Source organism: Physcomitrium patens, chromosome 26, assembly GCF_059467195.1.
Source record: "Physcomitrium patens ecotype Gransden chromosome 26, ASM5946719v1, whole genome shotgun sequence".
NCBI lineage: Eukaryota > Viridiplantae > Streptophyta > Bryopsida > Funariales > Funariaceae > Physcomitrium > Physcomitrium patens.
In genome coordinates, this window is record NC_143435.1 from 5,918,756 (window position 1) to 5,990,844 (window position 72,089).

Below are 72,089 nucleotides of genomic sequence, written 5' to 3' on the forward strand. Positions count from 1 at the left end.
AAAGGAACCTGGTTGTTGTTGCGATATTTCACTGTCTAGCTGCACGGTTCCTATTGTGGCTGGGCATCTTCATTTTCTTGAATAAACACACCTCTGGTCCTGACAAAACGTCGATTTTGCTTCTTGGGACAGTTTTCAACTTTGTGGCCTTCTTCACCGCAATACAAGCATAGACCTTCCTCCATACGCCACTTTTTTTCTTCTAGAGTAAGAGATTTGATACGTACCTGTTGAGAAAAGAACTCTTTAAGTAGTTGCTAATGGTCAATAGAGTACAAGTGTTGTTAAGGATATCCCATAAGGTAGGGTGCTGGTCTATAGTGCATTAGAGTACAAGGGGAGGGCTGGTCCTAGGAGATATCCCATATGGATTGTAGCACTTGGTACCTTGGTACTAGTATATAAGGAAAGGGTTGGCATGGGAAGAATTAATCTCATACCACACTCTATTTGTTATAGTGCAACCTTGCTGGTCCTAACTTACTTGTGTGGAGTATGCTTTCTATGTTTCAATAGGTTATGGGTCCACATTGTCTTACCAAGTAAGTTATTCTTGCATTTTATTTTCTTTGTTGCTTGTTTGGTGGTTGAGATCTTATGGTATAGTATTACTAGTGTTTTGTTGAAGTCATTACTCCTGGATTTGTGAGTGTATGAGGTTAGTGCAAGACCTTGATAGTGTCTTTGCTGAAGTAACACTAGTATTTGAGAGTTTTATGAGAAATTGAGTCATTTTGATGTGAGGGAGATGTTTGAAAGCCATAGAATTACATGACATAGCATTTCCCACCATTTAGACGTGATTTGGACTCAAATTATGCAAAAAGTTGCAAAACAGCGAATTCTGAGTTTGTAGTTTAGCAATCTTTGAGTAGTCATATCTTTTGCATTACAACTCCAAATCAAGAGATTTTTGGACCTACTTGTAGCTTGAGATGGCATCTTTTGAGAGTGATAGCTTAAGAATGGTAGAAAAGTTTAGAGGTGACAACTTTCACCACTGGAAGGCCAAAATGGAGCTACTTTTGGCGTCATTGGATCTTTGGGAGATAGTATGTGAGGAGGAAGAGGCACCTGGATTAGAGGCAAGCATGAAGGAGCAAAAGGACTTCAAAAGACGAGAAAAGAAGGCTTTTGGCATAATTGCCACCAACTTAGATGAAACCAACTTTGCTCATGTCATTTCTTGCAAAGGAGCAGCAGATGCATGGAAGACTCTTTGCAATGTCTATGAGAGTAGGAATCTTTCCAATGTGCTATGGTCAAGGCAAAAATTCTTCACCGTGAAGATGGAAGAAGGTGAAGATCTCATGGCTCATGTGAATAAGGTAAAAGCACTTGCAAACTTACTTGCTGTTGTTGACAAGCCTTTACTTGAAGAAGATGTTGTGATGACATTGCTCTCAAGCCTTCCGGACTCCTATTCCTCCCTCATTGTGGCATTGGAGTCCATTTCAAGGAAAGACCTCACTTTGGACTATGTCACGGCAAGACTAGCCCATGAAGTGACCAAAAGAAAGCAAAAGGAGTCTATTGGGGAGCAATCAGCACTATTTACAAGACCAAGTAAGGCAAGTGCCTCTTTTCAACGTTATCCTTCTAAAACTTGTTACATTTGTGGAAAACCAGGCCATTTTGCTAGAAATTGTTTCAAGCAAAGAGAGGAGAAAGAGAGAATGCCAACAATGCTTTTCACGACCATGGAGGTGAAGACTTTGCATTCATGGCAAAACAAACTCCTTCCATGTTTGATATGAGCAAATGGATTGTGGATTCTGGATGTACTAAACACATGACTCCATACAAGTGTTCATTTAACACTTATCAACCTATTCAAGCAACCAAGGTTTGGTTAGGTGATAATTGTATGGTACAAGCCATTGGAATAGGCACCATTATAGTGGAGGTGGTGGTGAAGGGCATAAGCAAGAGAATCACTCTCAAGGATGTGTTGCATGTGCCAAAGATGAAGAAGAACCTCCTTTCGGTGAGTAAACTTATAACTCATGGGTACAAAGTGCAATTTAACATGAATGGATGTTTTGTGAGAACCATGGAAGGCAAAGAAGTAGCAAAAGGGACTAGGAATGGCAATCTCTATATTATCAATTGCAAGAGGATCAATGGAGTGGAGGTTGCTGCCTTTGCTGAATTTCCATCAAATGAAGAGAAGATGGGCATTTGGCATCAAAGACTTGGGCATTTGAATGCCAAAAGCATGAAGGGGCTTCAATCCAAGGTAAATGGCATAGACCTTGGCCATTCTACCATGAATCTTGCTTGTGAGGGATGCATTCAAGGCAAACAACATAGGACACCATTTCCTAGAGGAGTTGCAACAAGAGCAAATCAATTGCTGGAGCTTGTGCATTCGGATGTTTGTGGATCCATGAGGCCACCATCTATGAGTGGTAGTGAAAAGTGGGAGATGTGTCCAAGTGGGAGTAGTGGTGTGTTTGTGGACACATCTTCAATTCTAGCAAACAAACAAGAAGATGAAGAAGTGCATTCTCAAAGTGAAGAAGGAGAGGAAGTTGCCATGATAGAAGAGCCCAATACTATGAAGACTTCAATTCCAGCAAGATACAACAAGGACAATGAAGAGAATGAAGATGAAGAATATCAACAAATGAGTAAGAGAAAGCACTCCATGAGTCATACAAGGCAGCAAGAGGTGCAAGAAGGCTCATCTTCTTTGCATGAAAGAAGATATCCAACACGTGAGAGAAGACCACAAGGTGAATGGTGAAAGAACCACATCTTTCCACAACAATTGGATGTAAGTAGGTGCTTAGAACCAAGAGAGATGCAAACGATTGAAGGTCAACAATGGGCTATGTATTCTTTGTTTGAGTGGGAGCCATATCTTCGAATAGCAAGAGACAACCAAACATTGCAAGGTCCACAATAGGGGCGGAGTATTTGGCAGCAAGTCATAAAGCAATGGAGGCAATTTGATTGAGGTTGTTATTGGAAGATATTGGACTTGTGCAATTGGAGGCTACTCCATTGAGGTGTGACAATCAAGGATGTCTTGCTTTTGGAAAGAATCCAAAGCATCATGCAAGAACTAAGTACATTGATATTCAGCATCATTTCATAAGAGAGAAGATAGAGATGGAGGTTATTGATATGATGTATTGTGAAACCAAAGACATGTTGGCTGATTTGTTGACAAAAGCCTTAGTTAGAGAAGGACACAACAAGTTGAGTCAGGCATTAGGATTGAGAGTTAATTGACCAATAGCAAAGTGGGAGTGTTGAGAAAAGAACTCTTTAAGTAGTTGCTAATGGTCAATAGAGTACAAGTGTTGTTAAGGATATCCCATAAGGTAGGGTGCTGGTCTATAGTGCATTAGAGTACAAGGGGAGGGCTGGTCCTAGGAGATATCCCATATGGATTGTAGCACTTGGTACCTTGGTACTAGTATATAAGGAAAGGGTTGGCATGGGAAGAATTAATCTCATACCACACTCTATTTGTTATAGTGCAACCTTGCTGGTCCTAACTTACTTGTGTGGAGTATGCTTTCTATGTTTCAATAGTACCGCATCAATTTGCATGTCTTCTACCTCTGAATGTGAATTCACGCTGCTTGTCGACATAGTTGGGGTGTGGTGAACCGTATGTTGTCTTGAACGTTGGTCTTGGCGACGTTAGAATAGGCGGTTATCGTACTTCATAACTTGGCTAATAGCTTCATTGAGCGTTTGCGGATCAGGAAGAGTTAACAGCAAATCCTTCACATCGTCCCTTAAACCCCAATAGAATTGACTCATCAACGCTTCTTTGTCCCAATTGATGTCGCATGCTAATTGCCTGAAGTCCGATGCATAGATTGATGTAGAACGCATCCCTTGTCTTGGTGACCGGATCTTTATTGTAGCCCATCGAACCTTGTCGTGTTTACCAAATGCTTCCGCAAATGCCTCCAAAAAGGTTTCAAAGTTGTTTAGTATGGACGATCGTTTCTCAAACAAAGGAACAAACCATGATAGAGTTTGTCCTGTAAGTAAGGTTCCAACAAGCTCAACACGTGACTCCTCCGTTGAATAGTGTTCGGGCTATAAAACTATTATCAACCTGATTTGGTTGATGAATCCTCGAAACTTGGAACGTGTACCATCGAACTTGTCTGAAAGGCTAACTCGGGATTCCTTATGTTGTAGAACCAGTGGTGCTTGTCGAACCTGAGGCAAAGTTGCTTCTTCAAGTGTAGAAGTTTGAGGCTGGTGCAACCTAGATTGTGCCATCCCAGATGCTCCATCATTATGAAGCCTTGCCACGACTCCTTCAATCTCTGCAGTTCTTTGCGATAACGTAGCGAGGGCATTCATGATAGCATCTAACTTGGACTCTGAACTTTTCGTCATACTAATGTCTTGGCCTCCGGCCATTCTAAGAGAAGGACAGAAATGACTCTACAAGAAGACAATATTGGTTTAGAAGAGGGTACTCAGCAACCTCTAAAATGCCTTAAGAGCTTCAAGAAAAGGGGTAATCTACTCTCTCCAAGAAGAATAAGACTCCAATATTGTAACAAAAGAAGTATCAGTTTAGAGGAGGGTAATTTGGAACCTTTAAAATGCTAGTACACTTTCAAGCAGAGGGATAATCCACACTCTAACAAAGAAGAAACTAGTTCCGATATCTTAGGTGAGTGAAGTCTCGACAAACTATCACGGACACAGAAATACAGACTTGATATCTACCAAGAAGTTCAAGAAGAACTGACAAGAACTAGAATAATCAGATGAATACAAGAACAACACCAGAGAGGTGAGCTAGAGCTCCAAGAGATGTGTTGTCAAGACTGAAGAACTCTTCAGCCTCGATTTTAATATATACTCCTATTTAAGAAGCTTCTCAAGCAACTTCTACTAACTAGGAAGCTTCTAGAAGGTTCCAGAGACTTGCTTCTAGAAGGTTCTAGAAGCTTGTCTCTAGAAGGTTCTAGAAACTTGTCTCTAGAAGGTTCTAGAAACTTGTCTCTAGAAGGTTCTAAGGACTATGTCCCTAACATGTACTTCATAAATGGTCAAATAATCAAATACTAGATACGTTTATATTGTCGATATTAATTAACAGTTTGCATCCACCAGAATTGAAAATATTTATAAAAGAGGCTCAACTGGCTACGGTAGAGGCATCATTGGCACGAACAAAGGTGTGGGAAGTATGTCATTATGACCAATTCTTAACAGTGGAGGCTACAATGATTCGATGTTGAGGAAGCCAACAAATACAACCGAGAAATGTGTCAATGGGTAATTATTCACAAATGGCTGCCTCCACTATGAAGAATGTTATATTATAACAACCTATGAATGCTATACCACTCCAAGGAATACTGCCTATAACGATGACACCTTATTTTACATCGCCAACCTATCAACAACTGGAGTTGTTCACAAATGTGATTGTTAAAGATCCAAATGAAGCCTTGTTATTAAATCTAACAAAGAAGCTTTATGGACATACCATACTACGTATAAAATTACTTCCAATGCTTCCTCTTTCCAATTGGTTTATGGCTAGGAAGCAATATTACCTATTGAATTGAAAGTTCAAAGTTTACAAATTGCTATAGATACTAGATTGGGAGATCATGATTCATTACGACACCATTTAGAAGAATTGGAAAAATTGGATGAAACTAGAGCCAATGTATTAATGATAATGGAAACTACTTAAAAACAAAGGAGGACTTATTATGATAGTAAGCTTAGACCTAAGGCTTTTATACTAAATGATTTGGTACTTCTTTGTGATAGTCGATTTAAAAAATTTCCAAAAAAATTTTAAGTTCGATGGCATGGGCCATATCGAGTTATTGAAGGATTTCTAATTGATTAAGTAAAATTGGAAGATTTTATGGGTACTAAATTTATGACATGGATCAATGGTAATTGGCTTAAACTTTACTATCCATAAACCCAGGACAAGTTTTCTGTTATAAAAGGGGGAGTTGACCCAATTGATTGGACCATAGTAAAAAGTAGGAGGGGGGCTCTTGACAAGCATCATGTTTTCTTTTGTGGTTAAGGAGAAGATGGTGAACATAGTATCTAAGACAGTAAGAATGGAGATTGATTGAAAGGAACGGCAAGAACCACTGCAGATAGAGGTTGCGATGTTGTAGACTAAACTAGCCATATTAGCGAAGAAGGCCAATAATTTAGTGCAGACCAATACGCCAATTTCAGTGATAATACCTTCGGAGATACCTTTGAAATGGACAAAAGAATGGCAGAAGATGTTGGAGGAGCGTGACAACCAAATTGTCCGATGTGAGTCTTAGGTACAAGAATTGGGTTTGTTGAATGTAGATCTGACGATGCGTTTGGATGGAAAATCCTCGAACATTAAGGTAAATGATGAAGATGTAAAGAAGAGGAGGTCACCAATTCAAAGGGTGGTAAGCCAACGTTGCTACATCTTTATAAGTTGAGGCTAAATAATGTTTGCGAGGGCGCTGCCCAATTAGGAGTGGAGATATGTAGAATAGGTAAATAAATTTTGTGGTAAGTTACTGGTTGTTTATTGACAACCTTGAGAATTAGATTGATAGTTAGGTAGTTTAGTTAGTAACAATTGGTTGTTGGTAGAATAAATGGTTAAGAATTCAAAGGATCATAACCTTTGGAATCCGCTGGCCGACGGATCATCTTTTTGGTAGGATAAATAGGTTGAAGAAAGAGCGATCGATAGCCAGACTGTGAGAGTTGTAAGCCAAAAGCTAGACTGAGAATCGTAAGGCAAGAGCCAGACTGTAAGAGTCGTAAGTTGAGAGCCAGACTGAGAATCATAAGCCAAGAGCTAGACTGAGAGTCGTAAGCCAAGGTAAGCTTGGTGCTACTTCTTTGTTTTCTTCATTATATGCTTATGAAGAATTGTGATTGAGAGAAGTATTCTTGAATTGATAATCTTAGAATGAATTATGGGTTGAATTAAGATGGAAGTAGTAAGCCTTGGTATTTTGTAGTTTGATAATTGATTTCAGATAGCCAGAGTACAGTCAATTGTGACACTTATAGTCCCAATTCATATTATCAGTCTTTCCCCGTGTTTGAACTTACTTCTATTAGTTCAATTGCTTTAGTCTACTGAAGCTTGAATGCAACGAGAACAACAATCTCTTAGAGACAAATGGCATGGCCTCAAATAACTATAAAAAAATTTGACTAGTGTATCTAACAAAATGACAAAGGTGGCATCCATGTTGAATGCTTATAGATTGTAGCTCTACAAAAATTTACATCTTGACTAAAATTATTGATCAAATTGGAATTAAAACTAAGATAATCAAAAGAAAGAGTGTATATTTTGTAGATAATTGAGAAAATGTATTGATTGAGAAATGTGAAGAAGAAACCTTGAGGTTGACTGAAACCTACATCTTAAGAGAGAGGTTCAAGGTAACAAAGCTAAAATATGATGTTATCTTTGGTATGCCATGGCTAGAGGTAAAAAATAAGCAAGTTGATTGGATAGCAAAGACAATCTATTTCAAAGATGGTGGACATAAGGTATTTCTTTATACCTGTGCATCAAGTAAAAAAAAAAAAAAAAATCTATAGTTAAAGACTTATTTATAAAAAGATCTTTATAAAGAAGTAAATATAACATAAGCAATCGATATATATTGTAGTTCCATACCTTGCATTAGTAGTGGAAAAGATAAATGAAGGAATAGAATGGACAAAGTAACTCATATCAAAATATTAGGATGTCTTTTCTATATCTGCCAATAGCTATTATAAAAGACAATATAGAAAAGACAACATTTTGTACATGCTATGGACATTTCAAATGGCTTATTTTACCTTTTGGCTTGACCAATGCTCCAGCCTCTATTATGGGTCACATAAATAGATTATTTTTAGACCTTTTAAATAAGTATGTAATTGTTATTATTAATAATATCCTAGTATATAGTAAAATCCTTAAAGACTATGAGTAATACCTATGAAAAGTACTACATTGGTTGTAAAAAAGTTACTTCTATTACAAGCAATCAAAGTGTGAACTTTTAAAGACAAAGGTCACTTTTTTGAAGTATGTGATATCCTTTGAAGGCATGTGTATGGAATAGGATAAGATGAAAGCAATGGAAGATTGGCCAACTCTTAAAGATACTTCTAAAGTTTGCTCATTCTAAGGCCTTGCTTATTATTATTGCCATTTCATTTGGAAATTTACACACATTATTGCTTTATTGACAAGCCTATTACAAAAAGGTGCTCCATTTGAATGAAAATTGGAGCAGCAAAGCACCTTTGATAGGTTAAAGGAGATACTTGTTACTACTCTAATATTACAACCGTATGATTCTAACCTTCTTTATGTAGTTGTCATTGATGCTTTTGACTTTGCTATTGAAACTGTCTTTTAATAAAACTTTAGTAGGAACCTTCAATTTGTGGTGTATAAATCATGCAAGCTTAGAAAGACAAAGCGCAGTTACTTTACATGTGATTGTGAGCAATTAGTAATTGTACATGCAACAAAAATATAAAAACACTATCTATTGGAAGAGCTAGTAATTATTTGAACCAACCATCGACTCTTGCTACATAATTTATAATTAAAAAATATAAAATCACAACATCATTATTAGAAAGAACAATTGTAGCTTTTTGAAATTCAGCTTAAATTAAAGCAAGGATAATAATATTGGATATTTATGCTCTAACACTTGCATGGATTTTCTTTAATACTATCATTTGTCACCATGGATTACTTCATGTCATTACTTCAAATTAAGATCCATGCTTCACAAGAAGTTTTTGGCAAGCCTTGTTTAAGCTATTAGATACACAACTTGTTATGTTTATGGCCTTCTATCTCCAAACAAATGGGCAAATAGAGCATGTAAATCAAACCTCTAAAGATATGCTACGAGCATATGTTGCAATTCATCATAATGATTGAGATGAATATTTGACACCATTAAAATTTGCTTATAATAATAATATTTAAGCAAATATTAGTCATTTACTATTCTTCCTTAATATTGGTTAGTATCCAATTATGCCAACAACTCTCTATTATTCTATTAACACCAATAATTCAATAATAGAGGAATTTATACAATAGCTTATAATGGCCTTATAAAAGGTACAACACTGCTTTTTACCACACAAAATCAATAGTAGCAATATTCAAATAACCATCAACAATACAAGATCTTCTCAGATGGCGATTAAATATTTCTCCCTAGTACCAACTTGCCACTTGATACATCAAACCAAATTCATTAACTGACTCCTCAATGGCTTGGATCTTTCTACATTTCTACAATGACTTTTGATGTCACATACTGCCTCAAGTTTTTTTCACATATTTAAGTCTATCTAGTCTTCCATATTTTACAACTAAAAGAATTTCTTACTAAGCCAAAGCACTTTTTGGATCAACACCAAACATCACCACCACCACCAATTGTAGTTGATGATCAACAAGAATATGAAATGGACAGCAATTTGGAGCATCACTATTTTTGCCATGGCAGTAGACATTCACAACTTCAATACAAAGTTCTTTTAAAAGATTGTTACATCTACGATGTAACATAGAAACTTGTACAAATCTTCATCTATTACTAAGAAATAATTTAGAGATACCATAGAAAGTAAAATAAAGATGTTTCATATTAATGGAGGAGGATTAACTGTAACAGGATATAGATAAGATATTTGTATTGTTGATACTTAGGAATAGATAATTAAAATCATATTTGAGAATTTATAGAAGTTTTTACAAATTGAGGCTAAATTAATGGAACAGATAGGATCTATTGTAGAACATTCTAAAAAGAGTTTAGAATAACAATCAAGCTAGGATCCACCATGGAACCTTCTAAAAAGAACTTAGGATAATAATCTAAAATCCACCATTATGAATATTCTAAAAATTTCTAAGATAGTTGAAAAAAACATGAATAAGATTAATCAAGGCCTTTTGAGTATTTGATCAAATATGCCTTCAAACTCTTTCTCTTAGTAAAGTTTGGTTTTGCATCTTCTTTTTGAATTCTATTTTGTTTTATTTTTATTTACCCCATTTTTTCTTTCATATCCTATTTTGTTTAGTTTTCTTTCACTTTATTCTAGTCCATTGTTGTACTCTATTTGCTTATAATGTATAAAAATTAATTAAAATATATATTATATTTGTAAGTCTTGATGTGGATTAAAATGGTTAGTAAGTAAATTTAAAGAGAGTTGATACAAGAAAATTTATTTGGAGATTTGTCTATTTTAATTATAGTATTTATATTATAAAAGATTTAAATATTTAGTATAAAGCTTAAAAAAAGGTTGGATTCTAAAGATGAAAGTCTAAAATTTTAAAAAGCTTATTATAGAAAATAAAAGCAAGGTATGGTTGGATGAAAGTAAGGAGTGAAGATCTTCATCCTTATTGGTCAAATGTCATACCTAATGGACTTTAAAGAGGCTGCCTAAGGGCTTATTAGGAACTAGGGTTTTTTTTTCTAAGTCATTTGAGCTTTGGAGGCTAGGATCAAGAAGATTAGATTTTTGGATATGATTTGGATGTAAATTTTGTGTAATTTGGAGTTTTTATAAAAACATTATAAGCGCTCAAAGTTAAGGTGTCAATTTTGTACCTATTGTCACTCTAAGGGAAATAACATATGCTTATAGAGAGCAATGAAGGATCGGCAACTTGGATTGAAGAGAGCTCTTTTTCAGCTATACTTTTCATATATTTTTTAATAAAGTCTAAATCTAAATAAATGAGTTATAGGACATTATATTCTCTTCAATAAAATAGGACCATCAAAGTCAATAATTGAGTTGTTTTGTTGATAGTAATGGTTGGAGCCATATCTTGAACTTATGAATGATTTTTTAGCTCAAAATTTAGAAATTTTTTTATAATTAGGTTAAAAAGCTATAGATCAAAGTTTCATGGTATTTAATATTTAGTTTATGAGATATGAAGAAAATTGCACGTAGGTGTATACAAGTAAGGATTTGAAGCTACTACAAGGATTTAAGTGATATCTCAAGGTCCGTAATAAATTTGTAATTAAATTTTATTTTAATAATTGTTGAAAATATATTAATACTTTATGTAAAATTTTATTTTTTTTGGATTTTCCAATCATGAGATATGAATTCTTGAAGTTTGGAAAAAAAATCTCATAAGAATAAATAAGATTTTAAGATATTTTAATATATATTTGGATATTTGTTTTTGTACGAAGGCTTATATATTGATGTAAATGCTCTAAAAGGATATATATATATATATATATATATATATATATATATATATATATATATATATATAAACTTGAAACTTTAATATCTTAAACTTGATTGAGCATTCAGTGGTAGCCGGAAGCCCAATGCTTTTTTAAGGCAAATTTTCTCTATTATGACACCGATTTGTACTATTTTGTGATAGAATTTATATTACTATAGATTAGAAGGGTCTTAGATTCTAAGATAATCTAGTCTTATTTCATCCATAGAGCCAAAGGTGGTTGTCTTCTATGTGATTCTTAAGATTGAATTTAATTACAATATATCAAATCTCTATTAGGAGGATAATTAAGATGTGATAAAGTTGACCTTAGAGAAATTGATGTAGATCATTTTCAAAGATAATGATCTTTTCTAAGATATTTACTTGAAAATGTTGTCCTAGCGAGCCCAATTTATTTTGTTATATCAATTAATGGACTATGTGAATGTTTGAAGTCAAAACAAAGACATAATCTCTGACTTCTTTAAATATGTGTTATTAAGGTGTCTAAGGTATGGCATAGGACAATATCATCCAATATGTCAAGAAAATCTTCAAACAAGTATGAATTATCCTCATGCCACTTCTAATTTAATGCCCTACCTTCAAACTCCTTTACACATGTTTCATTCAATATTTAATTACAATGTTATGATGTCCATGCCTTACATTCTCTTGCAAGTTCTTATACTAGATTTTATTAACAATCAATAGTCAAGAATAAATAAATATTTTAAACATCCCACTATATTACTTGGGCTAGTCCAACACATAATTTTTTGTCTTGTAATCAAAAGCAACTACACAAGATTTATTTTCTAAATTAGATATCTTGAATTAGAATATTTTTTATATTATAAAAGTTTTTAATTGATTATGGAAAGGCATAGAAGCTTTTGAAAGTTTGTTAAAGTTTTTAAAAAAAATTCTATCCATCTTCAAAAAGAATTCTAAGAAAAGAAATTTAAATCATTTTGTATAATATCAAGAACAGCTATGAAATATTTAAAGGTATAAGATTTCTATAATTGGTCTTAAAATAGTAAAAAATAATTTTTAAATTTAATAAAAATTTTAACAACAATGAATTGGTACAAAATAATAATCTACTTAATAGCCTTAACTATCATATAGTGACTCTTCAAAAAAATTAATACAAAATAGCAATTCACTTCTTTAATTTTACTTTCATAAATTATAAAAAAAAATTACATCTATTATGTCTAATCTTTTACAAAAATAAAATATATCAATCAAAATCAATCAAAAAATTCATAAACTTTGATTCTTACCATTTATAATTTTTACAAATTATTTTCTTTCTTATTTTAAGATTTCTATTAACATCTTTATGAAGCATCAACCAAAACCTTGACAAATATTTCTTTACTTTCTTCTTAAGTATCTAAAATCCTTGCTTCTATCATTTTTCAAACTTTTTAATTTATAATTCTAAAATCTATCATATAACTTAATTATTAATTTTAAATTATAACACATTATTATGTAAATATTTCTAAAATTATTTTGTGACAAATCATTAAAAACTATTACAATAAGCATTTAGCTTTAATGTGAATATTTTGTATAAAAACACCTTTATAAAATATATTCCAATTAATGATATTTATTATAGAGGTTGAATCTCATGTAGCTATTTTTGGTTATTAGAAAAATAATCATGTATTAAATTATTCCAAATAGTATATCAAGATATTATTTATTTACTTATAATTGATGATATTTGATATTAGAACTTAGGAGGACATAATCACACTTCATTTAATATAATTACAAATTTTTATTTCTCGCAAAAAACCTCAATCTACATTGGTATGAAATGTTGGAGATCAATCTCTAAATTGGAACGATTTACTATGAAGGAATAAATCATGATCATTAAGTTTTAGAAAATATGGATATAACTAGGTATTTTTTGTAATATGCAAACCAACATTTTTCAATGGAAATTTCTTCTCCCATCCATATTTCTTTTATAACACTTCACCATGGTGCTCCTTCTCATATTATACCAAATTCCTATCTTACCAGAAATATAGGCTAGTACATCAATACTCCCATCAAAAGACAATCTAGACCTTATAATTCACCAAATATTTTAAGATGTCTTCTAAAAAGTTATAGAACAAGGTAATAATAGTGACAATCTAATTGTAAGATTATTAGAAGGTTCCCACATTATTGAATATGTCAATATTCTTTCACCAATAAATTCTTCGGAAGCATGACACTCCTTTTTTTGTACCAGAGAAGGCACTTGATGATCCAAATTGTCCATCAACATCCTCATTATATACTCCAATCACATTAAATATGCTTAACACAACTTCTACAAGAAGATCTCTAACGATAAATTGACACCTTTGTTGTGGCAATCAAGTCTATGCTAGAAATTTCTCTTCTCCTCTATTATTGATTTATTCTTTTGGTACTACTAAACTCATTCAATAATAAAAAGAGAGATATAGAATAGAATAGATTTAACCTCATATACGTAAGAAGATGACTTCCAATTGATCCATGAAGCAAGGATGACATAATATTTTCAATGCTCATTTCATACACTAGAATTCTAAGCAGCCACAACTCAACATCTCAATGATATTGACTACCAAAAATAGATGATAAATGACCAGCGATACTTTTCTATGCAAAACAATATCCAACATAGCAACCCAATTCAACTTAAAATAAAGAATACAATCAAAATGCCCTTCATAAAGATTGCATGAATGTACACCACTTCTAATTAAAGTTTTTTTTCCTTATTTTTTGCTATTTTATAACTTGCAAATTTATAAATTTCTTGGAGTTACTTTTAGACCAATTGTAGCAAATCTTGTATAAGGTCAAAATACTAGCCTAGTATCTTTATCTCAATATATATATATATATATATATATATATTTCTAAATTTTTTTATATTTTATTTAATTTTTTTTTTTCGAATTTTTTAAATTTTATATCTTTAGTATTTATCATAATAAAGTCAAAAAATAATAAAATATGATTATATAATATTTTTAATGTAATATGGTCAATTTGTAAGATAAATAAGAGAAGTTTAAATGATTATTATTAATATGTAAACAATTGTCTATTTTATTTGATTCTAATTTATTATTAGTGATTCTTTAGATATGTCTAGATATATATATATATATATATATATATATATATATGCTTAAAGTTTAGAAATTAGCTCTATCTATCTATCTACATAGGTATATATATACATCTTTTTTTCTATCTATATATGCATATTATTTTAATGGTATACATTAAAAAATAATATATAAATACATAAATTTCAAAAGCTCACAATTACTACTAATTAAAAATAAAATTTAAAAAAACCCTTCATTACAAACAAAAAAAAAAGACAATAAAAAAATAAAAAATAAAAAAGAAGGAAAGAAAGAAGATGAATGTTTATTAATTACTCAAAGAGAAAATATTATGAATTATAGAATGTAAAATTAAAGAAACTGACCAATCCTAATCCAAACGAGCCAAAAAATATGTAATCACGAATACTGCTCAGCCTAAGCACATCGTAGTTTAGAGGATGAGTCTAGTGTAGCTACTTTTGGTTACGAGAGAAAGAATCATGTGTTGGGCGAGCCCAAGCAGTATAGTGGGATGTTTAGAATATTTACTTACTGTTGACTGTTGACGAAATTTGGTGTTAGAGCTTGGGAGGGAGGGTAAGGCATGGACAGCTTAACATTGCGATTGGATGTTGCATGAAACATGAGTAAGCGGGTTTGAAGGTGGGGCGTTAACCTGGGAGCGGCATGAGCAGAATCGACTAGGAGACGGTGTTGAGAGGAAGCGATCAGGAAGGAGTGTGAAGGGCGGAAGGCAGGGAGACGGTGGTGATGGGCCCAATGCAGGATGAGTAGGCAAAAGAGATTGATCGCAGTCATCGGAGGACCAGCGCCTCCGGGACCGGTTGATACCTCGATGTGGTCAGCGGGTATCTGGTCTAGTGGTATGATTCTTGCTTAGGGTGCAAGAGGTCGGGAGTTCGATTCTCCCGATACCCCGCCCGCGGGTGCTCAGCCGTTTAGGGCACTTGGTCTAGTGGTATGATTCTCGCTTTGGGTGCGAGAGGTCGCGAGTTCGATTCTCGCAGTGCCCCCTCGCGTTTCAAATCCCAGCCCCCAGCTATCTTTTGTTTACTCCCTGCTTCCGCGCGGTCGCTTTTCTCGCTTCGCACCTCGCTTATTTCCACTCCGCACCACGTCCCGTTGCAGAATCTCACCCTGGAATGGAATGTGTACACCATCAATCAATGCCTACTCCACACACATGCACACTTCTTCACTTTGCAACCCATCCCACTTTGGAACGTGGTTGCTTGCGCCCCCCATAGCATGCCATTGTCATCCCAATCCAACACCTCTCCCCTATCTGCACTTGCAACTTCATCCCATCCATGAATACCCAAAATGCTTGCAAATCATAACATGCCACTTTTTGTTTTCTAGTTGATTTCTTGTTTCAAAGGGGATTTTTCATGTGTACTTCACAAAATCATGTAATAAGAACATAGCTATTGTTTTTTTTCTTTTTTCTTTTTTTCTCCAATTTTATAAGACAATTATAGGATTTTTTATTTGTACCTCATCTACAGTTTATTAGTATAGTTCAGCTTATAAGATTGTTTTGTCAAGTTCTTTGGTTTATAGAATTTTTTTCGGTAGGATTTATAATTCATTCTTTTGAAAGATATATTCAATAAGATGTCATTTATCAAACTTAGTAATATATTTTTCATTCATTCCAAGATCAAGCACACACAACATCATTCATTCCAACTCTTCTAATGAATTTATACATATCCACAAAACTTCATGTTGTAAGGATATATTAAGTTCTTTCATAATATTGTTTTTTCTCCTAATAGTATTGTCTAAAGTCTTGTTATTATTCTAAATAGTATAAAATCTATAAAAGTTAAAGTACAAGAGTTAGAACAACTTCAATGTTTATTATTTAAAGGTGGACCAAGAATTACTTGGTGGGATGATATAAAAAGTTGTTAGATTTTTTCAATACACCAAATTATTCAAGTAATTTTTATATGATATTGTTCCATTTAGAAAATTGAATTCAACTTTTCAAGTTTTATCATGTTGTAAGTAATAATGTATATATTTTATTATTTAATATATATATATTTCCAGAATATTTGATTGAGGTTATAGGCTTGTGCAGCTGGTGTCTTGGACTCCAAGTCTAAAGTAGGCCTAGAATATAAATAAGATGGTTGTAATATATTAGAGGTGTATTAACTTTAGATTTGATGGTACTTTAGAAATACTATTTTTTATCATTATTTTTTTACAATATATTTTAACTTATCAAATCATTTTACAATATTGTTACATATATGAAGTAGTGGGATTGTCACATTGTTAAGTATTTGTAATTTAATAAATGAATTAATACTATTATGGTGCCATATTCAAGAATAATGTTCTTAATTTTTACTCTTATCTACTAGTATTACAAGCTTAGTCTTTTAATGGATTTGGTGACAATTATTGAAACTAGAATTATGATTAATATTTTTCTTATTATTTATAAGAATTGTCCATCATTTAGAATAGATAAAATTAGAATTTAAAAGTATTGGATTTAATCCTCTTTAATGTCATCTTACATTTAAATTTATCTTAGAAGTTTGTCTAAATCATATCTTTTGAAACTTAGAACATAATGCACTTTAAGACTTAAGTACTTGATCGAATGATTCTTTGTAATCTATGCACTTCAATTAAGAGTGCACATATTGTTTTGTATTTCAGTGTAGTATTACTGTCATCCAGTTGTTGACATTTTAGGTGACACAAGTATGTAAATTATGATTATATCTCTCACACATGTGTGTGTGTGTGTGTAGATATATATATATCTATATATATTTGGATCAATTTGTATTTTGTCTATATTCACGCCCTTTGGTTTTTGTGACAAAATTAAAGGAAGCAAGAATTCATTACCGACCAAATTCTATTTGTGCAGTTTCGTGGTCAGGACTGGGCTTCGCATGGCAATCCCAGATGTGATACCGTGGTCCATACCCTCCGAAATAATACCCGGATGAGGTGGGTGTAGGATTTGATACCAGGAGTGCCCCATTCCCTTGAGCCTTATCCACTTTCTTTCCCTTCGCGTTCGATGTTCAGGAAACTTGCTGCGGCCATGCTGCAGATTGGTCTCCGGGCGCTTTCCCTCAACAGGCCCACCATTTCGATTCGAAAGCCTGCATTTACCTGTGACTCCTCGTTTTCTTATCGTAATGCTCTGCCACTACTGTGTAGTTCTGTGTTTGTGTGTGAATTCTCCGGTCACTTTTTAGTTTCGGAACGAGCACAATCAAGTACTTTTCTTATTGAGATTCGTTTGGCAGGTGAGCGCCCCATTGCAGCCTGTCATCTTGCCCCAGGCGTAGATAGAATTTAATTAGGGCAGTCATTCAACGAGGTGATGCAGTTGTGATTTTGTGGAGGGTTTAAGAGAATGGGTTTTAGTCTCGTGAAGAAAGGCGAGTTAGTTTGAGTAGAGTTGCAGCAGGGGAGTTGCAGAACGTCTACCTTGCATTGAAATGGTGATCGAAGGAATTGCTGCGGTTAGGAGCTATGCAGGAGCTCTGTTTCGTGACATAAACTGCAGCTCCGAGAACCGAATTGGAGGGAATGATACGTTGCAGCAGAGTGGGTTTCTGGGTACCATTTTGCTGCGGAAGGAAAATGTTTCGGGCCTGCAGAGGCAGGTTGGGTCAGGGTTGACGGTGCGAGCAAGCGAGGAAAAACAGGTCAATCAGGGAAAATTACAAGCCAAGCGTCCCAAGGCTCCAACGTTTATTTTGAATGTGAAGCCGGAACGGAAACCCATGGCAGAAGAACCTAAGCCTTTCCTCTCTCTTGAGGACTACGACTTTGAGAATCTTATTGTGGATCCTAATCACCGTAGTGGTAACCACTTCTCCTCTTCCTTAGTTCTGGCATCATTTTTCCGATGCTACGTTCTTTATTATCTGTCTGATACTTGTTTCTTTTAAAATAGGGTTTGGTTCTAAATGTCTGTAGCCTGAACTACGTATCATCTTTTCATTAAGGAATTGTCTCTGGGAATAAGCAGTTCAAAAGTTATACAAGTTTTGTGCAGTGACGTTGTTTGAGTTCTTTATGTGCTGATATTATTGCCTGGATTACGCAGGTTACGTTGCTCTTGTAGGAAAACCAAATGCTGGAAAAAGTACACTTCTGAACCAAATTATAGGTCAAAAATTATCCATCGTGACAAACAAACCGCAGACAACTCGGCACCGCATCCTTGGGATTTGCTCCGGCCCTGATTATCAAGTACAGATAATTTCCTCTGCAATTTTTCAATCATCAAGCCATCTGCAATTTTTTAGCATATATATATATATATATATATACATAATGGCATGCTGGATTTAGGGTTATTGTCCCAGGGTCATAGAATAAGCTGGAAAGTCAAGAACGGTGATGCCTTTAACGGATACTGCTGAGAGTTAGACAATGCTCTCTTTTGATTTTTGTGCCAATACCAACTCAATGATCACGATCACCTTATTTTGTTCTGGAATGAGAAGAGTAACCATATTGTTGCAATTGGCATCAGACCGTCCTTCAAAATGTTCGGTAATGACCAGATACAATCACGTGAATGGCGGTGGATAGTAGTGCTAATCTTTTTTTTCTGGTACTGGCGTGGGTTGTTACAGATGGTATTGTATGATACTCCAGGAGTGATTTCGAAGCAGGTTAAGAAGTTAGACGAGATGATGATGCGAAACGTTCGCACTGCCACCCTAAACGCAGATTGTGTCCTGATTGTTGTAGATGCTTGCGAGCAACCTGAGGAGGTATTGAGCCACATAACTTGTTATGCATCGCTTTCGAAATCATTAAGTACCTATAATCTGGCCCTTTGTGCAGTTCACTGCTTCCAAATATGCTTTTTTTACAGAAATGGTAACTTAGTCAATTAATTTGGAATAGAGAGGTTGACTGAACCATATATGAAGCCTATTTAAATGTTGCGAGATTTCTTTTGCAATGAATTTTATTGGCTGTAATACTGGTGTTAGAAGTCGGAAAACATTGTTTGTTCCATACTTTTGGGTAGTCCAGTGCACTCCAGTATTGTTGCAGATACATCAGCTGCAGCCCTATTTTCCACATCCCCTGATCATCAATTCCAAAGAAATTCTAGACGAAGCTACAGTTATCACTGTAAATGCTCTGGATCATAAAATGAGAACTCTATGTCAGAGAACAACACTGACCCGGTCCTAACAAAGTAGTCCCGTCCATTACAAATGGAACCGTTAATTACTTTTGTACCTAAAACATACTCTTTCGTTTAGACGTACTGAGAAGTACTGACAAGTGTTTGTTTATTGGTGATAATATTATTGTAAGTTTATTTTCTTGTAATCAAATGGCTTTATCTTTTTTTGATGTGATGACGGTTCGGCGTGGTGGCAGGTGATGAGTAGGTTGACAGATGGGCAGCAGACTCTAGTTACGGACAATAGACCTACTTTGCTCGTTTTGAACAAGAAAGATCTCATTAAGCCCGGCGAAATTGCCAAGAAGAAAGCGGTATGTACATAAATGTCATTTTTGAAATATCTATTATTACATTTGTTGGAACCAATTTGGTCGCATTCTTGTTTGAAGACCAGAGTTGTATTCGTTTATTACTTGTTTCAGTCTTAAATCTGGATGTTGGAACTAGTAGTCACTCATGTTTCTTGTCGTTATTACAATAAGGATTCTCTGTTAAGGACATAGAATTTGTTCGTTGGCTGAAACCGTATACGTATTGATAATCTTCCATGTGCAATCAAAATGTATTGAATCTGAGATCGATTATTTGGAATAGATATATGTATTCGCAAGCCGCGTGGATACTCACACGGTTTGGGTACTCCTACTTCCTACAGGGGGTAAATAAGTAATGTGCATGTTTGATTTGTGCAGTGGTACGAGCTGAATGGTGGTACAACGGAGGTGATAGCTGTCAGTGCGAAGCAAGGAGCTGGTGTAGACAAGATAAAAGAATGGCTCTTAGGTCGACTGCCCTATGGCCCTGCCTATTATCCCAAAGTATGTCATCAAAGTTCTATCTTAGAAATTCTGAATGATTGATGTGGACGCAGTAGCAATCTCTCTCTCTCTCTCTCTCTCTGAAATAATGGCATTAACTTATCATTATTATGTTATTTATCGTAAAATTATATCTGTAATAATATCTAGTGGCTACTCACAAACCCAAAGAAGGCACTCAACGCGCAATAATCTGACTGATTAAAACTTTTTTTGCAGGATGTTGTTAGCGAACATCCCGAGCGATTTTTTGTTTCTGAGATCTTGAGGGAGAAGATATTTTTGCAATACAGGCAAGAAATCCCCTACGTATGCCAGGTTAGTAATTTTTTTGTGTACAAAGCTTCAACTTATTCTGTAGGTCGAAACCTCTCGATCGCTCTTACCCAAAGCTTGCGGTACCATGAGAGCTTTGATTTGCGTCCTTGAACAGATTCTTGAATAGTTTCTCGTCAATTTCACTCGACTTGACTGGGTTGACACGTACTTTTTAAAATCCCTTTGTTGTGATGCATGGCAGGTGAATGTTACGAGCTACATGGAAAGGAGAGTTGCAAAGGACTTCATTCAGCTAGAGATTGTTGTTGAGAAAGAGGGACAGAAAGGCATTCTACTGGGCAAGGTACGGTTTTTTTAATGATGGAAGTGGAAATGCCGAGGACTGCTGTACCTCTTTCGTAGTTTATTTTCCCCTACTTGTGCCTTTTCATGAATTTTGGTGGTCTGGGCTTGGTGACTAATTCAACTGGAAGTTATTACAAAACGAAAGGGTTGTTGATGTACTGTCTCTTGTCCATATTTCCGACTGAAAATGGTAGCTTCTTAATCTTGAAAATGGCTGTAATCTTGAATCAGGGAGGAGAATCCCTGAAAATGCTTGCCACTGCTGCGAGGTTGGACATCGAGGATTTTGTAGGGAAGGAGGTATATGTGGAGGTAGGATACACTCTCGATCGCTTCATGCTCAGCTTTATATTAGGCAGAGTATTATGGCATAAACTGATGTATCTTGCTCGATGAATAGAAGTGAATATACTTACAGAAAGGTCTCTACTGAGAACAAGTCTATACATGACACGAGTGCAGTATGCTTTGTGACAGTTGTATTGGATCGTTGCCCCTGTGGTGAGCTAGATCAGAAATGTACTTTCTCTATTTATACCCTGAGAGAATAATATGCACTAATGAACCGTCTTTACATAAGACTTTGTGAAGTCCTTGAAACTAATGTGGAGCTGCTGAACTGTGTTGTCCAGATAAAAGTCAAGGTGAAGGAAGATTGGCGTGGAAACGAGGAACTGCTTGATCAATATGGATACAGCGGCAAGATTAGTTATTGAGATGATTTGCTACAATTCAACGATAACCCATATTCATTCTCACAGGGACTCAATTTCGCAAGGGTTCAGGAACTTTTGTAGTTTCACTCTACAGTTTGAGTGTAACATCAAACCAGAATATGTCGAACGATTAATAATCACACCTGCATGTACTCTCCTTTGTACGTTACAAGTTTCGATCTTTCACCAGTTATGAAACTATACTGCAGCTTATCTCTGCTACACTATTCTCGTCTTTTTCTGTTGATCAGATTTAAAAAAAGAGAAGATAAGCATTGCGTCATTTGTCATCCATACCCAACTGTTCAAGCAATTTTTTTACAATCATTCGTCTCTTGCTTGACATTTGAGTCACTTGTAGTCCTACTTTCGTTTTGTGATTAGGAGGGCTTATGACGAAGTACATGTAATTCAATACAATCCTTGAATAAGATGCCTTCGACTTTGAATCTAAGCAGTTCCTCAATAAATGCCTTCGAGTCGCTAATGAACTGACACTTCCACCCCACAAGCTCCTGCTCCACTGTGGAGGCTAATTGGACATAGTCCGGAGTGCTATGAGCTAAGTCCAGCATTCATTCCATTGAGCGAAAAAGGTATAGTTTCTTTTTCAGGTAAGTTGATTCTAGGATGAACCCAGGAGGCTGGAAGGAGTTTAGTAACCAAGCAGAAAAACGGATCATCCAGGCGATACATGATGGACGCTTGCCAAGTGATGTTCATTGAATGTTCGTTGTTTAGAACTGTCAGAAGTAGGATGAAGTGAGGTTTGTCCACTCATGCCCTTCGAGGACGGCCCTGCAACATCTGAAAGGTGAGGAATCTAGAAGCTAGCCGACTCCAAGTGCCATAAAGTAGCTTAATTGATGTCAGTTCAACTTTAAGTAACATTGTTGAAGACACAAATTAAGAGGAGTTTTTTTTAGTGATTCTTCGTGTACTTTTGCATCGAACTAAGACTTTGGATATATATAAATATATATGCTAGCAACCACGCTAACGGAATCAAAATGGATTGCCCTAATCGACATCCAATGTAATGGGTAACAATATATTTTCAGATCTCTCTGTATAAAGCCTCAGATTGCATGCTCAAGTGGGAATAAATTTTTCAGATGAGGTTGAATACTACTTTGTAGTTCATGACTACCTGGAAATCTCACTTAGGATCGTGCAATAGGAATGAGGAATTAATATATCTATCGCCAAAAAATGTAAATTCAGAAGTTCTTGTCCTTTTAATAAATGGTTTTTTTGGTATATATTTATGGGTTGAATACAAAGTTGTGGATTAGGGCTTAGTGGGAGGCCTTTGATTGTACATTCTTATTTTAGAAACCAAATCTTTTTTAGTTGCAATATATAAATTAGGATTCTTTGTCTTTTTTATTTTTTATTTTTTATATTTTTAGAGCATTGATTATGTCGCAACAGTTATTATTGTTAGATTGATGCTATAAGTACATCCTAACTTGCTACAAGCACACCTAATATTGCTATGTTCACACCCAAAACACGTGGAGGGTTGTGATTGGTGGGATATTATAATGTAGACCTTGCCACCTAATATAAGTACAAAAGAAGGAGAAGAAGTGAAGGGAGTGCAATCTTCCTTTTGGTGGTCTTGCTAACTAGTGTTGTGATGCAAAACAACTAGTAGGTGAAAGAGTGAAGAAAATATTAAAATTTATAAGATCTTATTTTAAAATTTGATAGCAATTTATTTTAGAAATATAGATAATAGTCAAAGGGTATTAAATTAAAAGTATAAATATTATCTTTTTACAAAGTGAGCTTCTACTTATATTGTAGAACCATAAATAAGGCAAAACTAGATAGATTAGAAAAATAAAGGATATAAGTTTATGTAAAGGAGAATTAAGAGTTGATTTTAGCAAAAATTACTTCAAGAAGACAAAAATTGATATCCTGAAAGGACTGGCTATCAATCTAGGTTGGAATCAGACTCTAAGGTATAAAACTACATATCTAAAAGAATTCTATAGTTTTTTTGTAAATTAGAGAGTTGAATTTGGGAGAAGACTTCATAGGATTTCTTAGAGCATTGATTTCAAGTAATTTGAGTTTGTAATAACTTTCTAAGAGCTTTGCAAAGTTAGAGTTGTTTTGTGTGACTCTGGATTTTGTGAAATAAAATAGGATTTATAATTTAGATAATTTTGTGAATTTTGTAGGAGATCAATGACTGAAAGTTTTTAGGGTTGTGAGTATAGTTGTATTAAATGTACGTTGTTAGTTTGAGCTTAATTAAATAATTGGATTGAAGATTATTGAAGTTCAAGTGGGTTAGAGTCTCAAAAATTGGATTTTTAGGTCTAAAAAGATTTTCTAAGTTTTACAACAATTTGCCATTTAGATTGAGGTGATTTTTATTAGAACTAATAGTTGACTTGACTTTCAACATCTATGCAAAATTTGAGAGCAAGTTAATAATTCAATTAGAAGTTATTGCTCATGGAAGATCAACATTAAAATCAAAGATGGAGGCTGGCCAAGTCTTGAAAGGATTATGATGTTTTTCTTCCATTTGGTAAGTTCAATTCTCATAAATTTGTTATGATTGTTATTAACTAAAAGATTGAGAGGTATGCAAAATTTTAAGTAAGATCAAAAATTTAATCAATAGATATTGAGGTTCTAAAATCACTTTAAGGTTGGTTTGAATTGGTTACGTTTCCATTAGGGCTTGTTTAGTAGTTGATTAGGATTTGATTAGGTTTTGATTTAAGATTTTAGATTTGATTGAAATTGATTAAGGATTTAGGATCTAATTAGGATTTTTTTAAGGTTTAAGATTTCTTTAAAGTTCTTGTAGATTTCTTTTGGATTTCTTTAGAATTTTTAAGGATTTCTTTAGGATTTTTTAAAGATTTGATTAGGATTTTTTTAATATTCTTGAGAAATTTTTTAGCGGTTTTTTTAGGGGTTTTTCTTCAAAGATTTATTTAGATTTATTTAGGATTTATTATTATTTTTTTTATAAGTTCTTTAAGATTTTTTGTATTCATATATATATATATATATAATTTATTTAATTATTTATTTGAACTTGATCAATATTGGATTATATTTCTTAATCTTTAATTGCAATTTATATATGATTCTATGTTAGGGACATAGTCCTTAGAACCTTTTAGAGACAAGTTTCTAGAACCTTATAGAGACAAGCTTCTAGAACCTTCTAGAAGCAAGTCTCTGAAACCTTCTAGAAGCTTCTTAGTTAGTAGAAGATGTTAGGGACATAGTCCTTAGAACCTTCTAGAGATAAGTTTCTAGAACCTTTTAGAAGCAAGTCTTTGGAACCTTCTAGAAGCTTCCTAGTTAGTAGAAGTTGCTTGAGAAGCTTCCTAAATAGGAGTATATATTGAAATCGAGGCTGAAGAGTTCTTCAGTCTTGACAACACATCTCTTGGAGCTCTAGCTCACCTCTCTGGTGTTGTTCTTGTATTCATCTGATTATTCTAGTTCTTGCCAGTTCTTCTTGAACTTCTTGGTAGATATCAAGTCTGTATTCTATGTCCGTGACAGTTTGTCGAGACTTCACTCACCTCAAATATAAGAGCTAGTTTCTTCTTTGTTAGAGTGTGGATTATCCCTCTGCTTGGAAGTGTACTAGCACTTTAGAGGTTGCGAATTACCCTCCTCTAAACTGATACTTCTTTTGTTATAATATTGGAGTCTTATTCTTCTTGGAGAGAGTAGATTACCCCTTTTCTTGAAGCTCTTAAGGCATTTTAGAGGTTGCGAAGTATCCTCCTCTAAACCAATATTGTCTTCTTGTAGAGTCATTTCTGTCCTTCTCTTAGAATGGCCGGAGGCCAAGACATTAGTATGACGAAAAGTTCAGAGTCCAAGTTAGATGCTATCATGAATGCCCTCGCTACGTTATCGCAAAGAACTGCAGAGATTGAAGGAGTCGTGGCAAGGCTTCATAATGATGGAGCATCTGGGATGGCACAATCTAGGTTGCACCAGCCTCAAACTTCTACACTTGAAGAAGCAACTTTGCCTCAGGTTCGACAAGCACCACTGGTTCTACAACATAAGGAATCCCGAGTTAGCCTTCCGGACAAGTTCGATGGTACACGTTCCAAGTTTCGAGGATTCATCAACCAAATCAGGTTGATAATAGTTTTACAGCCTGAACACTATTCAACGGAGGAGTCACGTGTTGAGCTTGTTGGAACCTTACTTACAGGACAAGCTCTATCATGGTTTGTTCCTTTGTTTGAGAAACGATCGTCCATACTAAACAACTTTGAAACCTTTTTGGAGGCATTTGCGGAAGCATTTGGTAAACACGACAAGGTTCGATGGGCTACAATAAAGATCCGGTCACTAAGACAAGGAATGCGTTCTATATCAATCTATGCATCGGACTTCAGGCAATTAGCATGCGACATCAATTGGGACAAAGAAGCGTTGATGAGTCAATTCTATTGGGGTTTAAGGGACGATGTGAAGGATTTGCTGTTAACTCTTCCTGATCCGCAAACGCTCAACGAAGCTATTAGCCAAGTTGTGAAGTGCGATAACTGCCTATTCCAACGTCACCAAGACCAAAGTTCAAGACAACATACGGTTCACCACACCCCAACTATGTCGACAAGCAGCGTGAATTCACATTCAGAGGTAGAAGACATGCAAATTGATGCGGTACGTATCAAATCTCTTACTCTAGAAGAAAAAAAGCGGCGTATGGAGGAAGGTCTATGCTTGTATTACGGTGAAGAAGGCCACAAAGTTGGAAATTGCCCCAAGAAGCAAAATTGATGCACTGTCAGGACCAGAGGTGTGTTTATTCAAGAAAATGAGGATGCCCAGCCACAATAGGAACCGTGCAGCTAGACAATGAAATATCGCAACAACAACCAGGTTCCTTTCTTTCCGCTCAACCTGCCCTTTGTTTTACAATCCTTTGCTTATAGGCCCTCAAAAATTGAGAACCTTAGCATTATTAGATTCAAGAACATCTGCTTGTTTTTTAGACGAAGAATTTGCAAAGCGTCATAAGATACCTTTAGTACAAAAATCCAAACCTATTCACGTTGAGGTCATAGATGGACGACCTTTATTGTCTGGTAGTGTCATCTATGAATCAGAACCTATAGAAGTGACGTTTAAGGGCCATAGTAGTCAAATTATTTTCAATATTATTAGAACTCCATCAAATCCTGTTAATCTAGGTCTTTCCTGGTTGGAAAAGCGTAACCCATCCATAGATTGGAAGTTGCGGTGTCGTATTACGTGCTTTCCTGCTCGAGAACGCGCCGGGCGTCTGACTTTAGAAGGTAGTATGGAGATTCACCGATAGTCAAGCAGTCTATCAGTTTTTGACTGCTGGAATATAAACGACTGCAACAATGTATCGTAAATCTATACGGATGCTCTTCGACTGCTTGTCGAAGTCTTTTTTTTTTTTTTGCCCCAGCCGATAGGTCTCTAGACGTTACAGAGAACCCCGAACAACCCAAACTGTTAATCTTCAATACCCCTTTGTACTTACGATCTTGTATCCACTGACTGTCTTGTTAGATTAACCCAATAAATTTCATTCACTCCGCATACTCAATCCTATAGACACCCCTTTAATCCTTCAATCACAGACGTAACTCCATTTTACAAAACAATCAAGAGTATTCAAACCCACTTGCATTTAAAAATCTCGATTCACCATTACAACACTGACTTCAGCAGCGATTGCCTCAGTCTTCCCAAAACTCTACGAAGAAGAAAAATCCAAATTCTATGTCTTTCCTTCCCCGACCCGAAGCATGAAGCTCTTCTCTCCAATTCCCTTGATCTTCAAAAACCTCCAATGAAAACCGAACTGGTAACCTTGCAAAAGCTTGAAAACTCTGCTCCCCCCCCGATTCCCCCCTAACCTTATCCTCTAAATTTCTTCAATCTTCCGTCTTAGATCCGGAATTGGCTCCCACCTCAACCTTGGATCCGAAATTGGCTCTCGCCATCAAGCTTTCTCCTCCGTTTTTACCTTTAAGAAATCTATTTACCGAAAACAACGTTCCCTGAAACGGCACAGAGAACAGGACAGCCTGAAACAGAATCGAACCCCGTAATCGGGACCACATTGAGTCGCCCGACCAATTCAGGTCCTATATTGGGAAAGATGCCTGTAGTAACTTGGATGTTCCCGTAATTGGGTCAAATTGGTCCTCGCGTCAGATTGGCTAAGACCCGTAGTAAGACCTGGATTCCCTGTAATTAGATTGCATTGGGTTGACCGGCCAATTCAGGTCTCATATTGGATAAGAGGACCCGGATTGGATTATCGAAATTGGATCCAATTGGCTCCTCGAACCCGTCGTGTGAATTGGTCCTTCTCTTCCTGCTAACTCCCGTTATTGGAATCGAATGGAGCATTTCAGTATGCCCCGGCTGACTGTAACGGAGTGACTGAACCTGACCACTCAGTATTTGTACTGGAGTTGGTCGATGCTCCCAATATTCGAGGTAACTGAATATTAATAAAATTCCCCTTTCTTTTTATTTTCACTATATACTCTTGTTACAACACGACATTCACCCCCTCTGAACTTGTGCATCCTCCGGTATGCACCAATTTATCCAATTGCGGTTTGATTCAGAATATATTCCCTATGTCTTTGTCTAGTTCGTCTTCGTCACCTTCATTATCCAAATCACTTTCATCTTCTTGCTGCGGAATCTCTGTACTTTTATTAAGGTCTTCCATATTCATCACTGCGTGTCTTCGTTTAAATATTTTTACTGGCTTTCTTGCAATTGGTATTTTCAATTTTGTACCATCTAACTCCCGTAATGAGTAAGTCGCATTATCATGAACAGTTGTTACTACATATGGTCCAAACCAACGTTTTGAAAATTTCCACAAAGTACTATGTTGATTATCCAGACTATTGTCATAAACAAGTACCCAGTCACCTTCCTCGATTGCTTTTGGTCTCAATCGATGTTGCTTATCGAATCGCGCCTTGTTTTGTAACCTTGCTCTTTTTAACCTTTCCAATGCTATCTACACATCTTCCGTTCTTTGCTCCAATTGTCGAATCCTAATAGCCAGAAGTTCTTCTCTTGTCAATCCATCTTCCCATGGTAGCATACTCCAAGTAAGTACCTTTTCTTCAATCGGCATAATTGATTTTTGACCTGTCATAAGTTCTACTGGCATATATCATGTCACCGAACTATGTGTTGTTCGATCAGCCCATAATGCAAATGACAAAAGCCGTGGCCACTCTTTAACCTTCCCATTCCAAGCTTTAACCAATGCTTTCACAATCGGCGGGTGACCGCGTTCGCTTTTCGCATTCCCTTCCGGATTATAAGCAGTAGTCAGTGATAGTTTAACTCCACATTTTTCTAAGAACTTACGAGCTTCTTGTGCATTTAATTCTCCACGATCTGCAGTGATTTTTCCTACGCACCCATAACGGCAAATGACATCTTCAAGCAAAAACCTACAAATCCCCTCTGTAGATTTTGTCCTCAATGCTCTTCCTTCTACTAGATTTGATAAATCTTCACGAGCTAAAACCAAATATCTCATCTGCCATAACCCAACCGGCATAATAACCAAATCAAAAATCCATTTAAAATGAATAGCCAAAGGATACGTAGGATGAAGACCATCTCGATGTCAGATATTAGAATACGATTGACAGATTTCACATGACTCTACAAATGAGAGCACATCTCGATATATATTTTTCCACCAATATCGTTCCTTGAATTTAGCAAAAGTAGCCCAGATTCCTCTATGCCCTGCCCATAAACTATCATGAAACTCCTTTAATAATTTTAGTTTTTCTTCCCTTTTGCCTATCACTCGCTGTGGCATTTCAATTCCTTTCTTCGGTCTCTTCCATAAGAATCCATCTCGAAGTAAAAATCCATATGCTTTTTTTCTTATTTGTTTGAATTTCTCTATAGACCAATTCCCCTGCTTAGACAAGGTATTCAAATAATGACCAATATCCAATAATTCTCCTTCATAAGATTCTTCAAGAAATAGCTTGTCTTCTCTGTTGAGATTTGATATTGAATAGAATTTCAATCCGACATCATCAATGTCTTCAACCATTTCGTCCTCCCTCTCGTATCTTGCTGAAGATAGCATGTCTGCTACTAAATTGTCCTTTCCAGTGATATGCTTAAATTCTGGATTTAGTGACTTAATATAAGCAATCCATCTCAACATTGCAATATCTGGCGTTGAACAGTTAATAATCATTCCAAGCAATGGCAAGCAATCTGTTTCAATTACTACTACTGCCCCAATCAAATAGTCCTTTTCAGCTTTCATAGCCGAAACGACTCCCCAAAGTTCTCTTTTGACTTGCGAATATGCACGCTGACGAATATTTAAAACTTTAGCTCCAAATCGAACTGCAAATCTACTCCCATTCGAATCATCTTGACCCACAGTCCATCCAACGGCAATTGGACTAGCGTCTACAGTAAGAATCACTGTTCTATTGCACTTATAATCAACCTTCCTCAATATTGGAGGTGACATCAATAATTTCTTCAATCTTTGCATTGCCTAAATATGCCTTTCTTCCCATTCAAATCGGTAACCCTTGCGTAATAGTTCATATAATGGATCCGCTATGTGAGCAAAATGAGGGATCCAGATTCGATAAAATACACATGCACCCAAAAACCTGCGAACCTCTGTTAAAGAACCACAATCCTCTTTCATCCTTCCAATTGCATCAACTTTAGTCGGATCTGGTTTTCTTCCGTAAGATCCGCATAAATGTCCAACAATTACAACCTCTCGCACTCAAAAAACGGACTTCATACCCGATAATGTAAGATGAACTTCTCCAAGCCGACTTAAAATCTTTTCACAATCTTGTATATGATCAACAACATATCTGCGACACCCCCTCGTATCTAAAGTTTCATCCTTATCTCCTTCTTTGCACCCTTTTATAGGAACATCATCTAGAAAAGGCACAGTCTTTTCCGGGATAAAATTTCTCAATACCTTATTCATCCCATTCATCATATGCGCAACAAAGTTGGTCGCGCCTTGAGGAAGAGTGCACATTCTAACCAATCCAAGCGGTGTCCTCATCGTTGTCATATCTCTACTTCCTTCGGCAAGTTGAAATTGATCATAACCTGAATACAAATCACCCATTGAATAGATCGCCCTTCCAGCAAACGCATCAGCAAATTCATCCACAATAGGTCCAATTCCTGCATTCCTGACAGTTACAGCATTCACCGGCTGCATATCTTGAATAAACCGCAGTGACCCATTCTTCTTAGGTACCGTAAACCATCGACTAGAATACGGCGCAAATGAAGGTTCTAATATTTTCATCTTTATCTTTTCTTTCAATAGTTCGACCAATTTAGGTAAATGTGCCCTCGGTACTGGAATCGGTCTTAGATTCCAAGGTACATGCGGTACAGTGAAGATAACCATAGGTGTTATAATATTTGGATCCACACACCCAATTTCATGAGATTCGAAGGCAAACGATCTACCTTGTTTAGCCAACATCTTTTTGAAGCAAGTAATTTCCTCCGGCAATAAAGAACCATCAGAACCAATCTTCAATTCTTCAAGAGTGTCTTTAGTAAACTGATGTCCAATACTCATTGGATTTCTTAAACTTGCTTCTTTTGATGCTTCTCCCATTTGTTCTTTAGAATCCTCTGGTAATACTCCAGCAACAGGCTTTACCTTCTTATCTGCCGTTTTATATCTCGTCTCTACTGTGACTTCTGGTGCTTGAAAAGATTCAAGCATGATATAAACCTCTCTCGAATGAATCTCAACAATCTTATCATTATCCCCTAACCCAATAGATGTAATCAATTCTAATGAATCTTCCAACCCATTTTCTTCATAAACATCCAAAATCCTCTCATCATCTTGCAATGTACCTATCTTGCGTAACTGTCCTTCAATATCATATAATCTTTTTCTTTCTTTTCTTTTAAAATCATCAACTTTCTTATACATAATATTTCCATTCTCCAATATACCAATAAAACTCGCATCAAAGGCACCTTCATCTCGCGAGAGTACCTCCTCTTTTGTACCTCCATAATCTCGCTTTACAGTGGTACCTCCCCAAAATCCTTAAATCCTTCAACAATCTTTGGCAATGGCTTCTCCCTCAACCTATCTCGATTCCGTTCATAGTTAGGAGGTATTGTTAGAAATTGTACAGCTTTCCTCCCATCTTCGCTCCGTACTCTTGCATAAGCAGAACAATCGTCAAGTACCTTTGTTTCCATCCGTGTTGCCATGATATAAGATTGTCCTAAAATCAACGGATAAGACGTTGTATCTTGAACGAAGAAATGTTGCTCCGTCGCAACATCCCCAATCCGAATTTTGACATCTGGACAAGCTCCATATAATTCGCCTCGTGTGTTATTAGCTGCTCGTATTGCCCATCCATGTTCCATATCAATTGGCCATTTTTGCTTCTTATAAAGATCTTTAGACATAAGATTTATTTCAGAACCATGGTTGACTAAAGCAACAATTGGTTCTTCTATATCTCCTACTTTCACCAATACCTTAGTAGTTGCCCTTGCCCAAAGCTTTCAAGTATAATGGCTTAAAGTTTCCATTTCCTTGTTACTAGAATCTTCAAAATGTACTCGTTGATTATACCCATTCTTTTCATTTGTTGGTTGCTTGTAACCAATATCAACCTCTTCTTCATCTTTATATATTCTTGCATCAATAGCATGACTCATTCCAGTTTCGCTCATTAATTGCCTCTTTCGCTTAATGCTGTCAATGATAACATCATGAAACTCCTTCTTTGCAATTCCCAAGACTTCTTTCAATGTGAATTCCACCTTAGCGTTTAATATACGTTCTTTCAACATGCCTTTCAAATTTGTTGCCGCTTTAATGTCAGAAAGTAGCTTATAAGCAATTGATTTGCCCTTATCTTTTGTCTCCGTTGTTTTTTCTCCCAATGATGCTGAGGTATCCTTTACAAGCAATTCTTGTGAAGCTGCCTCTCGAGCCTTGTCTCCTCGAGTTTGCCTCTTAAAAGAATTTCCTTCTCTAGTATCATCAAAATTTCCTCGTCTTTTTTCTTCCATCAAGGCTTCATGTTGGCTCTTAGCAATATATGCATGAACTGAAAGAGACTCAACAGGATCCTCCCAACCTATTCTACCTCTCATTGTAGTTGCAGTCCTCAATAACGCTTCTCGAGGTAATTTTCCTTCTTGCATTGTAGAAACGACAGAAGCCCAAAACTCACTAGTTTCCGTACTTCCACCAATTTCATCATCTACTCTAGCACCATAACTTACACTTTCTCATGCTGCTGTTTCATGCTCTTTTAGGTAATCTTGAACCAATGCTCTCATTCCTCCCTTGCCAAAATTGATTTGAAGAAGATCCTCTCTATTTTTCAATGCTATCTTTCCATCTTTCCAGCAAATAATTCCCTGTCGTATCATATTATTAAATTCATTGCAATCTTTTCTAGTGTGTGAAGCATCATCACACCAAATGCATCTTTGTACATATCCTTGTTTTGAAACATTCTTCGAATTGTTTATAGAAGTATTCTCTTCAAGTCTTGCCAATTTGATTTGAAGATCTCGCATTCCTCGTATAATTTCTTCCATACCCATATCTGCTTTCTTTGACAAGGATGTCGAAGGTTGAACTGTAGGCATTGTCGGTGGTGTTGTACGTACTAGAGCTTTGGATGCTTGTACTGTTTTCGGAATATTGCTCCTATCCTTCCTCCTTTCTTTTTTTGTAAGCAACCCCACTGCATCTTCAACGTTCTTCCACTTCGTTGTCAATCCTTCATCTTCTTCTTTGTCTTCAAGAAGGAGTTCTAATTTCCCTTGCAATTCTCCATCAGCAGCTTGAAGAAATAGATCAACTTTGTTCGGCTCCAATGTCAATTTTTCTACCTTCGATAATTGAGAGTACTGCCTCTCAAATTCCCTTAGTAGCTCTGTTGCTTGCAAATTCTTATTGGGCCGTTCAATCCATCCCAGAAACAGCTTCTTAGTAAGGCGATCAGCATCTTCCAAGAAATATTTGTCTTTCAATGCATGTGAAAAATCCGCCCATGAATTCCCACAACGATCCGTAATCGATGTAATGTGATCCCTTATCTCCGGTATCGTGGCAAGTCCAAATAGTGCAACCATTTTTTTCTCAGAAACCCGATTTAATTCCATTTCACGAACCTAACATCTTAAATACCTTGAAACATTCCTCCCATCAAATTGATCAATTTTATTGACCACTGCTTGCAATGCTTTGGTTGCCAAAGCTTCCTTTCGATCATTGCTTTGTTGTTGCTGCATTGACAATGAGAAGGCTTGAAACAAACTAGCAATAGACGGATCCATGTGCATACCTTGTCCTTTAGAAGACTCTCCACCAGAAACTCCTCCCAAAAATCCTTCAAAATTTTTATTTTCGTTTTCCATAAAAATAAAGATAAAATCAACCGAAATCCAATACCTTCCACCTGAAGCTTTCACGTCGGGTTCACCACTTATATCGTATTACGTGCTTTCTTGCTCGAGAACGTGCCGGGCGTCTGACTTTAGAAGGTAGTATGGAGATTCACCGATAGTCAAGCAGTCTATCAGTTTTTGACTGCTGGAATATAAACGACTGCAACAATGTACCGTAAATCTATACGGATGCTCTTCGACTGCTTGTCGAAGTCTTTTTTTTTTTTTTGCCCCAGCCGATAGGTCTCTAGACGTTACAGAGAACCCCGAACAACCCAAACTGTTAATCTTCAATACCCCTTTGTACTTACGATCTTGTATCCACTGACTGTCTTGTTAGATTAACCCAATAAATTTCATTCACTCCGCATACTCAATCCTATAGACACCCCTTTAATCCTTCAATCACAGACGTAACTCCATTTTACAAAACAATCAAGAGTATTCAAACCCACTTGCATTTAAAAATCCCGATTCACCATTATAACACTGACTTCAGCAGCGATTGCCTCAGTCTTCCCAAAACTCTACGAAGAAGAAAAATCCAAATTCTATGCCTTTCCTTCCCCGACCCGAAGCATGAAGCTCTTCTCTCCAATTCCCTTGATCTTCAAAAACCTCCAATGAAAACCGAACTGATAACCTTGCAAAAGCTTGAAAACTCTGCTCCCCCCCCGATTCCCCCCTAACCTTATCCTCTGAATTTCCTCAATCTTCCGTCTTAGATCCGGAATTGGCTCCCACCTCAACCTTGGATCCGAAATTGGCTCTCGTCGTCAAGCTTTCTCCTCCGTTTTTACCTTTAAGAAATCTATTTACCGAAAACAACGTTCCCTGAAACGGCACAGAGAACAGGACAGCCTGAAACAGAATCGAACCCCGTAATCGGGACCACATTGAGTCGCCCGACCAATTCAGGTCCTATATTGGGAAAGATGCCTGTAGTAACTTGGATGTTCCCGTAATTGGGTCAAATTGGTCCTCGCGTCAGATTGGCTAAGACCCGTAGTAAGACCTGGATTCCCTGTAATTAGACTGCATTGGGTTGACCGGCCAATTCAAGTCTCATATTGGATAAGAGGACCCGGATTAGATTATCGAAATTGGATCCAATTGGCTCCTCGAACCCGTCGTGTGAATTGGTCCTTCTCTTCCTGCTGACTCCCGTTATTGGAATCGAACGGAGCATTTCAGTATGCCCCGGCTGACTGTAACGGAGTGACTGAACCTTACCACTCAGTATTTGTACTGGAGTTAGTCGATGCTCCCAATATTCGAGATAACTGAATATTAATAAAATTCCCCTTTTTTTTTATTTTCACTATATACTCGTGTTACAACACAACAGCGGAAGATGACCTTTCCCACAAAACCACCCAAGAGCAAGCCTAATAGAAAACCCCGAATAGAGAAATCCTTATTTATTGGAGCAAGAGTGTTTATAAGATTGTCCAAGGGAGGCACACCGTTTGTCATTTATGCGGCTCCAACTACCGGGGTGAAGATCTCGACAGCAAGTATACCTGAGCAATATAAGGATTTTAAAGACGTGTTTCAAAAGAAAAATGCCGACATGCTACCGGAACACAGACCATACGATTGCGCCATAGACTTGTAGAAAGGAGCACAACCGCCTTTTGGCCCAATCTACAATCTATCGCAGATGGAGTTGGCGGAGTTGCGGAAGTACATCGACGAGAATCTAGCCAAGAACTTCATCCGTCATTCAAAATTGTCAACTGGAGCACCCATCTTATTTGTGAAGAAGAAAGATGGCTCGTTGCGGATGTGCGTGGACTATCAAGGCCTCAACAAGGTAACAACGAAGAATCGTTATCCGTTACCCTTGATTTTTGGTCTCTTAGAAAAACTTGGACATGTAAGGATCTTTACAAAAATTTATCTAAGGGGAGCTTACAACCTCGTACAAATCAAGGAAGGAGATGAGTGGAAGACAGCGTTCCGTACAAGGTATGGTCATTTTGAGTATAATGTCATGCCTTTTGGTCTTATCAATGCTCCAGCGGTCTTTCAACAAATGATGAATGATATTTTCCGAGAGCATCGTGATGATTTTTTTGTCATCTATTTAGATGATATTTTGATATTCTCCAAAAAAGAGGAAGAGCATGAAAAACACATTCGTTTGATATTGGAGAAACTACGCGAGCGAGGACTATATGCCAAGTTGGAGAAGTATTTATTTCACCAAATAGAGATGGAGTTTCTAGGGTTCGTTGCGACTACGGAAGGCTTGAAGATGGACCCCAAGAAGGTGGAAGCAATCGTATCTTGGGAGGTTCCGAAGACGGTTAGAGACGTACAATGCTTTCTTCGTTTTGCTAACTTCTATCGGATCTTTATCAAAAATTACTCTCAAGTTGCTGCTGCTCTCACTCGGTTGACATGCAAGGATAAGCTGGAATGGGGACCTCTAGCAGAGAAGGCGTTTCAAGACCTGAAGACTGCATTTACTACGGCTCCGATCTTGGTACATCCAGACTTTACAAAGGCCTTTTATTTAGAAACTGATGCTTTGGATTTTGCTTTAGGAGCTGTACTTTCACAAATGGGAGATGACAAGAAGCTCCATCCGGTTGCATTTTATTCTCGAAAGTTCTCTGTTGCTGAAATCAATTATGAGATCCACGATAAGGAACTTCTTGCTATACTAGATTCTTTCCAAGAATGGCGTTACTTTCTTAAAGGAGCTGCACATCCGGTGATCGTATACATAGATCACAAGAATTTGGAGTATTATATGTCGGCTCGAGTTCTAAATCGATGTCAAGCTCGATGGAGTATGTTGCTATCTAAGTTTGATTTTATTATCACTTATCGACCTGGAAAGCAGCGAGGATTATATGATGCCTTATCGAGGAGATCGTATCTTGTACCAAAGGTTGGAGAAGCAGCGTTTGATCAACAATGTACGACATTGTTGAAGCTAGTGTAATTTTAGCTTTGCGCTACTATTATGCCAATTGATGTTGACTTCCTGAATCAGGTACGTGCCGTAACCATTGAAGATTTAGTAGTCATTGATATTAAGCAGTGTGCCAATGACGACAAGTTCAAGGTGGAGGGAGATCTTTTATACTTTGAAGAGCGGTTATATATCCCAAAAGGACCAGCACGACTCCGAGTTCTTCAATCTCGCCACGATTTTCTAACTGCGGAACATTTTGGATTCAAGAAGACCTTGGAGCTTATTTCTCAAGATTTTTGGTGGCCCCAAAGGTGGAAGGATGTGAAAGATTTTGTCCTCTCCTGCGACATTTGTTTAAGATCCAAGAATCCTCGGCATCACCCTTATGGACCCCTACAGCCATTGCCGATTCCACGTCGACCATGGTCTTCAATTTCCATGGACTTCATCACGGACCTGCCATCATCGAACTCATTTGACAGCATCTTTGTCATGGTAGATCGGCTTACAAAAATGGCACACTTTGTCCCTTGCAAGAAGACATTGTCTAGTAAAGTCACAGCAAGGCTCTTTCTTGATAATGTGTATCGATATCATAGACTACCAGATGATATCGTATCAGATCGAGGAACCCAGTTCGTATCAAAGTTTTGGAGATCTCTCTTTGAGATACTGAAGGTGGATATCAAGCTTTCTTCGGCTTTTCATCCTCAAATTGACGGCCAAACGGAACGGGTGAACTAAGTCTTAGAACAATACTTACGATGCAGCATCAACTATCAGCAAGACGATTGGACCACATATCTGTCGCTAGCCGTGTTTGCATATAACAACACCCTCCATGCGTCGACTCAATACACACCATTCTTTTCCAACTATGGATATCATCTGAAGCTTGATTTATTGAGTCCATCAACAAATAACAATCCAACAACTGAAGGATTTGCGAAACAACTATCAGAGCTTCAAAATACGTTGAAGCTTCAATTACAATCCGCTCAAGAATCCTACAAGGCGTCTGCAGATAGATTTCGAAATCAAACACCTACTTTCAAAATTGGAGATAAAGCATGGCTTCTTCGACAGAATATCAAGACCAAGCGATCATGTGATAAGTTGGACTATCGAAGATTGGGACCATTTATCATCCAAAAGCAAATCAATCCAGTGGCGTATCGTTTGGAATTACCGGCTTCTATGAAAGTACATCTAGTCTTTCATGTTTCTTTGTTGGAGCCTTATCGAGAGTCATCTTTTCTTGGAAGAGTGCAATGTCCGCCACCTAGTATTGAGATCGAGAACCACGAGGAATACGAGGTTGAAAAGGTGCTGGATTCTTGGCGAAGGTGGGGCAAGTTGGAGTATCTTGTTCATTGGTGCAGCTACGACATTAATGAGCGAACGTGGGAGCCAACTGAAAATCTCACCAATGCGCCGCAAAAGGTACAGGAGTTTCATCAACAATATCCTCATAAACCTAAGCCGATTCAACAATAGCTTCTTTCTGAAGCTTGCTCACCCAAGAATATAAGAAAGGGAGAGAACACCACCAAAATTCGTAGTTGATGTAGTTATTTTCTCCAAGATAAAATAGAATTTTTTCAGTAGCCATAGTTTGGTCTTCTGATATGGATAGCTAAGAGATAGATACTATGCCAATCAAATTATCTCAACCAACTAGTTCACGAAGGCGACCCCGAAATGAAGAACCACCTACACCACGATGACGACGGAGGATACCAAGTAACTAATCACTGGTGATTGTATTTGAGTCCGAGCCTGCTTACAATGGTCAGCTAGAAGGCATATTTGCAGGACAATTTCACAATGAAGACACAGAAGTTCATGCTTGGTCAGAAGTTGAAGGAGTGGGCCACTACCATTGGCTTCAAGGGCCATTGAACTACTTACCTCGTGAACAACAGTTGGAGTTCATAGCAGACGTTATGCGACAAATCTTCATTTTCTTGCGTTGGTACTGATTGACAACAATATTGCTTCTCAGAGACCTCGAAGCTAAAGGAGGGGGTGATGTTAGGGACATAGTCCTTAGAACCTTCTAGAGACAAGTTTCTAGAACCTTCTAGAAGCTTCTTAGTTGGTAGAAGATGTTAGGGACATAGTCCTTAGAACCTTCTAGAGATAAGTTTCTAGAACCTTTTAGAAGCAAGTCTCTGGAACCTTCTAGAAGCTTCCTAGTTAGTAGAAGTTGCTTGAGAAGCTTCCTAAATAGGAGTATATATTAGAATTGAGGCTGAAGAGTTCTTCAGTCTTGACAACACATCTTTTGGAGCTCTAGCTCATCTCTCTGGTGTTGTTCTTGTATTCATCTGATTAATCTAGTTCTTGCCAGTTCTTCTTGAACTTCTTGGTAGATATCAAGTCTGTATTCTGTGTCCGTGACATTCTATTAGAGTTGTTAGGACTTGTTGTTGAAAATTTCTTTTACCTTCTACAGCCAAGTGTCTAGTGCATTCTCAAGCAAGACTTTACATAATATGATGTTGCTCAAGAGATAAAAGAAGAAAATGAGAGTTACTCCAAGATAGGAAGTAGAGGTCAACAATGCGTTGTATGATACAATTACAATGGCTAATGAAGATAAAGAACTTAATGCTATGATGTTATCAAAGTGATTTGAGGATTTTGCATCATTTGTTGTATCAATTTTAATTTCCTAGTTCCAAAGTTGCAATCCCTCCTTCCTTTGTAGATCTTGAAGTATAAAATATTTGCTCAAAAAGTGCTTTGACTATTTTTTGAAAGTCCTTGGATGCATCCACAATTATAGAAGACATTATTATAATCTCTAGCAATGTCAAAGATAAGACTAAGTGGGAAGGGCATGTAGGGTGGATTTATGGGTGTTTGATGGAAGATGCTGTCATAAGATATTGAATGTGTAGTTGTAGTTGACAATCAATTAATTGTATTATAAAGTATGATGAATTTCACGAAACTTCACCAATTAATTTAATTGATTGATTACACCAAACTAGTATATTTTTTCTAGCATTTCTTCAAAGAAAATCTATTTGTGATCTCTCGATTGTGGTCAAAATTTTGTAAGTCTTTAAGACATTTACCTTTGGATGTTTTTTGTTATATCTATTAGTACATTTACTTCAATAATCAAATAGACTGCATCTTATAGAAGATGGAAGTGGAACCATCTATGTGATGTTAAAAAATTATTATTTTTTATGTCATAGCTCACTATATTATGAAACTTGCAAGTACTACAATGGGTAATAAGATTCCTTAAAATTTTTTTCTTCAACAAGAATCTTCTTTTTGAAAGCCCATAATTAAAACTATTACAATGCATTGCATATTTGAATGTTGGTATCTATTCCTTCACATCAACCTTCTTCTTCTATTTCTATTTTCTTCTAGGTCTTTCTCTCTTCTTTGGCTAGTTTATTGTGTACCAGCTCAACATCATCTACTTCATCTACATCCTCACTATTACTATTATCTTAAGTATATTTGTTCTTCTTAAGGTCAACTTATTTTGGCATCATATTGGAGAAATGGTGGCAAAACAAGCACGTATGGGTGATCATTAGTACAAGCGCTCACTTAATTGCCATCTTTTAGGATAATGTCATTAGCAACAACCATTTTTAAAATATAATTATATATATGATAAAAATATTTATTTTTTTATAATATAAATATATATTTTATTTTGTATTTTATTATTATTATTATTCTTTTCTTTTTATCATTATTTAGATGTGTTGAATGAAAAAAATTGAAGAATTTTTGAAATATTAAATTATATATAAATTTTTGTGTAGTATATATATATATATATATATATATATATATATGTAATAGAAGGAAAAAACTTTAAAAAATAAAAAATAAAAAATACAATCACAATAAGAACATTTTATTAAGAATGCCAATTAATATCTTATGTTAGAGTCATCCTTCAAGTATATTTCATACAAGTTTTATGTGGAACTCTATTAATATATTTTAGCTATGAAAATATTTCTTATATGTTCAATCAATGTTTTCTTATTTCAAAGATATCTAAGATAAAAAAAAACCCAAATAATAAAATAAACAAAAAATTATATAGATAAGTAGACAATGATGAATCCTTGATCCAAAATTGGAATAGACTTTAGACAATGATAGACACTAAACATGTGAAAATTATATTAACAAATCCTTAATTTCTCTACTAAAGCATTATTATATACATTAGTTATGATACTAATTCTTGAAAACTTACAATTGAGTAGTAGAGATAATTCTTCTTAGATTGCCCAATTGCCCAATTGTTTAGGTCTTAGATCCTAGAATGCCTTGTATTTAATCCTTACTAATCAATGTATCTAGTATACCTTGACTTAAAAGTGAAAAAGGAAAAATTAAAAAAGAAAAAAGAAAAAAGCATAAAAAGACTTGTGTGTGTCTGTTTTGTTTTTGTTTTTTTGTTTTTACAAGGAATCCATTCTTCCTTCTTCCTTCTTCCGTATATATCAGAAACTAATGGATATATACATTCATACATGCGCACACTCAGATAGCAGATTTGACTAATGGAGAGGTGCATGAAGGGGTTTGAATCTTCGGCAATCCGTGGCTTTTTCAGTAGAAAATTAGCACGTCCCTTATCCCAGCAACGATCACAACTGCAACCGACACAATTGAGCTTGTATACGTAGACGCACGAGCCCAGGCACACAACGACACAGACGGTGCAGGACATCCATGGCTTTAGAAAGAAGAGCACAAACAGATCAGCAGATCACGGCGAATGGTGTCCAAGCTGGACGAAGCCCTGGCCAGCACTCATAACGCACCCAGCTCTCGTCGTCTCCTACTGGCCGACGATACTCGTCCAGCTCCACCGCTTTTTTAACAGTCCCGTGTTGGCTGACGAATCTCTGCTGCACTGGAGTAGCTGAAAACAACTACCACCACCAGCTCAAGGGCTAAAGTAGTTTTGTCTCCTCCTGGAGTTAATGGGTTTTCTCGGAATGGAACCTCACAGGCGGAATGCGAGCCTCGGGTGCAACACGGGAGGTGGTAGAGAAAAGCTTGACGCACTCTGGAATTAGAGGGATCTTTTTCGCTCTTATTCCAGCATCGGTAAGTTTAAACAGCCAGTTGGCCGTCCGAGCTCGCCTGCCAAATTCGGCCGCCGAGGAGCACATTTCTCACTGGTTTTTGGAGAGGGTTCATGCTGACTTTGATTCCATAGATTCGCAACGATGAGTGGGGGGAGTTTCGGATTTAGGGCAACGTTCATGGCCTCGGAGTGTGGTGCTGAGCTCTCTGAGCAAGTAATCTCACTTTTGCGGACTTGTGATGAGTTGGTTCTGTAAAAGATATCCAAAAGACCTGTCACTTCTTATTCAGAGATAGTCTGTAAGCTTTTGAACAAAGGCTTATATACAACTTTTGTGAAACAAAGTAGTGGTCATTACTGTTCAGTGGTGATATAATTGGCCATTCATCCTTGTACGATTGTTCATTAGTTGGGGTTGATTCACAGAGTTCTTTTTCTTTTTCCTTTCACGAATGACTGTATTAGAGTCGGAAAGGGTAGTTTGCTGATTTCTAACACTTCTTCTCGAACGCATTCTCACCTCTGTACAGGATGTCTTGAACAACGGGATTGACTGTTAAATCCTTGCAGGACCTTTGTCAATGTGTAGAGCATCTTACTGCTGTAATTTCCTAACCCTAAAATTTTTGTTCCTTCATTTGAGTTGACTGGATGAAACAAGCTACGATTACTTAGCCTTTGCTTTTGATTGTTGCAATGGGAGGCTATGTTATTTGGTATTTGATATCTTGCAAGCACTGTTTGGAGAGTGTGTGATGTTGTCCTCTATTGCTTGAGGGCTCTTCTTGATGCTTCGTTCGAACCCGGCGCTAATATTTCTAATGATGAAACCGATTTTAGGGCGACTACAGCTCACTGCATATCCGAGTCGTTGGGATTTGCTTACGAGCACTCAAGAATCTTGTGACTATTTTGAGGACGTCGATTTTTGGGTTATTCTCTTATCAATCCAAGCAGCCAGAGAGATTAAGCAGCAATGAATGGTTCATAGAGGATGATGTGTGGAACTAGTGCCATTGGTCAAATGATAGTTGTTGAGGTAAATTTGAAAGACTGGATTTCTCACGAGTTTGATGCAGCACTAATTATCACTTTTCAGTGTTGTTGGCGATGTTTGATGAAATTTCAGTAGTCTCCGCAAGTGGACTATATCACGGGCAGCTTCAATGCGCATGTGGTATTCTATCTTAGTCGTAGAAAGAGCTATAGTGGTTTGACTCACTTCGGTACTTAGTGTTTAAAATCATACTTATTGTATTTAAAATCACAGATTTTGTTAGTTAGTAGTAGAATTTTTAGGAGGATTAGAGAATACATTGCCAATAGCAGACGTACAACCCAGGATAAAGTTTAGTAAGAAAAATTCTACAAAAAATATGTTATTTACTTAGCTAATGTTAGATGAAAGATAAAAAAGTAGCCTTTGTATCAAAAGGAAAAGAAAAGTTTATTCATTAATACTCTCTCTCTCTCTCTCTATATATATATATATATATATATATAATAGATAAACATTAAGTAAAAATTAGAAGCAAGGTCAAAGAAGTAAAATACATACATACATACATACATACATATATAGCAGGAGGAAGATAAAGAAAAAGAAAAGATGAAGAAGAAAAGTAAAGAAAGAGGAGGAATAGAAGAGAAGAAGAAAGGAAAAGAAAGAACAAGCAAAAGAAAAAGAGAGGAAACAAAAAGAAAAAACGAAGAAGATGGGGAGAGGATGGTTTGTGGTATTAGACTTCAGCGACATGCGAGTAACTGATTTTATATTGCGGCTGAAAGTCGTGAAAGTGCGGTGTTGTTGCCATTGTTATTTTTACCTATGGTACTACGACTCTTTCACGTTGGTGGTAGTATCGGCTGTATACAATTCTTATTCCATTCTTGGATGTCGCTCCATTCCTTTAGTGTAGTTATCATTCTTGGTTTGTTCTTCTTCTCCCTCGTTTGAAGCTGGCATGCAACGGCTTTGTTCTGCAGCAATTCTTGATTTCGTTGCATCTGGCTTTCAACTACGTTGACGTCAACTTCGGTGGAACCGTCAAAATTTAGTTGGTTCCTCCTTGGCTTGATCCCTCGTCGACAAACCTTCTTGATGTTGCTGTAGCCCAAACGAAGCCAACTAAGAGCGCATTGAAGGGTGGAGAACTGTTGTGACATCCTTCCTTGCATGGTTCTTGAGAGGTTTCAACAACGGAGGTGCTAGGTGATAGGGCTTGTATTATAGGTTGTGGTGGTGGATGCAGAGTTGCTTAGATTCCGGACTTGTCTAGAATCAATAGAAAAACCCAATGCCCCTACCATCCAACTAAAATCAAGTGTATCAATGCTTATTAGTTGTAGCTAAAGTGTTTGTGAATATTGTGATTGTTCAAATTCCCATATGTGATTAGTTCCTGTTGCCCAATTAGTCCACATTAATTAATTGGAGAAACGATCAAAATTGTAGTAGTGGAATTGGAGCTCTGGGTGGTTCGTGTACCCTCTGCGTGCTACAAGTCAAGACAAGTGACAGTTGATATATATATATATATATAAATATATATATTTTTGTTGTTGATCCACTTCCATTGCCGGAGTTTGAATTCGAGACATTCCTATTCTCGCCATCCTAGTGGATCATTGGAATTACAAGCAAGTTCAACAGAGTTAGCATATGGCCCATCGACGGTGAATTCGACGTTCTTGCTTACGAAGCATCGTTACATTGAAAGCACCAAGCAAGGGAACGTGGGACGGTTCTATCTCAAGAATTCGGACGTAGATCGAGCTCAAACTTTCAGCACGGTAAGGTCTGGATGGTGAGATCAGAATGCTAAGAAAAAATTGAGGCTGTCGACTCGGGATTGCAAGCAAGTCGAGCTACACGGCTGGAGGGGAAGTCCTTGCTTGGCGAAAAGTAATCCAGGGAGGAGGAATACATTGCTCTACAGTTCAACTCTTGGCTTCTACGCTGAATTAGATTGGCAGTCATACCTCTCCGAAGCCATCACACGGCAAGGTGATAAAAATTTGCCATAGAAAATTAGGCTTAGAAGGAAGAAGTTAGGATTTAAAAAATAATAAAAAATAATAAAAAAATAAAGATTTGGATGAATATTGATCACGGATGAGTTGTTAAGTATGGATGAATTTTGGAGATGATTTATTATTCAAGTATGAAATGTCATTTGTGGATGAGTTGTTATTTAGGGTTGAAAGTTGTTAATGGATGAATTTTAATTAAATAGAAATTAACATAAGATAAAATAATAATAATAATAATAATTATAAAATAAATAAATAAAAATAAGATAAAAATCCCTCTGCAATTGCTCGACTAGGTGGTTGATTCGTTTATGATTGTCACATGTTACGATTAAGTCGTCTACATAAATGAGGATTACTGTGTACCATCCATTGACAATGGAAAAATACAAGTTCAAGTTAGAAGTTTCTTTTTTCAGAGAGATTTTTTGTAAGATAGTTATCGATTTGGCTGTTCCAAGCATGCGGTGCTTGGCGTAGGCCATATAGAACCCTTTCTAATTTTGCAACTTTGCCTTCGAGGTGTGATTTCCAAAACCCATCCGAAATGGTTATGTAGACCTCTTCTTCAATTGTGCCATTTAGAAAGGCCGTCTTCACGTCATATTGATGTAGTGTCTACCTCTTTCACGCGACAAGGGTGATGGTAGTGCGTATGATGCTCCAACGGACCGTGGGAGCAAATGTCTTGTAGAAGTTGACTCCCTCTCTTTGTTCAAAGCCGCGCGTAAATAGCTGCGTCTTGTGCTTGTTGATTTGCCCTTATGCGTCGCGTTATGTTTTGAAAAGTCATTTCGCTGAAATTAGCTTCTTGCCTTCCGGAAGCTTAGTTACTTTCCATGTTGCATTCTTTTAGCTGGCATCGATCTTTTCTTGAATCGCAACTCCCCAGTCCGCACTATAAACAGCTTTGGTATAGGTTATAGGGTCCTCAATGACGTTGAGTTCAACAGAGAGGACCAGGTGATCTTTTAGTTGAATGGAAGGTCAACACTCTCGCGTGGAGTAGCATTTTTCTAGAATGGAGTCTTGATCAGATTAATGGGATGAGAAGCTCTTTTGTTGGTCTGTTGCTGTGGTCTGAGGGGTGCTTGGCCGTTGATGTGAATTTTTGGTGGGCAAGTCATGATCATGTCGACTAGCTTCAATGTCGTCAATGAAAGCAATTGTCTCGGCATGGTCCATGGTGGTCGCGACTACAAGTCCATCACTGGATTGAGTTGCTGCAAAAGAAGAGTGGTGTTCAGAGGTCGGTGATCATAATGTAAGTTGGTGGTAGCCAACGCAGCTCTCGTCAAATACAACGTCCTGCGAGACAAGTATTTTCTTGCGCTCAGGTTTGTAAAGTCTATATGCCTTAGTACACTTATCATATCCCACAAGTAGGCATGCTTGGGTTTTACTGTGGAGCTTGTCTCTCTCTTCTTTAGGTACTAACACATAACATATGCCTCTGAAGATGCGGAAGTGATCGATTCATGGTTTGTGTTTCATGTATAATTGCTCCAAGGTGATGCCTTAATTTTCATTTTTGGGGCCATGATTTATGAGGTAGTTGGATATATTCATGGCTTCCACCTGGAGGAAGCTCGGGATGCTGCCTTCAAACACCATGCTCCTTGTCTTTTCCACTAAGCTTTGATTCCGTCGCTCTACTCTCTTGTTCTGCTGCAAAGTGCAAGGTTGCATGAATTGTCATCGTATGCCATAATGATCACAGTAAGTGTTGAATTCCGTTGAGAGGAATTCCCCTCCCCTATCAGTTCTGAGTACTTACAATTTTTTGCCTGTTTCAATTTCTATTTTGCTTCTGAATTTTTTGAATGTGTCAAATACTTGACTTTGGCTGTCAAAAAATACATCCAGTTTTTTCTTGAATAGTCATTGGTGAATATCACAACAAATGTGGATGCGCTTAAGGAGGGTTTTGGGAGTGGACCTGTGACATTGGAATGTACTAGCTCTAATATTTGTTTTGCCCATGAACACTTGGTAGGGAAGCTCTTTCTTCTTTAACATCCAGCTAGGCACTCATGACAAACAATCCTGATCAAATCTATTTCTGGTAATTTGTTCACTCTCCTTTTGACATATTTCCCATGACTACAAGTGTACTTACCAACATGAGGTTACATTTCAGAGACGGAATATAGAGAACATCGTTTAGTTTTATTTTCCCTTCGTTTGTGTACAGATGGCGATCTCCTACTCCTTCGATTCTATGATTCTTTCCACCTATATTGATGACAATATTTCTCTTACTGCTCAGATTCTTAACTGTGTTCAAGCTATTCCTAGATCCAGTGACTTGTCGTGTGTCGCCAAAATCCAGGTACATGTATTTATTTTTATCCAAGGAGTCTTGTAGTTCGGTGAGGGCAACTTCCAGCACTTCCTCTTTGTTATTACTTTCAGAGTTTTCACATGTTTGTTGTGACTTTCGACAGAGTTTGCAGATTAGACGCGGGGTTCCTTTAAGCCTTGGCAGTTGCAGCAATCCCGAGCAGAGTACCCTTCCTTACCACACACATAGCAGATATGCTTAGCTCGGTGTTTGGGTTCGAAGTACTTACCACTGTTGGATGATCTTCCTCTTTATTGAAATCCATGTAGTGGTTGACTTTGGTTGTACTCAAGCGAGCCCCTTCCTCTATTCGAAGTGATTCTGGCTCCCTTGCAAAAATGGACTGATAGAGCCTCCTCATCTTGTAGATGTTGGTTGCGGTATTTTGGTCGGTGATGCTCAGTCAGGAGGATCACACTCATCATGTCGAAGGTTGAAAATGTTGCACCATGAGTAATGGTCAGGATGATGTATTCATATGCCCTGGATAATTCATTTAATATCGCTTGCATTAGAGTTTGATCAGGCAACTATTTGCCAAGGATGGCCATGCGGTTTTTGAGTTCTCTTGCCTTGTTCAAGTATTCATCCATTTCACCTCCTTCGGGCAGCTTCATCTGACTAAGTTGATTCGTAGTAAGTAGAATCATGGAGGAGTTGCCGATTTGGTAGAGCGCTCTCAACGTCACCCAAGCTGCAGTGGGATCCTTATGTTCAGCAACTGTATCAATTAGATAGTCTTTGAATGACATCGTGATGGCTCTACAGGCGGTGTTTTTCAAGTCATTTAGTTGCTATTCAGTTACATGACGACCACTATGTAGGAATACAAGGAAGGCAACGGGGGAGATCGTATTTTCTACTACCTCCCATAAGTTTTCACTCTGGAAGATTACTGGCATTTTCAATTTCCACACGAGGTAATTGTTGAGTCCTTTTAGTTTGTTAGTCTCCCCTATTAATAAGTCCCTCCTCTGTACCATGTTCCCTTACAGAATGACTAAGTTTCCTCACGGAACGGCTATTACTGCTACTGAACTTATCATAAGACCTCCTCGCAGTTCTCTCTCTAGTGGCTACACCTACATTTGAACAATCCTATAGAAGACGAGAACGAACTTGCTTGCTTGGCCTCCCATCAAGGCTCAGGTTCACTCCAATATCATATAGAAGATATCTAAAAGACCTTTCACTTCTTATTTAGAGATAATCTGTAAGCTTCCAAACAGAGCCTTATATACAACATTTGTGAAACAAACTTAGTGGTCATTAGTGTTTAGTAGTGGTATGGTTGGCCATTCATCCTTCTACGACTCTTCATTAGTTGAGGTTGACCGACAGAGTTCTCTTTCTTTTTCCTTTCCCAAATGTTTATATTAGAGTCATTGATTTGTATCAGGGTAGTTCATTGATTTGTAACAGGTTCCTGTAACATGTGTCAAGTTCATTATGATAGGTGTCGCAATGCTTCGAGTTCGTAGTTTGTACTTGATCATGCTTGTGCTGTACTTTGGTAACGATTCGATTAGTGATGCTTATTAGTTATATTTGCAACTCATCGAAAGTTGTCCAATCTTTACAAGTACTTTGATTCTTGTAGATCACTGGTTGTCAAAGCATTGTGACCTATCCGTGTTCGTGGGAACAAAACTGCCCGTCGAAACCCATGCAGCCTCTCCTTGTAGACTAGTCCATGAAGAGCACTGTAATATCACTATCTCACAGATATATATATATATATATATATACACAGAAACACACCTATATACGGTTTTGTTGAAGAAACTTAAATTTAAACATGAATTTTATTAAGCTGATCCACTACCGCAAATCTTCTCGTTCCACGATCCACTTGTGGAAAACGATGACAACGAGTTACCCAAAACCAGATGATCTCGCCATCTTCTTTCCTCTCTCACGCCGCTGTTGAAAAAATCCTTCAATCACACAGGGAATCACTGGCACAAGCGAGTTTACTTGATCCAGTATCATTTTCCTCGTCTTTTTTGGGACCCCAGCATGCCGATCACTGGGGAGTGGGAATAGTATTGACGACGACGAACGAACTTTACAACGACGACGAGAAAACGAGATGAAGATGAACGGAAGTTACGACGACGACGAGAAAACGAGATGAAGATGAACGGAAGTTACGACGACGACGAGAAAACGAGATGAAGATGAACGAAAGTTACGTCGACGACGACGAGAAAACGAGATGAAGATGAACGAAAGTTACGTCGACGACGACGAGAAAACGAGATGAAGATGAACGAAAGTTACGTCGACGACGACGAGAAAACGAGATGAAGATGAACGAAAGTTACGTCGACGACGACGACTGAACTGCAGCTTAGCATTGGGATGGTATGAAATTTAGTGCAATGTTGGGGTGTGGGCAAAGTATAATTTTAATTTTAATTTTGTAATTATATTAAAATTTTAGGCGTGTTTATAAATTAGCTCTCACGTCGTATAATGATATAGATTACAAAGAAGTTGTCAGATAGAAATATATATAATTGAGGATGCACTGTATTAGAATGTGACCATATTAGATGTTGCGGTCAATATTGTTGTTTATTTTCTAGAACATATAAGTAAAATTATTGTATGAGTTTCTACTTTTTATTTTATAAAATCTTTTTTTAGATAACGTCTAAAATAATTGTACAAATTTAAAGTACAAAAATGAAATTTAAATATTATAAAGATTATCTAAGAAAGTAACAACAGAATGTAAGACGGAATTAAAACATGCCTAAAGATTATTTAATTCAATCAAGTTTTATTTGCAAATGTCTTAATGTGTCATATATTTATTCTCTTAAATAAATAAAAAAACATACACACAGTTATATAAGATAAGACTTCAAACATTAATTGCTGTGATTTATTTGAAGCTATTTATCTGCATCAATCCTAAGTACTTGTGTATATTTAAGATGTTATCAACAGTTTTTATGCAACTCTGTTTTTATCCACGAATAATTAAGTTATAATTCTCGACATTCAATACTTTTCTATGAACACACAAATCATTGTTTCAATCTCATAAAGAACATGTCCATGCTTTGGTTTGAGGAACATACAAAGTAAAATAACAATCATGGCTGAATCACTAAATATATATATATATATATATATATATTTTGGCGCTGCATTGGCAGACCCTATGCTATGGGCAAATATTATGCAAGGACTCGTCAATCCTGGTTGAGCTTTAATAAATGGGATCTGAATCGCCAACTTTTGCCGCTATTGGACATTCTTTGCGTGACCTTCCACCTTTGACAATTTAAGGTGATTCTGAACCATAAGTAATACAATATCATCAGCTCAGACATCAAGTTTCCACCAAATCAAAGCACCCTTTCCTAATAGTCGGAGCTACCTGTTCACATATTATTCCTACAGATTCAGCAACATTATCGCGCAAAGCAAGCTCAAATTCCATGGCAGTCGAGAGGATTTTCTCGACCGATGAAACGAACATCAATCAACGATGTGGAACTGATTCCATCGACGTTTCCATGGAGTAGATAACAAAAACAACAACAACAACGAGTGTTTTGCTAGAACAGAAGACAAGCAGAAGCAGGTTGATCACAAGCGTAGAAGAAGAGTTCTTCAATTTTCCATACAGATCTTCAAGTCGTGTTGGGACGCGACTGCGAGCTGCCAATCCGATGAGTGTGTTTCTGCCACCGGTGCGGGATCGTCACGGATGCCACGCTGCCTTGAGATCAGTTCCGGAATCCAATGGTGGAAAGTCTTGGAAAGGGGGAAGGCTATTCCAAGTTTGAAGTCTACGTATTGCGATGGGTGTGGGTAGTTAGTTCTCCAAGCCCAGAGATGAAAAGATTCGGTCCAGTGCGAGGCCGAGGTCGCGCGGCGGCCAGTAGTTTCCCCTACTACACAGCAAAATCCCCGGAGAACACCCCACCACACCACTCGCTCGCCGCGCCATCGAAGGCCATTCCCCGCACAACGATCCTCATACGCCCCGTCCTTTTCTCCTCCTGCAGATAATAATAACCTGCATGTGTGAATGGGATGCACGGTGGGTCCTGTACACCGGGGACGGTACCGGAGTGTCTGGTAGCATCGTGAAGGCTTCTGAAACTAAACAGGCTCCTGCACTCGAATCGTGACTGAATACCAGCTCTCGTAGAATCTTCGGTAGCCTTGTATGTGAACCTGTATAGGCGGTTACACATACGTGGGAGCTAGTGGTGGGAGATATTTGGGAGGGCGTAGGAGCAGTTGTTACGGTTTTGCACATGAATAGAAATGCGCCACAGAATAGCTTCTGTAGTGGAACCAATATTCTAGGAGGATTCCAGCTTCCAGGGATTGGGACTAGATTTGGTTTAAACTCAGGTAGGAGGCCATGATGGGCTCCAGCATTCCTCCTTCAGCCGAGTCGCTGTGGATCGTCACATGACAGCTCTTTTATCGCTCACCTGTCCTTTTGGCAAAGTCTAAGACGGCCCTAAACCACTTTGCTGCTTCTGGTTATCTTTCTAGCTGAATTCGTCTTCATGAGCTTTTGTCTCAGCCAAGGTGGGTTGTGTTGCTTAGAGGTCGCCCACGAACTTTGCCGTAGTTTTTCTTTATTTTTCTTCTCTTTGAACCCAGGAACTGCTTACACTATACAGCTTCTTGATCGAAGTACAAGGCGGACGTGTCATCTTGACGTTGCTGCTTCCATAATTCCACCCACCGCACAACGAGTAATGCATGTGTTTAATGCGGATTAGGATGACTTGAAGGCGCTGCGAGTCATGCACGCGCTCCTGTAATAATGCCGGATGCGACTTTGATCAGTTTCTTCAAACTTTGATCAATTGATATGCATTGGGAAGAAGATCTATTTCCTAAACAATCATTTTTTATTGCGTTGAGCAGGGAAGCCTGCCCGGGAGGGTTCTGTACCTTTGCGACGCTTCACCTTGCTTGCCACCTTAGTCGACTAATAGGTGCTGGCACTGTTCCGGGTGTTGTGATCGTGTTCACTTCGGGTTGCATGCACAATGGGGGAACTTTGTTAGAGTGTGTTCATCAAAGATATCCGGTATACGCGAACTCACAATTTCGACACCAACAAAGTACCATGTTCACGCTGTTGCCGCTGAGGTACGAGAGGGTTCAGAGCATTATACCTGGACTTCCCCAATTACGCAGCGATAGGGTCGCTATGTTGTAGAACTTCTTCTATACAATTGCACTCGCGGACCATCATATCTCTTCCCTAGTGTAGACAGTCCAGTGTGGCCATGGAGAATCTGATTAGTTTGCAAAGCGTAGGACACAGGAACATCGGGGAACCCTCGGCTCCGAGGCCCATTGGAGTTCACCAGGGATCTGTACTCGTGGTCTTGGATGTTAACAAGGGCGTCGCTCCAGCGGCTCTGTACTGGGCTCTTGCTAACGTCGTTCGGAAAGGAGACAAACTCAAATTACTGGGAATCATCACTCACGTTTCCAATGCCAGTAAGTTCTCTTTGACCTCCAAGTGTTGCGATTTGCGGGCTGTGAACTAGTGATTTCTCATTTCTTTATGTCTTCTATCTACCGGTCAAGCGTGCTTTTTGATGCGGTCAACCATAGCCGGATTCCATCCTCAGTTCTGCGGAGTACCCACGATCTCAGTGTTAAAGTCTGGTTGGTAGTAGACTGACGCTTCCTGAGCAGATGAGGAACTAATAGGCCAACCACCAGGGACCACTCGCGAATTTTGTAGGCGAACGAGGATGCCTTTCATACATTGTTAATGGCGTGTCTCAAAGTGCAGTGTGAATTTCCGTAAGCTGCTCGTGTGTGAGTCGCCTACCTTCATAATGTAGCAGTCTAGTATAAAAACCTAAAATTAAGCATTAATGTGTCTAGTCTTGAGAGAAAGCCCAATTCAAAGAGCTCAAGTACGAAATTAGTGATACAGATGCAATTTCACTTAGGGTGGCGTAGCGAGTATTTCAAGCTGCTTCAATTTATTCCTACGGGTTCTGCATGAGGGCCTGAAACGTCTACGCTTTGGACGTGGGGAATGTTGAAGTTCTCCAGCTCAGAGGACGCAGCAGCAGATAATAAATAAATAAATGAACAAACAAATAAGATCGTAACACAATCTTATGCTCTGACGTAAGGTGCGATAATACTCTTGTCTGTGCGAGAGTCAAAAATAGGTCGGTAGTTTTCAAGGTGTCGGCTCTGATGAAGTTGGGTGTTTAACTTAACCGCAATCTCGTTATGTATCAGTGGGATTCATGATACGGGTGGATCAGTCAACCTGGAATAGTCCCAATATCATGGAGCTCCAGTTTGAGATCGCCACGAAGAAGGAGGCCATCTGGAGAACGGCTCACATTAAAGATTGGTGTCAGAGAGCAGGGGTATGAAACTCACTCTTGTGACTTTACCTTCTCACTACAGAGCATCACAATTTCCCAGACTCCTACTTCATCGATCTTGTTATGCAAGATCTCTCAAATTTCAAGTCTTCAACGTGCAGGTGAAGCTAGAGGTGGACGTGAAGGCTGGAAACAATCCTAAAGTGATCGCCATCGACGAAGCAAAATCAATAGGCGCTTATCACGTGGTTCTGGACAAGTAAGCTGCAGACTGTTTCGTTCTAAAGCTTTCTTTTCATACCATGGAGGAAACATGTTTCGCGCAGTGTCTGACATTGTTTGTACGACCCTGCTTTAGGCACATGAAGAAAGACAAAAAATACTTCGTCGACAACCTGTCTTGTTTGGTTTCCCGGATTCGCAGCAGCGGAGGGGCAGAGACCATTCGCTCGTACGCAACGAGCAGTAAGCTTCCCCCCATGGCGCCCACCACACCTAAGGGATCATCACAAGCTGGACACCAATCCAAGGCATCGATGGGCTTGAATGGCTCTCACCGCGGCGGGTGGTCTATGTCGTCCACATCTTTCGAGCTTGGCGGAGATTCAAGCTGTGATGAATTCAGCTTCCAAGAGGTTACTGATCCTCTGTCCGCACCCAGTACTGACGAATCCATCGAGCGACCGTCTTGCCCGGATATCTCGCAGCTCTTGGCTCGCACATCTATGGAGTTGGGTGTACCCAAACAGCCTCCGAATCTGTATAACCTACTCCGCGGGCCATTTCATGATGGCGAAAATGGATTAAACAAGAACAACCCTTTACGCAAACCAGCTGTTCGGAAGTGGTTGAATGAAGATGACCGCATCAATGTGTCCGATCTTGAGCAGCAGGGACCCTTAACTCCTAGATCCGAGTTTCGGTTTGAGCAAAGGCCATCTACAGCTAGAGGTGCATTCCATGAATCCTTTACAGCAGCACCGATCTCTTGGAGTGTTGGTGTTTAATGGCTCATATTTCGCATCTTAGCATTTGAATTGACCTCACAGAGTCGTATGTGCAGGGCCACAAAGAGTTCACCACCAGCAAATAATGAGCAACAGTTGGATCGGGCAAATAAATGTAGCCCCTGAATTTGGCCAGAGCAAGATGGGCCGGCATACACTCACTGCTCAGCTGCGAACCCAAGCGTCCTTCAACAATGGTCGGAAACATTTCCGAGCAGAGAAGATCAGTATGGACATGCACTGGCCCCTCATGCATTGGGCAGATTGCCGAGCCATGAAATTGCGGTCACGGCATGGGACCGGTAGTGTTGTGTCCTCTTCCAACAGCTCCATGAGCAACTTGCGCACTGCAGTGCGACGCAGAGTCTCTGTGTCATCAGGTCTCAACTACAGTGACATGGTAGATTCTGACTAGCTGCTTTTTCCAGCACTTGTAGGTAAATATTTCTACCTTCTTCAATCAATCCTCGCGGTTTTTTCTTCACCTTCTTCTTCTTCTTCTTCTTCTTCTTCTTTTTCTCCTCTATCTTGATCTCTCTCGCTGATTAGATACTTTGGCGATGGTTTGAACCGATGGGAATATATGCTGACGGTGAGTGAAAAATGATGTTGTTTTGGCAGGAAAAAATGTTGTTTAAATGTTTTCTTTATATTTTTTCTGGGGACCCAGTAAGAGCAGTTTCCATCAGTTCCAAGGACGAGACGGTGAATCTAGCCTTGCAGCTCACAGTCAAAAATACCTCTCAACGGTTCGATCACAAATAACCATCTGGCTGCAGAACTGCTAGTCGCAGCTCCCTCCTGCTTTGAGTTCTCTGCATCATGGAATAGCACGTCATTTCATGGCCGGACAGGTCTTGGATTTGTTTCTAGATCTGGCGAGCTACAGTGCTGGAGTCTGTGTGGATCTCCGAAGGGCACTACCCGTCTTTCACATACTGAAAAAAAGAAAAGAAAAAGACACCTTCGGCTGGAGTTGGCGAAGCACACTACCTCCAAAATTGAAGCATTCATTTCAGGTAACTATTCATGAATAATGCGTTGATGAGTCACTTGGTAGATGCATCAAATACTGTCTAATGCTGCATGACTTGACGCCTGCTCACAACACGAGTTCTGTTATGTAAAGTGCATGAACAGGCCGCGCAGCATGAATTAGGGTTCAAGACTGGTCCTAGGCAATCGAGCTCAAAAAGCGACTACTATCTAGTGAGCTACTTAGCACTGATCTGTAGAATTCAGGGAGCTGGCTTAGATGAGAAGTAAATGAGATCATATCCGACAATTCCATCAAGTCATTAGCTGCAATGGCATTGAATACCATCTACTCGTTTTGCGCAGATTAATTTAGCTAAAAGATGCTTCGGACTTGAAGGATTTCCAGTCATGTTCGGAAATGCAGCTTGTGAAGTCTTACACCTATGTTGGAAGGATGGTGCGCAACAACACCTTGAACAATCAACAGGTCCTGGATGTGTTTTCAACACCTTCAGTTGTACAATTGATTAGCGATACGATCTTTTTAAGTAGTAGGCAGTCGAGCTGACATGCAGTGACATCAAGGTGATCGAAGAAACGGGTTATCCAGGCAGGATTAAATCTGCTGTCAAGGAGACTAAGGAATGAGATCCTAGATGCACTTTTTTGTCACTTACATTGATGTATTGGAAATATCATCACAAATCGGAGCAGTCCATGTTTAGATCCTAACACCTCATTGTAAAGAACAGAACAAAACACAAGATAGATTACTGAAAGTCACGGCTTTTAACTTGAGATTAGAATTTCCCAACCATGAGCAGGAAGATACACCATATGGCCGAGTTGTGAACTGTTACGGATTCACACAGACATTCATAACACGTTACGTGTTGTCAAGTTTTTTCAGCAATGCAGAATCTCCATGGCAGCAATGTACGTTGAAGCTACACACACTTTCTTGATAACTGAGTTGTAAGCAATGCTCCTCATTAAATCTCTATTCTGTAGTCAAGCCATCTCGTTCACAAGAACCAGCACAATCTTGTTTGACTTTTCACGCACCCACCAACACACCAGAATGCCCCGAAAGTGAGATTCTCGTTGATTGGGTGTGAACATTCCCAATTCCCAAAGCAACATCGCACAACAAAGAAAGGAAGAAATGACGTGGTTACACGCGTCAGCCGCAGGGCCGTTACAAACTCGGACAGGGAAGAGCAGTGGCGGCGCGTGGTTGGATCTGCACCTGCAGCCCCCTCGAAACCCACGAGTGCGGTTCAACGCTGCGCGACAACACTTTGGAGACATGCAGGGACCAAGTCAACCGGGGTGCTCACCGTCTCTAGACAAGACGAGATCTCCAAGGCGACAGGTCCCCACTCTCTCGATATGTGCAAGGCTACCGCGGATCCGTGAGGCTGGAGAGGTGTGTGCAGGGGAGCCCTCCCTGCAGTGGAGTGGGCGGGGCTTCCGAGGCTCGCAGCGCGTAGGAATTGACGCCGGGGTGTTGCGCGGCGAAGGCATAATGGGAGCAGCGAGGATCTAGGCCGAGCTCTGGTGCCGCCTCTCGCCTCGGAAGCCGTGGCTTCCGAGGCGAGAATCCTGCTTGACACGAGATGCACCCGACGACGATGGACTCATAATCCCTGCGTGATTACGCACAATCTTGCCCCCAGCCATGAATTTGTGTGGACAATCTTTAGATTCAACCACCACCAGCGCCATCATGATCTGTTATAACGGCAACAACTAGTGTCATATTGAGGTAAACTGATGCACTGGGTGTGGTGTTCTGAAAGGGTTGCAGTAAAATCATTGTTCCATAGGTTTATATCCCAGTTTTTCTTGCTGTTTTGTTCTTCGGTGCAAATAAGAAGTGCTACAGTCAATATATAGAGAGAAGGGGGTGATGTAAAAAAACAATCATGTCAAGATTATAAAGTTATGCTGGCGTTAGAGCACTACGAATGTGCAATTTGTGTGTAAATTAATTCGAGAATCGGTAAATATTTTAGAAAAATATCTTTGTGTAATTTTGGGAAAAAGTAGAGTTGGAACAGGAAGAAAATCCAGAAAGTGAAATGAAAATCCAAAATTGAAAAAAGAAAAGCAGTAGTGCTGGAGGCAGAACCAACCATAAATAGCAACCTCCTCATGAAGAAGAGGGTGCTTAGTATTGTTGGGGCTAACTATACAACAAGTATTCAGATCATTATAAAACATATCGATTTGTAGATTGAAGTTCTTAGTTTTCCACAAAAAGGCCTCAAAGAAGTAAACATTCACTTGGGATTCAAAAACATGACGTCAATTCAAAATCCAAAGCTGGCTCTTCTAATGGTCAAAATTTGCTTGCTTGGTCTTCTTATGCTGGGAAAAGAGACCACTGAGTCTCCCCATGTCCCTCTTGTTCTTGTTGCTGGGGTGCACACTGGGAGGGTGAAACAACTTCAAATTCAGCCCATTCTAGGTTTAACATTTCATAACATTCCAATAAAGGTGTCAACTCCCAACTAATTGTGAGCCTGTTTTTCTTGAAGATGGCCACCTTAGATGGCATGGGCTACAAAGCAAAATTTGACACGTGTACGATCCACGTGGACGTGGCTTCTAACTGTGGAGCTCGATCCCGAGTTCCATCTTGAGTATCATCCTGAGTTTCCCAAGGTCAAACAAACTCAGCACGAACTTCGAAGCATCTGATAAAGGATAAGGAAATGAAGCTCCGACTTGATTTCGTTTGCAGGAGCTTGTCGTTGAAGACTCTCCTGCCTCCACGTGGCAGACACTTTGCAATAATAGGGAGCCTTAAAAGATGTGTTTTTTTCTGGGTGAGAACTGGTTCCTATACAAAATGGAAGGTTCCTATGCTTTCATTCGTCATGGAACCACGAATTTCTTTAATACTGTCATAACACTGTAGTTGGAGAAGCCTTACAACCCATCCAGTGTAAGCTCTCCTAAAAGTATTATGGGACTTGATATTGTTGCATCATTTTTTTGTTATATATATATATATATATATGTGTGTGTGTGTATTAATCTAGATGTTTTATTTATTTCTATTATTATATTGGTTTAAGTAATAGTTATAGTTTTTGGTGATTGGTGGTTATATATTGCAATTATATTGCAACTAAGCACATGATGGGTTTGAGAATGAGTTAATAAATCTTGATGTCAAATACTATTTCTTTTAAAATATGAATATTATAATCAAATATTTTGGAGAAAATATATATATATATATATATATATATATATATTCTTAGAATTGAAGTCAATCTAAAATTTTAGAAATTTAATACTATTGCATCTTGTTAACTAATTTGATTGACTAGGCATTAGATTTGGACCAATAGGATTTAGATAGTAGAAGAATCCAAACTAGTAGGCTCTAGAAAATATACAATTTAGATCTTGGTAAGAACTCATGATAGATTAGATGTATCTAATCCAATTAAAAAAATAAATCTTTAAGTAGAATAAATTAAATCAAAATAATAAAGTAGTTGCCTAAATAAAATAGCTAAATATAATGATTAATTTGAAGTAGTATAAATATACAACAAACTTGGAAGAAATCTATTCTTTATTTATTTTTTTGATAATTGTCAAACTTTTTAAAAACTTATATTTTATTAAAATTAATAATTTTCTAATTTTTTTTAATATTATCATATTTTTAAAATTTTATATATTTAATAAAAGGAGTTTTTTTTTATTATTTATTATTTTTTAAAAAACATTAGGCTTATAATTGTGGTTGATACATAATCTTTTCACAATAAAATAAAATAGAAAATATAATTTTTATTTAATAGAAAATATATATTTTAATTATTTAAAATCAATATTAAATTTCAGTTCAACTTATTTAAAAAAATTATAATTGATAAATTCAAATTTAATTATTTAAAAAAAAATTATCTACTGACTTTGAACTACTACATTTTGTGAAGGACTTAAATTTCAAAGAACTAAAAGTTTAATAAATTCTTTTGTCATTTAAAAAGATTAAAAAATTATTTAAAGATGGTACAATATTAAACTACAATGACTATTGCCAAAGACAAGAAAACTAGAAAGTCTTGGAATAGGATTAAAGATTAGAAAGGCATTGAAAATAGTAAAAAAGTCTTTATTCTTGCATCCATATATACTATCTAACAAAGAGCTATGTGACAATGTCCTATAGGACCTCCAACAAGTGTTTAATTTGCAAGATACATGTTTTAACTTATAAGACAAGTTTTTTTATATAAACACCACATTGTTAGTTTATACTACAAGCTAATAAGATGTGTGCAATTTGCAAGACATGTGTCTTAACTTGTAAGGCAAGATTCTTATTTGCAAGCTCTTGTGTTGTAGTTCTACTATCATATGAAAATAATATATATATATATATATATATATATATATATATATATATATATATATGTAATATAATATAATTTATTGTACAATAAAGTAAGAGCCATGTTATTAGATTTTAGTTGATTATAGAAAGTTATTAGATTATTATTTTGAAGTAATTAGTCTAAAAGAGCTTCCATTGATATTGATTTTTATATTGATAATAGTTTTTATATATTTAGAGTCATCTTTATTAGACATTGGTGACTCTTAAAATTTTATTTTATTTTTTTATTTGATGTTTAGGACACATATTATGTAAAATTTATTAGAAAAAAGATTAGAAAAGTATTTTGATATCAAAAAGGATAGTTAGGCCATTTATATGAATGAATGGAGATGGATGATGAAAATCTCCATTCCTATTTGTCAAAAGTAATACCTAATGGACTTTAGGGAAGTTGCTTAAGGCCTTATTAGGAATTAGGATAATGTTTTTAAAAACATTTAAACATTAAAGGCTAGAATCAATAATTTTAGGTTTGGAGATGGTTTTGGTATAAATTTTTTGTGATTTCGAGTTTTTGTGAAAGTTATATAGGCACTCAAAATTAAGCTATCAATTTTGTACCTACTATCATTCTTTAGAACATAACACATGCATACAAAAAGCAATGAAAGATTGACAATTAGAATTGGAGAGAGAATTTTTTTGGCTATACTTTACATATATTGCTTAATGAATTCTAAATTAGAATAAAGTAGATATTAAAAGTTGAAGTCAACAATTGGAATCTAAAGGCAATAAATGACTCGATTTGCTAGTGGTTGTATTTAGAGCTATATCTCAAGTAATTTGATAAGATTTTGGCTCAAATTTTTTTAAAATATGTATTATCATGATATTAAGCTTTGTAAAATTTTTTGTAACATTTGAATTTTTAATTTTTGAGATATAAAGAAAATAATATTCAGGTGCTTGTAAATTGGAGTTTAAAGCATCTGGTAGGATTTTTAAGATGCTAGAGGATTGGTAGTAAATTTGTGATTCATTCTTTTTGTGATAAAGTTTAAAGGTGAAAACTATAATATCTAAAAAAATTAAAAAATTAAACAATTAAATCATCTAGATATGAAATTTTAAAATTTTAAAAATAAATAAGTTTTTTTGTAGAAAAAAATATTTGAAGGATTTTTTTCTATATTTTTAGCATTTTATATAAAATAAAGGGGTTTTTAAAAGCTAAGACTTTGTATATATAATAAAGATGGATATATAGTATTGAAATAAAAATAAAAGTAGAATAAGTTATCTTATAGAAGATATTACCTGAGGTAAGTTACTAATGATCAAACAGTTGATTCTTAGTGTTTAGAAAGGGAATCCTATGGATATAGGTTGAGGTCAAGGACTAAGAGTCGAAGTCAAGAGGATAAAGTATTAACTAGGAAATATACAAAGACTAGGTAAGAGTAATTAGTGCATAGCATAGGATATTCTCGAGGTTAGTAAGTTGCCAAAAGAATCCTAGGACTATGTGTATAAAAGTCAAAGAGTGGAAGTTTTCTTTTTGGATAGCAACCACTACCTATAAGTATTGGGTGTTGGAAGTGAGACATATCTTACTCCATATCTTAAATGCTTAAAATATCTTTGTGTACAACCTTGCTGATGCTAAGTGTTGTGACTTCAAAGTGCTTGTTCTTCAATATATAGATCTATGATAAAATTTTGATATAAAAATGATTTTTAAAATGAGATTATGGATTTTTTTACAATTCTTAAAAATCTAACTTATTAGTAAATAATTAGTTATGATTTGGTATAATAAAAGATATTAAATTTTTTTCAGGTGCTCTAAAAAGCCTTATATACAAACCTTCTTAAATATAAAATATTTTTACTAATAGAATATTTTTTGATATTATTGCATTTATTTATCTTTTATATTAAAAATAAATCACTTTTTAGAGCTTGGCCAATAGATTAAATCTAAACTCTCTACAATTAAGTATCTAATGTATTCCTAGATTATAAATCATGCCATATGGTAGTTGATGAATTTGATGTAAAATATTTGGAGTGAAGAGTTTTGAAGAAATATTTTGGTTTTTTATTATGGCTGACAAACAATAAAGTAGTAATGGAAATTATACTAAAGCATCACTATTATAGCTTGATCTTGTTACAATTTAAATATTTTAAGCATTTATTTTTATATGCAACAATAGAAAGAAATAGAAAAATAAATACTAAAATATTACAATCTATTATTGGTTTATTGGATCAATTTGATGAGAGAAGCACCTCTAAGTATTTGAAATATTATTCTTGAGAGATAGAGCTCAATAAATTACTAGAAAAAGAAATCATCCTAATATTTAAGCTTACAATTATATTAAGGCTATAAAAACATATAAAAGAGATTATTTAAATCCATGGAGAAAAATGGGAGAATTTTATCCTTTAATTAAAAGAAAAATATTTTTTGGAGGATGGTAAAAGGATAACTAAAACATCATTTATAAAATAGATTAATAAATTTAATAAGAAGTTGGTTGTAATAGAATTATTTTAAGAATTTGAGAGATAATTTTTTCAATAATTTTAAATAGAAAAAATTACACTTGAAAATAATAAGGTAGAACTATTTTTCCAATTGGCCAACAATAAATTACAAAGGGAGTTGGAATTATTATTAGAAGATAATATAAAAGACAATGGACTTACTACTGACTAAAAGTAGGTCTTTTAAGTAGTAGATATACTTACTAAAAGAGAATATCCAAGAAATAAGATGGTGGTAAGATCAAAAACTAGACCTCTATCAATCACAATATCTTGTAGGCAACTACTACAATATGTCATACTAATATCTATTGATCCAATTCTTATGTCTACAATTACACCACAAAAAGATGTAATTAAAAAATTGGTGAAAGGAATGAAAGACTTACAAATCAAATTAGCAAAATTAGATAAGAAAGAAGAAAAAACTAAGAGTAAATTTATTATAAAATATTAGCAAAATCTCTACACAATAAAGATGTTGAATACTATCACATTAAATACATCTTTGTATATTTAATGTGATAGTATTCAACATCCTTATAGTATAGAGATTTTGCTAATATTTTATAATAAAGAATAATTTTATAGAAAGATAGAAAGATTGTCTTATGAGATACATGTGAATTTTTTTAAAAAAAGGATGAAGAAGATTTTGAATGATTATTTTTCTTAATAAGTTATAACATTAAGTAAAACTATCACTTATAGCATTGAAGTAGTAAGAAAGAAAAAAGATATCTTTGGTAAGAATATAGAGACAAGTAATTTATGGAACCATGCTATGACTAATATGAATAAAGAAAAAACAACAAGAAAAGAATTATTCAAGATAGATATAGTGATTAGAAATACTACAAAGTAGGATGATTCTATTAATATCATGTTTATACACACTTATTTGGAAAAATTCCAACATGAATCTTAGTGGATATAAAAGGAGGTAAAAATGTAAAAGAAAAAAACCTTGAAGAGTCAAATAATAAAAGAATATTTTAAAAAAATAAAAAAATAAATCAAAATAAAGAAATGCCTATACCACAAGGTATTAGAATATTTGGAATTATACCATGAACATAAAATCTTAGAAATGCACCACTCTCAAATAAAAAATGAAAAAAAAAAAAAAAAACTAACAAAAATAAAGAGAAGAATAAGTCAGTTGCTTACAAGTTGCATTTAAATATTGAGGCAACTACAAATTTAAATAAGGTACTAGAGAACAAGTTATTGAATGCCAAAATTAAATTTATTTTATGAGAACTTTTAGGCATTGCAAAGAAAGAATTTCATGATGTCATTATTGATACTATTAAATAAAAAGGATAATTGATAGAAGAATCTATAATGTCTAATGCTTTGGATATAACATTGACAAAAAAAGAAGAAGTAGAATTGGTTGAATGTTACACCAATCAAAAGATTCAATTCTCTTTTGATAAAGAAAAGGTTGATGACAAAGACCTTAGTCACTATTCTAGAGGTCATTAAGCCAAAGCTATTATAGAGACTTTGGTGAAGATGGGAGACTTAGTAGATCTAGAAATTATTCTCATTGACCATAGATATGAAATTAATATTATATCAAAAGAAATTTACAAATGTGGAAGATGGTCTATTGACATTAAATATGGTTGGATGATTTGGAAAGAAAATAATTTATAGAAAGACCTCTATGATATTTGTCCTAATATAAAGGTAAAAAATTAGAGATGTAATTGTTGAACAAAATTTCTTGGTTCAAGACATTACTTCATATCCAATGATTTTTGGACAACCATATATTATAGTTGTGAAGATGGAAACTAAGATATTGGATGATAAATTAGCATATGTCCATATCAAAAGCTTGGATGGCAAGAGAGCAGTATAATTCCTAATTATACTTACCAATCTTGAGTATTATCAAGATTATCTATAGACTAGTTTATTATCAAGAAATAATGAGGAATTTAAATATTTTTGCACAATACTACTATAAAACAAAAATATAGTAATACATCAAAGAATGCATTCTTGCATTAAAAAGAAATTACTTTTTATACAAGTATTATAAAATTATCTTGGAATGGATTTGTTGTATATACATAGTTTAATGAGTTATAAAAATAAAACCAAAAAGGTGTGTAAAAATTTAAAAAGACCTAAAAAGGATGGATTTTTTTGATGAAGATTATAAAATAGCTAATGTATATATAAAAATAGATTTAAAGATTTTTTTAGAAGAACTTACAAAAATTAAACAAAGAAATGAAGATCAAGTGGTTGAATAGATCTCTCTTAAATATAGAAATTATTAAGTAAATATAGAAAAGATTTTCTTTTTGAATCCTTAAAAATTGGATGAAGAAAGTTTTTAGCATACAAATAAAAGTGCAAAGATTTTTAAGAGCCTACATATTTTATTATATGTGGATTCCTTATTATATACATATAGTATATTTTTTTAATTAATTATTATAAAAAAGATTTAAATGGAAGAAGAAGCATAAAAAAATAATTCAAAAGCTAAAGCAATTATAATCTTTTCCACTTATGCTATAAAGGATAAATTATGAAAGTGGAAAATTAATAGTATTTATAGTTGATATAAGTTCAATAGCTATTGGTTAGACTTTTGGACAAAATGATGAAGAAGAAAATAAATTTGTTATAAGATATGGAGCCAAAGTAATAATTAAATGACAAAGGAACTATCTACAAGTGAATTGGAAGTTATAGAAGATAGTTACAAATATAAAGATTGAAAGAGATTATTTAATTGAAGTACCAATGATAATGGAAACAAATTATTTGCTACTATTAGAAATAATCCCGAATTATAATATTTTTAATACTGCCATGCTAAGATGGATTGCATATATTAAATCTTTAAAACTTAATTTTAAACATATAATAGGCAAAAATAATTTAGTAGCAGATATGCTATCTGGGACTAGATATGAATAAGAAGAAGATTTAATTGTTGATAATAAAGATACAAGTACTACCTTCTATTTTAGAACATATCAAAGAAAAAATGAATATTTAAAATAATTTATAAAAGATTTATATGAAAAAAATAGATAGATATTGGATACTACTTGAGTACATTATTAAAGTGATCAAGATAGAATGATGTTCATTTTAAGTAGATTAGATGAAAAGTTTATAACTAATTTTTATAATGAAGTTATTTATAGAAGTGGTATTATATCATATTTGTATATGATATATAAAAACTAGATAAGAACTATGAAATATATTATTTCTTAATTTGTGATTTTTTATTAAATAAAATATTTAAAAAAATAATTAGAAAGAAAAATTAATTAATTAATTATTATAAAGATTAATAAAGATACGTTAAAAATATTATCTTATTATCAATAAGTATTGTAATTTTTAGAAATAAAAAACTAAGTTTATATGAAGAAAAAATAGGTTCTAGAATAATTAATTATTAGAGTGTCTATTTAATATAAAATTTGATAGATATATTTTTAGTAGATATATAAATAGATATAAAGTTTTTATAGAAAAAAAATTATAATTTGTGAAAAATGTGGATTTAAAAAAAGAAAAGAGGTTGGATAACAAGCTTATAAGAAAAAGAATTGAGGCTTTGGATATCAAATAGCAATTTGGGGTTTATGGAGGTGGATAGATGATAAGGTGCTTGGATAGCACCTAAGAGTTCTTGACTTCAAAATCCCATGATGGCACATGAGAGAAAAAAAGAAGAAATATTTTCCAAAAATCTTCAATTAATTTATTGAAAATATCAAAAGAATTGGCCTCGTAATGCTTGTATTAAGAAATTATATTAAGTGACAAGGGCACTTGTCACCTATGGCCAGAAATGAAGAATTTCTTTTATTAGTAGCATGATGTATGATGCCTACACCTTTTATATATTCATCTTTTTGATAGATTGATATATAGATTTTTTTTAAAAAAGAAGAAGCTATAGGTTGGTGGTGGCTTAAAAAAAAAATAGCATCAATCTTTTGGAATTCTCAATCCAATTTTTTTACTTTTAAAAAATATATATAAATATTTAATGAAAAGAAAAGTTACAAAAGTGAGTTACAAAAGAATCTTGTTTATAGAGTGTTGTGTATGTTTTAAAGTTACATGATAGTAAAGCAATTAGTATTAGTTAAAAGTCTAGTATTTTTTTAAGCAAACTTTCTTTCTACAACATATTGGTGCTTCTACTAAGAGAGCCTTAAAGTACTTATTGTTCTACTAAAAACAATCAAAGATGTTGATTTAGGTTTTAGAATGTCAAGGAGGAATTGCTTCAATCATATTGTTTTGAATATTTGTATAATTTATGGAGCAACAACAACAAGTTCAAGAGTATGGCAAGAGTACTACAAAAGCCTTACAAGTTGTTATTGACAAGATTGGACAATTTGAAGGGAGAGATATTACCAAATTCTTTAGGATCTATATATGCAAGATAGAAGTATATCAAGTTTCAGAGGTAAAGATGATCTCTACTTTTGATCTTATTATTATTCTTAAGATTAGAAAAATGATGAAAGAGTTGCATGAAGATTCAATTTTTTCGAGTAAATTTATTGAACGCCTCAAAGATGAAGTTTTTGAAGAAGATTCAAAAAGAATGATCAAAAGATCATTTTTAGAATAGATTGAAAAAAGGCCTAAATATCAAATGGGTCCAATCAAGTTAATTAAATTTTTTGAAAAGAAATATGGTCAATTGCCAAGATATGAAAGGTAATTACTTAATAAAAGAAAAATTGAGTTGTTTTTGCCAGCAAAAAATGATAATTTGAGAAATAAATTATTTTTTCATTTAATAGATAGAGCATCTGAGAATGGTTTTACTAATGATTGGAGAAAGATAAAAGAAAAAATTGGACTTTTAGCAAAGTAGCAAAAGCTCAAGAATTGAAGTTATCTAGCGCAATTAGATCTAATATCTATTGTCCAAACTTCTTCATCAACTCAAAAGATGAGTAAAGTTACTCATGATAAAGCACTAGAAGAATTTAACAAAGGTATAAAAGATTTTAGGATGAAAATGATAGAATTGAAAAGATATCAAAAACCTAATGCATCAAAATGTTTTGGAAGAACCGAGAGGATATATTAAAAGATGTATGTGGTATGATATTCTAAGCCACAAGTGTAGTGAATATGATGATTAAAAAGTGGGAATCAAAGAAGATATTGTTCATTTTAAGGAAGGAAGAATAAGCCTTTCAAGCTCTAATAAACCTTTTAGGACCAACTTTGAGAAATGAGGTATGATGAAATTGGTGGAGAAGCAAATCAATAAGAGTATTATCATGTCTAAAAAAGAAGTAGAATCTTATGCTATTAAAGTGGAAAAAAAAAGTAAAGGTTGTAAATTCACCAACAATTGATGCTATAAAAAAAGAAATTGAGGTTATTAGAAGAATGATTAGGTAGGAAGATCTGATTGATATTATGAATATTGGATTTTTTTTAGGTAAAGATCAATAAATTGCTGGTCTATATGGTGTTGTGATTGAAGAAAAGAGAAGTAGAGCTACTTAACAAGAAAACTCTAGTAAATTTTTTAACAAAAAGAGAATATCAAAGAAGAAAAAAGAGAATAAAAAAGATGCATTAGAAAAGGCTAAAGGTAAAAATCTTGCTTATAAATTTTAATCTGATATTGAAATATCTATTAATATGAAGAATATTTTGGAAGAAAAAATTTTGGATGCCAAAATTAAATTTACCTTGAAGGAAGCTCTTGATATAAAAAAGAAGGATTTCCATGAGTTGATCATTGATGTAATAAAAAGAAAGAGACAAATAATAATTGAGGCTATTATGATTGAGGCATTAGATACTTGGATGACTTAAGATGAAGAAGAAGAGATAGGACATATATTTGTCCAATCTACAATGGCAAAAATAAGGAGAGAAGCAAACTTGGAAGATAAGAATTTGATGAATAATAATATTCTTATAGGAATATATGAAGCATAAAAATTCTAATTACAAATTATATCAAGTGTAATGATTATAAAGAAGAAAAATTGAGTTATTCAATTTTTTATTGAACTAGAGCAACTATAAAGATACAAGTAAAGCTTCATAATTTAAATAATTCAATGTTGGCATTGGTTGATCATGGGTTGGAAATTAATATCATATCAAGGAAAGTGTATGAAAAAGATAAGTGGCTAATTAACATAAATAATTGATGGATAATTAAAACAACATATAACCAACAAGGTGATCTTTATGAAGCTTGCTTAATAGTACCAATAAGGATTAGAAATGTGAAGGTGGAGCAAGATTTTTTGTGCAAAATTCAGCTATATATCTGATAATTCTTAGTCAACCTTATATCATTGTTGTAAGAATGGAAACTAGAATTTGGGATGATGGTTCTCATTATACTAGGATTTGTAGTTATGATGAAAAGAAAGTAGTACAATTCCTTACAGTTAAACTTATTCATGAAAGGTATCAAGATCAATTAAAAGAAATATCTTTAGAACCTAAATGTAGATTTATGGATTTTTAAAGAATATCCTTGTAAAAAGAGGACACAAGAACACAAATGAAAGTTATGCCAATCTCAGTATAAAGATGGAGTAATAGAAGAAGTAGATTTAGAAGATGATTTAATACTCGTTTTAAAAAGCACAGCAAGAAAAAAAAAAAAAAAAAAAATTGTGGATAAATTTACATTCAGAAAAGCTTATAAAGAATTAAAGAAGGTAATAAAGAGTATAGAAGATGGTGTCAGTTATAGAATAAAGCATGAGGCTATAATTCAAACAAACTATAAGACAGTGGCTAAGAATGTTAAGCTAATAGCTATAGAATTATCACTCAATACTATAGAATATATCAAGGAAATGCTTAAAGAGTTAGAATTAAAGGAGAAGTGAAAGATTGAGCACCAATTTACTAAGAAGTCATTAGAAGGAGTGACTTTTTAACAACACCAGAAAAGAAGATGTTTCAAAAAATTCTTATTAGACATAATAAAGCATTTGCCTTGACTTCTAATGAGATAGGTTGTGTAGAACTTAGTATTATCAAACCAATGATAATTTTCATTGTGCCACATATTCCATAGAATTTTTAGCCTATTCTAATACCAAGAGCTTTACTTCCTAAATTAATAGAATTATTAGAAAAAAAGATGAAGATGAAAATTCTAGAACCTTCAATTGCTAAATATTGAGGTAGAAAGTTCACAATGTTTAAGAAATTAAGAGCATTGAGATTCATTCATGATATGCAACTAGCAAACAAGGTAACTATTAGAAATATAGAATTTGGACCAGCTGTAGATGAAGTAGTAAAATAATTTATTAGTCATGCTATCTATTCTATTGGAGACTTATATTCTGACTACGATCAATTTCAATTAGCAAAAGAAAGTAGGAATCTTACAACCATGAAGATTCTTTTGAGTTTGATAAAGATGTGTACCTTACCTCAAGGTGCAACTAATTTAGTTGCTCATATGGAAAATGTAATCAATCATACATTAGAAGAATTTGTGCTAAAAAAGACCATTCCATTTTTGGATGATATACTAATGAAAGGTTGCAAGTATGAAAAAAGAAATAAAACTATTGATGCAAATGGTTGGAGAATATTTATTAAGAAACATGTTGAAGATGTGGTTGAAATATTGGAAAAGCTTTAATTTTTAAATTTAACATTAACTTTGAAAAAATGAAGTTTTGGAGTTGAAAAAATTCTAGTAGTCGGACATATGTATGAAAAATATGGTAAGAAACCAAACCAAGATAAAATTAGTGATATTGCCAAAATAAAAATATATAATAGTGTTATTGAATTTAAAATATTTTTAGATGTATATATATATATATATATATATATATATATTTGGATGTCTTATTTTGTTGAAATTTTAGAGCCACTATACAAGCTATTTAAAATATGTAAATAATTTATTTGGAAGGAGGAACATGAAGAAGCTATAGAAAATTTAAAGAAGATTTTAACTTCACCATCCATCTTTAGATAAGTAGATTATCAATGTGGAAGGTTGATAGTAGTAATGGTAGATACCAATCCAATAGCAATTGGATGAACTATTAAAAAAAATGATTAAGAAGAAAAAAGATTTATTATAAGATTTAGAGCCAAAATTCTTAAAAATAGATAAAGGATATATCAACTAATTAAGCATGAATTTTGGAAAGTACTTACGATTTTAAAGTCTAAAAATAATTCTTTGATTAGAGATAATGTGGTTTTAAAAATAGATTGTCTATCATTACTTGGCATATTAAGTAATTGTTCTATTCCAAATATTTCCATGTTGAGATGGATAGCTTACATTCATATATAAAATCTAATTTTGAAACACATCACTAGCAAAGAATTTTTGGTAGCAGATATGTTATCGAGAACTTGATATGTTAGTGAAGAAGAAATGATGGCTCTTGAAGATGGAAAGGATGGTGATAAAAAGACCAATGGATATTTGTTTATCATCAAAAAAATGAGTTGCAAAGATAGGATTGAAGTCTTTAAAAAAGATCTATGTGAAAGAAGGGTTAAAGATATTAAAATTTATTTAAATACAATGAAGAAGCAAGAAAGTTGGATAAATAAGACTTTTTTGGATATTTGTCATTAATCTTATGACTATCTTCTCAAAGATGGATTTTTGTAGAGGAGACTAAAGAAAGGTGATAAGTTCCCATTGTGGGTAGTAAAAGATTAAATGACTAAAAATAAGATTCTAGAAGAATTTCATAATACACTTTGAATTGGATATAGATGAATTTTGGCCACTAATACCAAAATCAAAAAGAAGTATTGGTAGAAAGGACTACTTAAAAATATAGAAGATTTTGTGAGCTCATGCATAGATTGCCAAGTACAATTGTAAGATTAAGTATAGGAATGAACTCCAACTTATCTATCTACCTTCTATACATTTTCAATGAATAATTGATTTGGTAGCTATGCCATCTAAGCTTTGGAGCATAAAATACTTAATTTTGATAAGAGAAGAATTATCAAATTTTATTGAAAGAAGGGATTGAAGAACTTAGTCTATAGAAGAAATATATTAATTTATATTAAATAATATTTTTAGCTAATATAAAAATATTAGAAGGATAAAAGTAGA

General features: G+C 35.6%; 2 protein-coding genes, 2 long non-coding RNA genes and 2 other non-coding genes across 10 annotated transcripts; all 6 read left to right on the forward strand.

Moving 5' to 3' along the window:
* The first annotated feature begins 15,279 nt into the window (after nucleotides 1-15,279).
* Nucleotides 15,280-15,351, forward strand: TRNAP-AGG (transfer RNA proline (anticodon AGG)). The gene has a single exon. It is a non-coding gene; the product is annotated as a tRNA-Pro (tRNA).
* Nucleotides 15,352-15,374: 23 nt separating this feature from the next.
* TRNAP-UGG (transfer RNA proline (anticodon UGG)) lies at nucleotides 15,375-15,446 on the forward strand. Its single transcript has one exon. It is a non-coding gene; the product is annotated as a tRNA-Pro (tRNA).
* Nucleotides 15,447-17,480: 2,034 nt separating this feature from the next.
* LOC112278172 (GTPase ERA1, chloroplastic) lies at nucleotides 17,481-22,019 on the forward strand. Its single transcript, XM_024511346.3, has 10 exons — nucleotides 17,481-17,609; nucleotides 17,724-18,288; nucleotides 18,533-18,678; nucleotides 19,068-19,208; nucleotides 19,834-19,950; nucleotides 20,332-20,457; nucleotides 20,677-20,775; nucleotides 20,978-21,079; nucleotides 21,313-21,393; nucleotides 21,714-22,019. Exons 2-10 carry the CDS (start codon nucleotides 17,919-17,921, stop codon nucleotides 21,795-21,797), a joined length of 1,266 nt encoding a protein of 421 aa, XP_024367114.1. The 5' UTR covers nucleotides 17,481-17,609; nucleotides 17,724-17,918; the 3' UTR covers nucleotides 21,798-22,019.
* A 19,755-nt stretch (nucleotides 22,020-41,774) lies between these two features.
* Nucleotides 41,775-43,780, forward strand: LOC112277831 (uncharacterized). 2 transcript variants are annotated; one of them, XR_002968512.3, is made up of 3 exons: nucleotides 41,976-42,342; nucleotides 42,853-42,925; nucleotides 43,163-43,780. It is a non-coding gene; the product is annotated as an uncharacterized LOC112277831 (long non-coding RNA). The 2 variants fall into 2 exon arrangements; XR_016501247.1 differs by having other exon boundaries at nucleotides 41,775-42,925.
* A 2,199-nt stretch (nucleotides 43,781-45,979) lies between these two features.
* On the forward strand, nucleotides 45,980-48,213 carry LOC112277759 (uncharacterized). The gene is made up of 5 exons (XR_012216817.2): nucleotides 45,980-46,692; nucleotides 46,911-47,074; nucleotides 47,352-47,420; nucleotides 47,625-47,687; nucleotides 47,803-48,213. It is a non-coding gene; the product is annotated as an uncharacterized LOC112277759 (long non-coding RNA).
* A 3,644-nt stretch (nucleotides 48,214-51,857) lies between these two features.
* Nucleotides 51,858-56,769, forward strand: LOC112277740 (uncharacterized). Of its 4 annotated transcripts, XM_090248103.1 has the most exons (9): nucleotides 52,698-52,838; nucleotides 53,010-53,195; nucleotides 53,961-54,094; nucleotides 54,214-54,311; nucleotides 54,411-55,003; nucleotides 55,116-55,496; nucleotides 55,681-56,078; nucleotides 56,189-56,268; nucleotides 56,401-56,769. In XM_090248103.1, coding segments are annotated over exons 2-6 (1,185 nt in total). In that variant the 5' UTR covers nucleotides 52,698-52,838; nucleotides 53,010-53,194; the 3' UTR covers nucleotides 55,475-55,496; nucleotides 55,681-56,078; nucleotides 56,189-56,268; nucleotides 56,401-56,769. The 4 variants fall into 4 exon arrangements, with proteins under 4 accessions (XP_090104227.1, XP_090104229.1, XP_090104228.1 ...); XM_090248101.1 differs by having other exon boundaries at nucleotides 51,858-53,195; XM_090248102.1 differs by lacking the exon at nucleotides 52,698-52,838 and having other exon boundaries at nucleotides 52,845-53,195; nucleotides 56,200-56,268; nucleotides 56,401-56,538.
* Nucleotides 56,770-72,089: the final 15,320 nt, after the last annotated feature.

Excerpts from the sequence above, each read along its gene's own strand:
- LOC112278172 (XM_024511346.3), top strand. The coding sequence starts at position 17,919 with ATGGTGATCGAAGGAATTGCTGCGGTTAGGAGCTATGCAGGAGCTCTG. Across the intron at positions 18,679-19,067 it reads GCTCCGGCCCTGATTATCAA|ATGGTATTGTATGATACTCC; the intron begins GTACAGATAATT and ends GGGTTGTTACAG. Across the intron at positions 19,951-20,331 it reads AAATTGCCAAGAAGAAAGCG|TGGTACGAGCTGAATGGTGG; the intron begins GTATGTACATAA and ends TGATTTGTGCAG.
- LOC112277740 (XM_090248101.1), top strand. The coding sequence starts at position 52,979 with ATGGAGAATCTGATTAGTTTGCAAAGCGTAGGACACAGGAACATCGGG. Across the intron at positions 54,095-54,213 it reads ATTGGTGTCAGAGAGCAGGG|GTGAAGCTAGAGGTGGACGT; the intron begins GTATGAAACTCA and ends TTCAACGTGCAG. Across the intron at positions 54,312-54,410 it reads TATCACGTGGTTCTGGACAA|GCACATGAAGAAAGACAAAA; the intron begins GTAAGCTGCAGA and ends ACCCTGCTTTAG.